The 70,578-nt window shown below is 50.1% G+C and overlaps 1 protein-coding gene and 1 long non-coding RNA gene across 5 annotated transcripts; one reads left to right on the forward strand and one right to left on the reverse strand.

Annotated features, from left to right (window-relative positions):
* Nucleotides 1–233: 233 nt before the first annotated feature.
* On the reverse strand, nucleotides 234–52,938 carry GGTA1 (glycoprotein alpha-galactosyltransferase 1 (inactive)). Of its 4 annotated transcripts, none has more exons than XM_045082339.1 (10): nucleotides 52,784–52,863; nucleotides 51,824–51,990; nucleotides 26,295–26,410; nucleotides 20,024–20,112; nucleotides 16,051–16,086; nucleotides 14,467–14,520; nucleotides 13,938–14,003; nucleotides 13,297–13,389; nucleotides 6,726–6,863; nucleotides 234–2,780 (listed from the first exon to the last, which is right to left on the reverse strand). In XM_045082339.1, the coding sequence occupies exons 4-10, from the start codon at nucleotides 20,101–20,103 to the stop codon at nucleotides 2,087–2,089; spliced, it is 1,161 nt and encodes a 386-aa protein (XP_044938274.1). In that variant the 5' UTR covers nucleotides 20,104–20,112; nucleotides 26,295–26,410; nucleotides 51,824–51,990; nucleotides 52,784–52,863; the 3' UTR covers nucleotides 234–2,086. The 4 variants fall into 4 exon arrangements, with proteins under 4 accessions (XP_044938274.1, XP_044938273.1, XP_044938272.1 ...); XM_045082338.1 differs by lacking the exon at nucleotides 52,784–52,863 and adding an exon at nucleotides 52,394–52,727; XM_045082337.1 differs by lacking the exon at nucleotides 51,824–51,990 and having other exon boundaries at nucleotides 52,784–52,938.
* A 32-nt stretch (nucleotides 52,939–52,970) lies between these two features.
* LOC123392775 lies at nucleotides 52,971–55,038 on the forward strand. Its single transcript, XR_006607421.1, has 2 exons — nucleotides 52,971–54,705; nucleotides 54,853–55,038. It is a non-coding gene; the product is annotated as an uncharacterized LOC123392775 (long non-coding RNA).
* Nucleotides 55,039–70,578: the final 15,540 nt, after the last annotated feature.

A 70,578-nucleotide genomic window follows, 5' to 3' on the forward strand; every position in this document is an offset into this window, starting at 1 on the left:
CTGGTTCCTCCACGGGGAGTTAATTACTTCAATGCCCCACTTTGGAAAAGCTCTCCATAAGCATTTGTTGTTTTGAAAGTTTGGGACTCTCAACCATATCCTATCTTCTTAATAGTGTATGTGTTTTTAGAAAGACCTTGGGACTTTTTGGAGTCTAAGAATGTAAAATTTGTATCATGGACGATTCTGAACGTCTTTGGGAGAAGTGCACAATCCATGACCAGACCAGAATCTACTGAGAAAATAATTTATTCAACTGTGAATCAGGAATTTTATTATTTTTTTTAATGTTTAAATTTAAACTTAAACAAACAAAAGGAAATCAAGATTCCCTTCCCCTAATCTTTTAAGATAGGGCATTTCTTTGGTGTAGAACGTAAATGCTCAACTGTCCCTACTCCAGAAGGGATCCTGGAAAACTTGAATCCTGGAGAGAGGCAGCACCCTGACGTGTGGCCTTCATTTTCTTTCACGAAGTCCGCTTCTTTAGGACTTTGTCGATTTGGTTTGGTTTTGCCGGGCTGTGAGATTTTTTTGGCAAGGACTGAAGAGTAGGAGGCACAGTGAAATGGTAGGAAAAAAAAAAATGTGGGTTTTATTTGGATCACATAAGCCCGCTGTGCCCACCACGGAGCCAGGGCAGTGGTTCTTCAAATCCATTACTTAAAAATGGAAACACAATGACCCAAACTGGAATACATGCCAACTATAAATATTCCTGCCTATGTAGATGTTGCCTCCCAACTTCCTTGACACTGAATGACTTAACTTTTAATAATATGTAGGATTTCAGAGCTTCTCTTAGAGAAGGGGACTGCATGTTAAGCTGTTCAGTCACGAGGATGAGGTCTCCCACTGCCATCCCCTCTGCTTCTGATATGAAGCAGATTTTATTCACTGTTGTTATTCTGGTTGTTACACTGCTTTAGTGAAGATGGGGCAGGGGAAAACAAGAGGTTGCTTGATGGGAGGGTTTTTCCAATCTGGTCTACTCCTGGATGTCAGCCCTCCACTCTGGGGCATGATGGGCTGGGGGGCCCTGAGGGTTCGAGCAGGCGGAGGCCGGGCATGTTGATGACTAGCTGTCATGCAGCCCAGGTTTGGGAAGTTGAACTCTTTGCCAGCCTCTTTAGTCCACTGTGGGCCTTTGCCTACTCTGTCACCATCTACTTCAAAGCTCTAGCTACAGAACTGAGGACACAAGCAGCAGAGTCTAGCAGACTGAATGTGACTTGGGCCAAAAGAGAAGCATCTCCATGCAAGGCCACCGCATTGCCTCAGACCTGTCGTTGTGGGTCTGAGGAGGCTGGAGATGGCCCGCAGGGCCTCCCACACAGCGCCTGGATCCGCGCTGTGTTTAAGCACCAGCCCCATGCCCTGTGCCCCTCAGAGGTGGCCTACAGTGACCAGCCTCTTTTCCCACCCTCTGCCACTTCACGGAAAACTCACTATGAGTCTGTTTAAACTCCATGCTGAGCCCCCATTGGCTCATTCACATATCCTGGGATTCCAAACCTTCACCACCAGGCTATCCACTGGGAATTCTCCACCAATCTTCTGCACAGAAGCCAAATGACATTTTCCTTATGGGAAAAGAACATGGACAGCCAATGGCCTGAAGCAGTCTGCTCCTGAAACCATCCAAGGATTGCCAGCGGGGACTGACTATGTCCTTCCTCAGATTCTGCTGCTGAGCAACTCAGCAAGGACACTGAAGTTGAGGAGCTGACCCCTCACAATTGTATCTTGTGGCTAAACACTTCCTTAGCACCTTTTTTTCCCAGTATGTTATCTGGCATGTGCAGAGGGTTTCTGGCTTTTTCTTTGCCTGTGTAAAAAAAAAAAAAAAATTTTTTTTTGTATTTCCCCCAAACCCAGCATAAATAAGAAATTACTGGGAATTTACACCTGATTACCATAGGTTCATTCTCCCATACAGTGAAGTTCAAAGTTACAAGGAAGAAGAGTAAGTATTTGCAGTGTTGGTGTTTTGTTAGTATTGTTTAAAAGTTAAGTGTTACTCTTCTGAGAAAGTTGCCAGAATCATACTCTCTCAAATTCAGAAGCCTACCAGCACAGTTTAAAGTCAGATATTATTTCTAACCAAATTATACTCTTTTGTCTGCCAAGATATCTTGACAGTCTTAATATCCGAAGGCAGGCCTATGTGATAATCCCAGCAGTATTCTGGGGATAAGATTTTAGTGGGTTTGTTGAGAAGGAAATACTTATTTAGGTGGCTTTCATCATGCCACTCGGCTTCTATGTCATTTTTCTTGTCCTGGAGGATTCCCTTGAAGCACTCCTGGGTGATGTTTAGGACCTGAATGGGTGTGCCTCCAAAGATAGCTGCGTGGTAATAAAAATCCCCTTGGCCGAATGGAATGTAGGCTGCAGACTCCTTCCGCCTCTCGTAGGTAAACTCGTCGGGGTCTGCCTTGTACCACCAGGCCTGCAGCTGAGCCACCGAGTGGCCGAGCGTCTCCACTCCAAAGCTATCTTGGAAGACCTGGTCCACGTCCATGCAGAAGAGGAAGTCCACTTCATGTTGGATGTGGGCCACAATGTGCTCCCCAATGGTTTTCATACGCATCATGCTGATGTCCTGCCACCTCTTCTCAGGCTTGATCTCAAACACTTTGAAGGAACGCAGAGGACCCAGCTCTATCAAGGGTATCCTGGAGACGTCGTCCACCATGATGTAAAATATGACTTTGTGGCCAACCATGAAGTACCTATTGGCAGATACTAAGAACTCCTCCAAGTAATGCTCAATGTATCTGAAACAAAGAAGAATGGGACAAATGTAACCGCTGGGATCTGCACAGGAGACTCCATGCTCTTCCAATGATCTTGTCTGCATTTGGCAGTGTAGGGGAGGAATGATCTTCCCTATCCCAGACATGTGTTTTCCACATCTGCTAGGGCAACATTCCTCGCTGCTTTCCACCATTCAATCGCTCCACTTTGGGGAGGAGGAGTGACTTACCTGCTGATGTTGGAAGACTGACCTGTACCCACCACTCTCACTCTTGGAGCCTATGTTCTCAACTGCTTGGGGCCTTGAAATGAGAGTACTAGAACAGGCCCTACCCTGCATCTGTAAGCCTGGATACCTGATCTTTCTAATTCAGTGATTTAATATCAGGAAGCCAAGGGTCTGCAGACAGAAGCCACATTCTCCAGTACCCACCTTAACTGCAATGAACATGATTTCACGTCATCTATCTTGCTCAGCCCTTAGTCTTATTTATCTCTTGGTTCAGACTGGGCAGGCAAAGTGGGTACTATTTGATATTTTTTTCCCCAGCTTCACTGAGGTACTTGACATAACATTAGGTACTTGTATAACATTAAGGTATACAAAGTATTGATTTGATACACTTGCATATTACAAAATGATTACCACTACAGCATGTCACATAACTACTATTTGTTTTTTGTGATGAGAACATCTGAGATCTACTCTCTTAACAACTTTCAAGTGCATAATAACAGGATTATTAACTATAATCACCATGATATACATTAGCTCCCCAGAACTTATTCATCTTGTAACTGGAAGCTTGTACCCTCTGACCAACATCAGGGGGCACTAGTTCTCCCTCAAACTATACCCAATGTTGCTGTTGTCCTACTGGATACAAGAGTGACATGACCCTTAGGTCCTTTGGGGACATATTATACCTAATCATCACTGTTCTCGTATCCTCTTCTGGGACCCAGAGAATGGGTTACAGGGCATAGATATCCTTCTATATTACATATTCACCCTAGGAGCCTCCCAATGATCACCCCAAACACCAATGTACCATTCAGATACCACCACTGTAAGACTTCTCCTAACACCAGAGCAAACAACCTGATTTAACCTTAGTTTAACTATTTTTTCCCTTGTTTTTCAAAATTGATTTTATTTTTCACACCATGTTTAGGTTCACGGCAAAACTGAACTGAGAGCACAGAATTCCCATGAACCCACTGCTCCCCTTCCCTTCCCACAGCTTCCCCCCCACCCACTACCAGGATCCAGCATTGGGGTGACACATGCCTTGCAATCCACTAATCTTCACTGACCTATCATAATCACCCCATAGTTTACATTAAGATTCACTCTTGGTGTTGAACATTCTATGGATTTGGACAACTGTATAGTGACATGTATCTATCACTATGTATGGTATTATACAGAGTATTTTCAATGCCCTAAACCTCCTGTGTTCTGCTTGTTCATCAGCACCTCTCCCCTAACCCTACCCCATCCCTGGCAATCACTGATCTTTTCACTATCTCCATAGAATGTCATATAGTTGGAATTATACAGTATGCAGTCTTTTTAGATTGGTTTCTTTCACTAAGTTAACATGCATTAAGGTTCCTCCAAGTATGCATGGCCTGAGATAGCACATTTCTTTTTACCACTGATAATATTCTAGATATCATAGTTCATTTATCCTTTCACCTACTGACGGATGTCTTGGTTGTTTCCAAGTTCGGCAATTATCAATAAAGCTAGTAAAAACATCTGTGGGGAGTTTTCTTGTGTAGATATACATCTTCAACTCTTTTGGCTAAGTAACAAGGAGTGCAGTTGCTGAATTATATGGTAAGATTATGTTTACCCTTGTAAGAATCTGCCAAATGGTCTTCCAAAATGGCTGCACCATTTTGCATTCCTACCAGTAATGAAGGAGAGTGCTTGTTATTCCACATCCTCACCAGCATTTGGTATGTGGTACTGACAATGTGTTTTGGATTTGGGCCATGCTAATGGGTGGGTGGAGATATTTTAGCTATGTATGTCTTTATTCCAAATACGTCATATTGGTGTCTTCTGTAACCCAAGCTGTACAATCTTGTGAAGCCAGGAAGATCACAGAGAGGAGGAAGAAGTAGGAGTCACATGGCTTTACACAACTCATGTAGATCCCAGACTCATGCTTTGTTCAGTGACTGTGGATTGAATTTAATTTGCTGATCATCAAGAAGTTTTCGCTGGCTCAAGAAGTTTTGTGAGCCATCATAACTGTTACCTCATTATGCTTTTTGGTGACTGCCCGGATTTCCTTTCTTTACTACCAAAACAAAGTGTGCTTTTAAGGCTGGCCACCAGAAGCCCAAGAGTTTACAGTCCTGGTGATTTAAATGGAAAGAAGGTATCTGAGCAATATAAACAGGGAGTTCAACATGGCTCTATGGCTGGCTGCCAAGAAATTCTTGGGCACTCTGGAACTTTAAGAAAAATCTATTGTGCTCTGAAGCTTGGGAGACAATCCTAGGATGAGGGAGGGAGCTGTTAGAGGTTTAACATTGTTTAGGGATTAAAACACTGCTGTTGGCTTTCTGCATTGTTATTTGAAAACAAACCAAACATCACACCTCTTAAAAGTCCAAATCCACTCTTATAAGGATTTATTGCTGCTGAGCACACAAACAGTCCTCGCAAGCTTCAGAGCAGAGAGCATAGGGCTTTCCCCAGGATACGTGATTTATAGTTTGGTTCTGCAGAGTTGCAGCTGGATGGTAAAGCTGTTGTGGAGCCATAGGCAGTATTCTGTTCTTTGGGGGAACACCAAGAGCGAAGCAATCCCTAACATAATCCCAGTGCCATGGGATTAGGTGAGCTGAGTATAGGCTCCTGACTCAGAATGCTACAGATTCTTCTGAGGAAAATGTCAAAAACTCCAGAGTCACCCTTGTCTATTAGAGATGCCACCCAGGTGACTAACCAGGTCACCATTCTTGATTAGTATGGCTACAGCGATGGTTTCTGGGTTCTGGGTTGGGGGCGTCTCAGGAGAACCATCAGATCTTCACAGAGCTCTCCTTTAGGCCCTACGGCAGGTAGATCTGAGGCTCAAATCAACTTGGGCCTTCAACACTCTTTGTAGAGGCCAAGGGATCAACTTTCCATGTGGTTTTCAGGAAAGGAACAGGAGAGGCCCATGGTGGGGTGGGGACTAGGAAAATTGAACTTTTGCTTTCGTTTTGGCGGGGGCGGGGGGAACCCAAAGACTTTCCAAAAGAGCAAAATGGTGAGTTGACTCCTCAAAACCCAAAGACTTTCCAAAAGAGCCATAATATTAGTTTTCAAATGTTACATTTGAAAACTAATATTATGGCTACTAATTTCAAGTAAGAATGACTGTAGTTTTGGAAGAGGCATTCTAAACAAGGAAATGAAAGCCCAAACAGGAACCTACCCAACCTCTAGAGAGGAGGTTCTGGCTAGCTGAATCTCTGGGGGCCAAGGAAAACCTGAGGCGCCATGGAAGACATGGAGAATTGCCATGCTTGGATCAGTCTTGGATCATGCTTGGATCTGCAGGTCCTTCTGTCCTTGGTCGTGGGTCTGAGAGTGTAAGAGGATGGATGATACACATTTGGGCCAACAGCTGCCATTTTTGGAATTTCCAGAGAAAGCCATGATGTGTGTGGGTGTGCGACAGACCCTACGCTCTGTGGGTGGAACGAACACTTTAACCTGCAACCCAAGACTCTCCCTTTGAGGTGGGAAGGAGTTAACTCACTGTTGTTTTGTTCTCAGCCCTCTGGGGGGGGGGGGGCCTCAGCAGAGGAGGGATGGAAACCATCCCATTATAACATTCTCCTATCTCAGAATTCAGACAAGGCAGGAACAGCTCCATGAGGCCAGGGAGCCCCTTACAAACACTCTGACAACAAAACAAGAAAAAGCGGAGGTCGATCTTATTAGGGACACTTACCTTCCAACAGCAAAAACTGTCAAACCCACGGTAATTTTCTGTTTGGCATAATAATTTTCTAGGATGGTGCTGTTGTAAGTGCCTTCCCACACGACCGGTGCCTTCCATCCGGTCACCGTCACCACCTCTGGACGTTTCCTGGTGACAAAATATAGGTCCCCATGAGTCAGGACAGCTTTTCTAAGGTAGGGCAGAGACTGTTTCAGGGGACACTGGGGTCAGCTATGATCTGCTGAGACTTCCCCTGAATCCTGACTTCACCCCAAGCAGTCAGCCGACTGGTGTGGCCTGTGCAGGGGCTGGTGTGACCTTTGCAGGAGCAGCATCTTCTGCATGAGGAGCAGGAGGCTCTGGCTAGGTGCCTTTGAGGGCTGCCTTTAGGTCCCCGATGGGAATCTTACCTGTACATCTCCATCACTCTGTCCCCTTTCGCGGCTTTCCTATTCTCTTCTTCCTTCTGGATCCCTTCCCCTATCTCCCCAGCCCTTCCTAAACTGCCAGTGGCATCTCTGGGTTCTTTCCCCATGGGTGCCATCCAAGGCTCAGGAGGCCCTAATCCTTGATGGGAGGATGAGAGCGTGACCTTGGAACCAAATGAGAGAAAGCTATTTTAATCTACCTTTCTACCTTTACCTTTTCTGGGTAAAACCTTGGTTATGGGCCAAAAAGGGCTTCCAATTTAATTGTTATTTTTCGTTTTATGCACAAAGAGACAAAGTCACCCAGAAAAGCAGGGACTTAACAGAGCCTCCCCCCAACGGCCAAGGCTGGAACATGGGGCTCTGGCACAGACCCTCCCCACAGACCACATTGTCTCTTTGCTAGGAGCACAAAGGGCAAAGGGGAGGCATGTTTTCTGCACTTAGAATGCTCAAAAGGGACTTGGCAAAGCCAATGCAAACACAGGAACGACAGCAAACTGACCAACTGTGGAGGGTAGATGTGGAAGGGCTGTGTAGCAGCTGGGGCCCAGCAGGAGGGGGTGATGCAGACTCAGCCCTGACCCCCAACTGCTCAGGAAGTGGCTGCATTTCCCCTGCTGGGAAGCAGAGACTGAAACAGTCATCAGATTCAAACCCCAGCACGAATGGGCCTGTCCCCACTAACCACCTGCTTGTACTTCATCCACTGAGTGGGGGAAAGGCCAGTGATGAGGGCAAAGTCCTCGTGGTCCCCACTGGGTCCCGGCCGGCTGTGTGCATGTGGCCCTAGGGAGGCTGTTGGGGACATGTCAGCAAATAGATGGAGCCAGTGAGAACTTCCCCTAGTCCCACACATCGGAGGAGGGTGGTTTTCACAAAACTGCCCAAATCCCACCACCAGAGTGAGGCTGGGCCAAGCTGGGTCAACCACAACCTCATCCCAGCCCCAGCCCCAGCCCCAGCCCTCAGCCCAGCTCCAAACTCACCCCAGTCCCAGCTCCAGTCTCAGCCCTAGTCCCAGCCCCACCCCAGCCCCAGCCCCAGAGTGCAAAGTGCCTCAGCAGACTCTCATCTTCTGTCCATCAGTCACCAAGCTCTTCACTCTACTTCTTGAGATGACAGTGTCCCTCCGGCTGCAGCCTGTGCCCTGATTCAGGCCTCCTCCCCCTGCACAGCTGAATCGCCCCCAGAGATGGGGGTTGGGGCACTCTGAGGCTGCTCTCCTGCCCCCCTATCTTGTCTGGAGTCTGGGCTCTGCCCTCACACCCTGCGTGGGCTGGCTGCTCCGAGAAGAGCCACTCTTGGTTTCCTTCAATCATGAAAGCACCAACCTGTGCCAGGCACCTTCACTACACTTTTTCATTGGCAACAGTCCTGCCACATATTATGTCTCTTGTACAAGTAAGAAAACCAAGCCTCAGAAAGTCTTGCTAACTTGGCTGCCGCTGATGGAAACTAACATATAAGCATGTCCCGTGAGACCAGGCACTGTGTTCAGGGCATCACCCTTCAGAGGTGCTATTTTGATTTCCATTTTATCTGTGAGCAGCACAGAGAGGTTAAATAGTTTGCCCAATGTCACAGAGCTTAGTAAGAGGCAAAGCCGGTTTTTGAACCCAGATGGTTGGACTCTGGAGTCTATGCTCTGAGCTGCCACCCTGCATTGCTTCTTATGTGGACACGTACCAGCTCTGCTGGTGAGGCTGGGGTTACAACCCACATTTGTCATCATTTCCACTCACCTTAGCTACCCTGGCATTTTTATCAGCGCAGAATGAGAAATAATGAGCTACTGTTTTGTTATGTTTTTAGAAATTTATGTGATGCTTTTAGTCACATAAAACCCCCCCTTTGTTGAATGACAGGATTTCAAACCACAAACCACCACATGCGCGCGCGCGCGCACACACACACACACACACACAGCTTACACATCCATAACCAACGTTTCTGAACTTGAACTCCGCCCCGTGTCACTGCCTCATTCTTTGCGGCCCTTAGTTTTAGCCCATCAAGGATCTTTCAGTAGTTCCCACCCAGCCCCCTACCCAAGTCTTGGAACTGTTTACAATCTGGACATGTTGTAAGCAGGTCATATTATTAAAAAAAAAAAACAAAAAAGGAAAAAAGGGGAGCCTGGGTGGCTCTGTCGGTTAAGCATCCAGCTTTTCATTTCGGCTAAGGTCACGATCTCAGGGTTGTGAGATCAAGCCCTGCCTTGGGCTCACTCAACAGGGAGTCTGCTTGAGATTCTCTCTCTCTTCCTCTCTCCAACCCTTGCCCCACTAGCTCTCACACTTGCCCTAAGTAAGTAAGTAAGTAAGTAAATAAAATCTTTTTTTCTTTTTTTTTTTTTAAAGGAAGGTGGGGGGCTGGCAGGTAGCAACTGTACTTATTTAATACTTATGTGCACGGGGACCAAGTATTTGACTTTCAATCTCTCATTTAATCCTCACCCCCACCTTATAAAGTGGGTGCCACCCTCCCCCATATTTTACAAATAAAGGAAGGAGGGGTAAGAGAAAAGCAGAAGAGATCTGCATCTTCAGCCTTATAGGAAGGGACAGTCCCTCACCACACATTTCCTAGCCACACCAGCCCCACTGCTGAGCACAGAGATCAGAGAAATGAGACTCCTTCCTACCCCTTGAGAATCTCACACTCCCAACAGGTGGTCAGCTTGCTATACAATGGGACCCCAGCTTAGTCCTCATCTTCTAGAGAGACTGAGTTAGAAAAAGCCATATCCAGTTTTGTCGCTTGGCTGGGGAGAGTCTTCCAAGCAGGAAAGAAAAAGGCAGTGATATTAAAAATTAATGTTCACTTAAAAATTAAAATGTCCTATTTCCCAGCTGTTAATTATTAAATTTCACTGGCAATTCCAATATGTCCTGGACCCTGATGAAGAAGCCGGGTGACAGCCTGAAAGCACAGGCAGTGGGGGGCGGGGAGGAGGATCAGTTCCCAGATGAACCTGTGCATCAGGGAGTCTTAGCAAAACCATTGACACCACTGCTCCCTGAAAGAAGTGACACAGGGCAGGCCACCCATGTGTCAGAGCTAGTGTTTGCTACTGCCAATTGCCAGAGATGTGCAAGATCAAAAGGATGGGGCTCTAGAAAGAGGGGAAAGTGCCAGGACAGACTCAGAGCTGCCCAAATGCCTTTTGTCCAAGCACAACACCCACCGGGTCAGTGTGTGCAGCTCCGTGATGGCCAGAGTCATCCCATGAGATAAACACACACCTACCTAGGCTATGGGTAGCTTTTAAATTTTACATCCTGACTAATGGGTACCTTGTGGTCCCCAAGTGTTGGGTAGAGGAAGTGTTCAAAGTGAATATTTTAAATATGAATATGATAAAATGTGAATCATGAAGCAGGTCAGAAAAGCTGTGAGGTGCACACCATGTGTGCATCAGTATGCCGGAGCCGGTGTGACCCAGCAAAGAGGGGATGGCGACAGGAACAAGAATGAGGGCTGCAGAATACAGAGAAGGACATGATACAGGAAGAGTTTGGGAGGCAGGATTAACAGAACACATCCATCAGGGAGACTATGGTATGGGTGGAGGAAAAGGATGAACCGGAGAGATAGGCAGGACTGTGGCATGAGATCGGAACTGAGAACAAGGGAGGGTAGAATGTGGAGATCCAGCTGAGTCATGGAAGTCGTGTGTGCAGAGCTGTCCAGCAGGCACTCAGACCCAAGTCAGGGCTCAGGGAACCTTTGGGCTGATGATGGGAAGGTGGGAGTCACTCTCACACCATGGCATCTAAGGCCATGGGAATGGATGGGAGCCTCCAGAAACTCCAACCACTGATGGCTGAGAAGCAGAAGAGGTGCTTCTGGAGGGGACAGAGAAAGGAGAATGGAGAAGTAGGAGGGAAATCCAGAGGATGCTTTGTCACAGAAGCTAAGAGATCTCACTGTGGAAGTGTGTGCACAATACACTGTAACATGTTATAGGCCGTTTCCAGGAAGGGATACACTTATAGAAATATATTTATTTGTTCATGCAGTCGTTCATCTAATCCTTCATTTAGGCAGGAAATATACTTTGGTGCCCTGGGAAGGCTTAAATTTGGTGCCTCTTCAAACTGATATTCCTTACATACCTGCTCACCATCTGTTTGGAGGAGACGCTGTATCCTGCATGGAGCAGAGCAGAGTCACAGCTGGTGGCCATGATATGTCTCTCCCTTTGTCTCCGGTAACTCAGCCTTCACCCTGCCTCCCAGGTCCCGCACAGCGAGCAGAAATGCCACAGCAGAAGAGCACCATCCTTCTTAGAAGGGGACTTGGTGACTATCTCTGGCTCACCTAGCCCTTTGAGCCTCATGGAGGTCCCTCCCCTCCCCAACACACATGCCTAAGGGGCTTAACAAGGCACCACTGCTTCTGTATTCTTGCATTTCCAGTAAGGGTTTAGCGTCTCACAGATGGCTACCCTGCTGCCCAGCTCACTGAATGACATACGTGGGGGCCAAAATTCCCATCCTTCCACATTACCCCCAAACAAAAAGAGAGCTTGCCAGAACATAACCCAGTCTTTCCAGAGCTCATACCCCTCCCACTGGAATAGTCTCTCCTGATCCTTCTCTAAGGCTCTTCCTGCCCCCTCTCAGACTTCTCTGCCCCCTCTCAGACTTTTAAATGTTGATATGACAGGATGTGGTTCTAGCCCTCTACTTGGGTGGCCCCCTCCAGGCCTACAGGTCCCAGGGCTGCCCACATGTCTACCACATGTCTTCCACTAAGTTCATGGGCACTGCCATAGACTGACTGTTTCCCCCACCACCCTGGAATTCACTGAAACCCAATTCCCAGTGTGATGACCTCTGGAAGTGGGGCCTTTGGGAAGTGCTTGGTTCATGATGGTGGAGGCCTCAAGAGTGGGATTGGTGCCTTCAGGAAAGAGCTCCCAGAGAGCCCTCTCACCCCTTCTGTCGCCGTGTGAGGACAGAGAGGATGACTGTCTGTGACGCTGCAAGTGGGCTCACACCAATCACCAAAGCTGCGGGGTTTGGATCTTGGACTTCCCAGCCTCCAGAACTGTGAGAAATACATTTCTGTTGTTTATAGCGGCCTGAACAGACTAAGACAGGCACCCTGTGAATCTCAGTCCCCATGCCCAGCACGTACCTGAATCCAAACGTCTCTAGTAGAGCTCATCCCCTACCCCCACTCCTAGTCCTGGCTGTCTTCCTCCTATCGTGCTCACCACCACCACCACCCACCAGTCTCTCAGGTGTCACGGTCATCTTAGACAGCTCCTGCCTCCTTACTCCCGCAGCCACATTGTGTTAAGTCGGACTGACCACAACTCCTTCCCAATTCTGGCAAATTCTCCCTGCACATCTCCTGCCCCGAAGACTAGAAACTTCTTAAGTATAACCATATTGGCTGGTCTCTCCTATCTCCTGTGCCTAACACTACATCTAGCACAGTATTTTTTACCACAACCTACAGTGAGAAATGCATTTCACATCACAACCAAACACATATGCATACATACAGAAACAATAATTCAACCTCACAATACTTAGCCTTACTTCTACTTCATGTGATGCCTCCTGATTTTCTATTTGATTTCAATTCTTTAAAAAAAAAAAAACAAACAAAACTCATTTTGACCCATTAAACTAGTTTCTTGAACACATTAATGGACTGTGACTGGTAATTTGAAAAACACCAGCTGGTATATACAGCTGGTATATAAACATTTGTTGTATGTTCACTTAGTAAATGCACGCACAGCCTCATGAGATCTTTCATCATCACCACCAATTTTCAGATGAGTTAGCTGAATCTCAAGAGAGAATTTTCTTGCTCTGACTCCAGATGCTGCGGATTTCCACAATACCCCGTGGCCAGCAAGACCCCCTCCAGCCCCACTATTCTGTGATTCACCTGCTGCCTTTGGACAGCCGCTGTCAGAATTGCTGTGTCGTTGCTCAAGCATCTGAGTCAAAACACCCAGACCCTCAGTTTCTCATCTAATCTATGGTAAAAGTCTGATGGATGCTAAGACTCCGTATCCCCAACCAGGAGTGTTCTCAATGGCACTCTTGCCTCCCGCCACCTCTGATGGGAGCTCATGGATTTACTGAACCCAGGGAGGGGATGGGGGATGCCTCCTTTCTTACTGTGGGTTAAACCAGTCTGATAGCTGAAGCTCTCCGTTGTTTTCCTCTCGTTCATCTTCATCTGTGTCCTCCACTTCTTGGTAAATGTGGGTCCTATGTACAAAGGGAAAGCAAGCCCAGTGAGGCAGGGAGGCCGATCTTTGGTGCCAGGACAGCTGGTGAACGTGAGCACACCTTCCCAGGTGGAGAACGTGTGTGGCGAGGGGGTGTCTGGAGAAAGCTTCAAGATACACGATACGTTTGTGCATAAACACATGCTTCTGGTGGAAAGACTTAGTACCCACCTTTCTTTTTTTCCTTCCAGGTCTGTACAGTTACCAGTTTAGTGACCCAGGACCCTCAGCTTATTTCAGGGAACTTGCTGGACTAATGAACAGCTAACTAAATTAGCTTCAAGCATTGTTCCCACAGCCTAAATGTCAGCCCAAGCCCCATTCACCCCCAAGTTAAATAGAAAAACTAAACCAAACCCCCAAAGTTAATTATCCTAGTCCCAACCATGAAACAGATTCCTTGTATGACTTCAACAGGGCCAGAAAGACAAGTGACCAAGAAGGTCACAACCATGAAGCCATTTCCTTCAGACTCTCTATAAGCATTGGGCGGATGGACAAACAGAGAGGGCCCTCCCATCACCTTACCCATTGTTAAACCAGCTCGGAAACCACCAGTGCTTCTGACTTATGCTGTTACCAACTTCTGGGTTTCTAAGATGAGAAAGATGACAATTTTAGAAAATGAGGCAGTCCCAAACGGGGCTCGTCAGGGGAGGGTTTCCAAACTCCTTTTATGGCAGAAAATCACTTAATTTCTTAAAACAAAACAAAACAAAACTGCCAGTTCATAAAACAGACAGAAGTGACGCTACCCTATCCTGGGAGATATACAGGGGTGCTGAATCACTCTGCTGTACACCTGAAACTAAGATGACACTGTATGTAACGAACTGGAATTAAAATGAAAACTTAAAAAAAAAAAAAAAGTGAAGCTGCTGTAGCCAAACAGGGGAAGATGGACCCACCCCTGCCCGACCTCTCCTCCCTTGGGCAGCCCCCCCCCCGCACTCAGCTCAACGAGGGGGCCCTGGCAGGGACACAGGAGAGAAGGGGGGGGGGTCTAAGGTGGGGGGGGCACTGATAGGTAAATGTGAGTCATGGATATCCCACTTACTGGTAGTACGACCGTGATGGGACCTTTTCCCTCTCTGAATCTTGGTTTTCTCCTCTGAAAAGTCAGATATATAATAACCATGGTGACAATCATGATAATAAACTTACCAAGAAGGTACTTTGAAACGTGAACGAAATCACATATAGCAGAGAGCTTTATCACAAGTTGAAAATTACTAGAACGCATTGTAAATCTTCACACACACACACAAAATAAAAATGCGTATTTTTCCAAGAACGATCTCTTCTGCTAAAGCAGAGTTCAGGTTGCTACCAAGGCCAGCAGGGACAGCCTCAGGAAGCTGTCTGTCATCAGAAGCCACCCTCGCCACCCACACGTGGAAATTTCCATCCTCTCTCATTGTGAGAGTCTCTCCAAGGCGGGGGCTTTCTGGAGGAGGGAAAAGAGCAAAAGCGGGAAGGTGGGGGCTGCGGTGCCCTGTGGCTGGACTAATCAGGCGGTGAGGCAGGAACAGGCCTAATAATAGGAAGAAACCTGTTTTTTTTGTTTTTTTAAAAGATTTTATTTATTTATTTGACAGAGAGAGATGACAAGCAGGCAGAGAGGCAGGCAGAGAGAGAGGAGGAAGCAGGCTCCCTGCTGAGCAGAGAGCCTGATTTGGGACACCATCCCAGGACCCTGGGATCATGACCTGAGCCGAAGACAGTGGCTTAACCCACTGAGCCACCCAGGCATCCCAGGAGGAAACCTGTTTTAAAGCCCATGGACGTTCCGGAGGTGTTTCAGATGATGGATAATTTAGGCGTGGTTGCCATACCACAGGGAGACCACATACGACTTAAACAAAAGGGAACAGAAAGAGAAGTATTTCTTTAGTCGCCCAGGTCGCTGTTTTCATTTGATCTTGGTCATCCCAGCTACTCATGAGAATAAAGGTTTTCACCTTTATGTTCACTTCTAGCTGAGAATTTGACCACATGGGTTTGGGCCAAGTGCTAAGATCCCACAGAACGTGAGCATAAAAGCCAGGATTTGACACCAGGGAAGAATGATATCAGAAATGAAAGCCGAGGAAAGTACAAGATGTTAAGCGCAAGACTTTACCCTGAGCCTCCTGGCAACCAAGCGAAAGATAGAAAAATGAAGGCTTACATAGTTCTCGCTGCCTTCAGTAATGATAATAATAATAATAATAATAATAATAATAATAGTATTAGTTTGTCAGGAGACCCTGACTTTTTTTCCTGATCCCTTATCTCAAAGGAATTTCTTAAAAGGTCTTTGTATAACATATACTGGGCAGCATAATGGAGAATACTTGTCCTGATTCTTTTTATCAGCAAGGGGGAATGTTCTCCAAGTGATACCACTTAAAGAAACCCTTGATGAGAAGCAAGGGCAAAATACAAGCCACAGCTGGATAAAGGCCAATCTAGGGAATGGGAGGCGGGTAGTCCACATCCCTGGGAAAGCACTCTTCACCTCCCCCACCACCCCTACAGAATCCTTGATCAGGGTTCTACCCCACCCCCCAGCCCGCTGCCATGCTAAAAATGGACTGTAGGGGGTGCCAGACTAGACATGGGAAACCTCCCATAGACCTGTAGAATTCAAATCACTTACTTTGAATGATATATCCACAAGAAAGAGCCTTCTGGGCTGAAAACAAATGAGAAATAAAAACATATCATGTTACTTTTAATTCAGAGAAAAGTGATTTTGCAACCATTAACAGCGAAGCCCTGGGCTGAGCTGAAAGCCTGGGTTTTGACTACTCCTAGTTTCTACTGGGACTGGAAATTTTCACTTATAGTCACGTCAGGGTTATTCAGAACAAGAGGTGGGAAAGAGGTGACTGAAAAATCTCAAACCTTAACAACAACAATAAAAGCATAAGTAATTATAAACACTTAACAGGAACACCCAGAAGGCTTCCTGGAAGAGGGGGGAATGTTTTAGCTGGGATCTGAAGAATAAATGGAGTCCAGGTGAAGGGGAAGTAGGAAGAGTGTTCCAGACAAAGGGAAAACCATGCAAAGGACTTGAGGGGGAAAAGGAGGCATTGAAATGTGCAAGGAAGTGGAAGAGAAGTAGCCAGAGGCCAGACCTTGCTGGGACCTACTGGGGATTTAGCCGTTGAAGAGTTTTAAGCAAGAGAGGGACAGGGTGTTACATGAACTGAAGAAGGTCGCCAGAAAACAGAGTGCAGGGGTGTAGGAGTGAATGTGGGTGACCAGTTCGGAAGTGATGGCCATTGCCCAAGCATGACTCAGGGTAGTTGAGGAGGTGGAGGGGAGGAAGCTCACTGACTTGAGAGGCATTTGGAGGGGAACAGTGACAGAATTTCTCCCATGCATTACTCCACTGCTCTGCGCAGGGACGCTGTGCCCCAGTGCTAAGCTTTGCTTGGCCCCTTTTCCTCTCTGAATAAAGGGAGGACAGCCTCGTAGGAAGAGTTCAGGCACCTCCCTTGACTCAACCCCTGCCTGGCCCCAGCTCCCTCGTCCCTGAAAAACACAAATGACTCACAGTTGTTGCAGACTCTGCCAACGCCCCTTAGCCTCTTATCCCCTCCCTCTGCCTTCTCCTCCTGTTGGGTGTCAGCACCTCCTTGTAGGAAAAAAAATCATGCTCTCTCACTGCCGATGGTTTCCTCCTCTGAGCCCAGGACTCATGCACCACACTCTAAAATTTCTTGTTCCTCTACTCATTCTGACAATATTCATAATAGTGAATGCTTGGCCAGCCACTGTTCAGCATATGTCTAAGCAATTGACATATATTAACTCACTGAACCCTCACAATAACCCAACAAGTAGGTTCTACTCTTCCTCATTCTACGGAGGTGGAAACCAAGGCACAGAAGCATTAGGTGATCTGCCCAAAGCCACACTGCTAGTGAGGAGTAGAGCCGGTATTTGAACTTGGAGATTCCAACTCCAGATGCTACAAGAGGTGGAAGGGGGAGGGGAATGAGGATGGGACCCACCTCTCAGGTGGCCACCTGGCACTCAGGGCACCAATTTCTAAATTCAGCTTTGCTACCCTGTTGCTTCTCTTGACTAACCTCTCCTTCTCCTCCTCAGAATCTTTCAGCATCTCAACAGTCACCGTGATACCCACGATGCATATATGACATTTCCCACATGTTCATCCTTAAAGGCACAGCTCAAATGCCATCTCTTCTGTGCCTTTCTTGATACGATCCCAGCATAGTGCCCGGCACCTAGTAGGTGCTCAATAAACAGTTGTAAATCAATGCAAAAAATAGATTCTCCCTCCAAGCCAAACATAATCAATCTTAGCCTTCTTAACTCTGCCAGTTCCTTTTCTCTACCCTGATAGTCTTTCTCTACTTCTAGTGTCTTCCTGCTCCATCTTGACCATAACCCCTTGAGTGCAGTCAGTTGATGTGTTCCATTTAGTTCTGTCAAAATCCTTTTTAAGCTCAGTGCTGTGCACCTGTCTCAGGTTAGGGCCCTCAGCTCCCCCCAAACCATCACATGGCCAACTCACGAGGTGGCAAAGGATCTGCTGCCATTTACACCTCTTGCAGACCCTCATTAGATTGCTCACACTGGAGGATGATGTGCCCAGAGTCCGGGTGCCAAACCCTGGTCCCAAAGAGCAGCCAGAACCTGCTCTAGTTACTGTTCAGCCAGTGCCCAGCGCTGCAAAATAAACCTGTTTATGGGAGGTTGGTGCCAAAATGCACACTGGGGCTTTTGGCTCCCACATTTTAATTTTGCAAGCTGCCCAAAATATGGAAGTACAACTCTGGCTCAGACTCAAAACAGCAAGCTTAAACAAACAAGCACTCAGAGGCAGTGGGTTATCCGCACAAGCATCGAGACTCGGGGCAGGGACCCCATGGAATGCTTGTTCTTCTGCTGGGAGTCTTCCAGCTGCTCAAGCTCTTCCTTCTGTTTGTCAAATCCCCGGGTCCTATTCTGCCCTCTGGAGCCAATATGATGACGACAATGATGGCAGTTAGCAGTTACTGAGTGCTTATTAAGTCCCAGGCATTGCCCTAAATGTTTTATATACAATGACTTATTTAATCCTCCCCACAACATGCCTATGAGGCAGGTACTATTAAAGAGAAGGAAACTGAGGAACAGAGTTGCTGAGTAACATGCCTGGGGTCACAGAGGTGGTACATGGTGGCAGAGGACCAGTTCCAGACAAGGTAGCTCCAGACTCCTCTGCCCTCGAGTACCCAAGGGATCCCAGGCTCCCTGCACTCAACTCTGAATCCACTCATCTTAGGACTAAGTATCCCCAGCTCCCTCAATTCGAAAGCTGTGGGTGTAGACCCCTTGAACTTGATCACACTCTAGCTTGTCTTGATTTTATGAAAACGAGCTATTCAGAATGAAACAGATTAATGCTCCACAAGGGGCTAGATCTATGCTCTACTCCGGGGAATAACAGCTCCATATTCTGGGGAGTCCTCCTCCTACTGATATTCTTTTTTTTTTTTTTTTTTAAGATTTTATTTATTCATTTGACAGACAGAGATCACAAGTAGGCAGAGAGACAGGCAGAGAGAGAGGAAGAGAAGCAAGCCCCCTGCTGAGTAGAGAGCCAGATGCTGGGCTTAATCCCAGGTCCCTGGGATCATGGGATCATGACCTGAGAGGCTTTAACCCACTGAGCCACCCAGGCGCCCCTCCTACTGATGTTCTTAAAGGCACATGTCCTTTTTTAGTAGCCAAGATGGTCCTGCTGGCTCATCAAATTTTAGGATTTCAGAATTAAAAGAATTCAAATGTTAATCCAGGCTGTCATCTTTAACTTGGGGGCTCCTAAAGCACTCCACCATGAAAATAGCGGTAGTCGTGCCAACACAGCTCTCCCTGCCCATCGCTGTACGGTGGACTTTTTGGATCAAGACGGAGCTGTCCCAGTGAAGTCAAAGGCATCCTGCATATTTGTAGCTGTTTGCGGAGACTTCTTTCTGTTAGGAATCTCTCCAGCTGGAACCTCTGAGACCATTTATTTTCCCAAAGCACAGAAGCACGTATATTTGGGGTAAACCCATGGATGAATGTGAAAACCCAGAAATGTTTAATTCATTTTGCTTTCCAGAGTTAACAAAACAAAACACCCCCAAGCGTTGCAGCCAGGCACAAATGAATCACCCGCCACTCGGAGTGGATTTTATAGCAAAAGTCAACAACTCTGAGTTGCTCCTTTAAGCCCTGAAAATATTTTAGAATTACAAAATTCAGGGTGCAATTCTCATGAAATTCCTGTCTGAAATTTCTTAAGGTAATTCCCACAGCTCATTGCACAAATCATCTAAAGTCACATTTTGGGTTTACAATGGCCTTGCTGTTTCTGGATATAGCCTACCCGGAATGGACAAGGTTATAAAAATCAGGACATTCGGATTGTAGCAGGAAGGAAGAGAATTTTGCTCCAAGGTACTTGGAGATCTAATGATTTTAAATATAGTCCAGGGCTTGGGATACAGGAAGGGTGGAATCTGCCTTTCATTGTTTCAGTTAATCTCCATTTCAACTTCAACCTGGTGACTTGGCTGATAACTAAGAGATTCAAGTCAAAGGTGGACACCACACTCCCCAGTTACCTGTGGATATATTCCCAAAACACAACAATCACAGTGGAGACAACCAGCATTGACAGAATCACTTTTCCTTTGACATTCATTATTTTCTCCTGGGGAAACAAAAAAGGAGAAAGGAAGAAATGGATTAAATAAATGCAAGGTGAGATACGGTTTCTAAGCAAGGCTTCCACCCTGTAAGGGGAAATGTTTATAAATATTTAACTAGAGCTAAGAAGTGTGTTCTACCTTAATTTGAGCAGGCTTGCAATGGCAGATTGGGCTCACTTAATGAATTGACTAACTTAATGAATTCCCAGTGGGGAAGGAGCCCAAGGCCACGCTGGGGCTCAGGGGGAAAGTGTACTCTCTGACCACAGGTCCACCATGGACTTGGACGGGTGAGGGCGTAGCTATAAATGGTTCCCATGGGCTCCAGCTGCCTCCTGCCTTCGACTGTGGGAAATCATCCCTTCCCTGGCTCTCTGTTGCCTTTGATACACTGACCACATGCCCCATCCTCAGGATGACCCTGGTCCCTTAAAGTCTAGGCTCACCCACTTCTCAGCCCCACCTAGCTTTTCCCTACCATGCCCACAAGCAATCCATCCATCCATCCATCCATTGGCACACAATAGGTACATAAATATGTCTTGACTGCTGCATGAAGTTGTGGTTGAAGAGAGACAGGGTGCTGGGTGGGGAATATCAGATTAGAAGTCCATTAATTCCAGAGGTCAGGGAAGGCCTCTCACTGGGGAGGTGACAGAGCTTCCCAAGGCATGAAAACAGGGCGCAAAAGGACAACAAGTACAAGAAAAGTCCTACAGTTGGGAGTGAACAGATCTAGATTGGGACTGTGGCCACCTCTCATGTCTTCACTCCCGGAGAAATGTGGATCTGGGGGCCAGCACGAACGCACATGGAGCTGGGGAGCCCTGACCTTGGGGTAGGTCCTCAGGTCCTCATGCATAGCTCCAAAAACCTCTGAGAATGAAAAGTCTTTTTTTTTTTTTAAAAGATTTTATTTATTTATTTAACAGAGAGAGAGAGAGAGAGATCACAAGTAGGCAGAGAGGCAGGCAGAGAGAGAGGGGGAAGCAGGCTCCCTGCTGAGCAGAGAGCCCGATGCGGGGCTCAATCCCAGGACACTGGGATCATGACCTGAGCCGAAGGCAGAGGCTTAACCCACTGAGCCACCCAGGCGCCCCGAACCAAAAGTCTTTTTAAATTCCACTGGCCTCAGGGCCCTAACTGGCAGAAGGTTCTCTATAATCTTTATCCCACTTAGTGAGACTGTTTTAAATGTTTCTTTCCACCAACATTCAAGTATTTTATTAAGTGACGCTCATGTACTAGGGCGTTGCCTAATACATGATATATTATCCACGCCCCCCAAATTCTGAATGCCAATATATTTGGCCCTGGAGTTTCAGTAAAGGGATTGTGGCTCTCTAATTGAATTGGTTTCCTCATCTTTTAAAATGGGGATGCAGGGCGCCTGGGTGGCTCCGTCGTTAAGCCTCTGCCTTCAGCTCAGGTCATGATCCTAGGGTCCCGAGATCGAGTCCTGTGTTGGGCTCCCTGCTCAGTAGGAAGCCTGCTTCTCCTTCTCCCACTCCCCCTGCTTGTGTTCCCTCTCTCGCTGTCTCTCTCTCTCGCTGTCAAATAAATAAAATCTTATTTAAAAATAAAATGGGGATGAAAATGGTGATGACAAGAGACGGAGTCCACAAAATGCTTCTCCCTGCGCCTGGCACTGTAGAGATGCTCTCCCAAAATGCCAGTTCATAAAATGGGCCTTTGGGAGGCTCCAGTGAGACCAGGGGCCATGCCTGGTACTTAGCAAGAGTTCAAAACAAATGTGAAGAGAAAGCGTAAGACTGTGTTATTAAACAACAAAGTGCAAGTAGATGCTAATGAGGGACCCTAAAGGTTTCTCAATCTGTTCCAAGCCACAGCCTGAGGAAGACTCCTTGGACGTGGGATGCAAGTGGGATTACACTGACCAAGCCCAAGCCAGGGGCCCTGCTACCAACACCCTGCGTGTGCGGAGGAGGTGACCACACTGCCACCAGCCCCCCGAGCTCCACCAGCTCCTCCTGCTGAGGAGCCCATGCTGACTGTTTCCCAGTGTAAGAAACACCCACACTCTCGGGGTGCAGAAGGATCGCTGACACTTAACCCCGGGCAGCGTCCCAATCAGACACACCTCCCCATCACCTCTCCAAATATGCGCAGGCTGTTTGAATTCAGAAGCTAGCATCAGAGGCAACTCTGGAAGCCCGTGCCTTTCTGGACTTCACTGACGGCTTGAACCTCATCATGGCCAGTCATCGCTCTTGCTGGAGACTTACAACCAGAAGCTTCTCCAGGGAGCCAATACTGTGTCCTTCAGCGAGGCACTTGAAATGGGTGTATCTGTGCTTCCTGGAATTTGGGATCCAAGTCCCCGGGGGAAGGGAGGCTTGGCAAGGTAGCCACTCATCTTCTAAGACATTTTAATTTTTCTCTCTGGACCAAAATAAGGCCTTTGGCAGTTGATGTGGTCTACGAGTCCTTCTCTTGGGTTTCTGTCTCAGAATTTTCAGAACTGGATAATTCTGAAAATTGGTGGTTGGCTCTCTTCCCCATCAAGATGGAAATGTGGGATTGCTTCTGAATTCCTTCATTTAAGGGGTAGAGAACAGAACTGGGCTGAAAATTGCCACCCTGTCTCATGTGGGGAAATGGGGCTCCGGGCCACCCTTTGGAAGATTCAACCAGGTCCAGTTCCACCGAATCCCCCCACCATCTCCTCTTGTCACACTTGTGATTTTTTTCCCCCAAAATGCTTCCAACCCCACACACGGGCTGCCCCTGGGCTCCTCGTAGAGCGTGGCCCTCACAGCAGTTTCCATGTGACGTGTTGGATGGATTTCTCCATGTGGCCCATAAATTAATTCTCCCCTATCACCCCCACCCTGTCCCACACAGAACAATACACACACACACACACACACACCCCTGTTGGATAATCTCTGGAGTTCTACCCCACTGGGGCTAAGTAAAGGTATTCCTTCTAACCTGAATTCCTCTCTGAAAGGAATTCTGGTGGACCATGTTTTCTTCATCTTGTCAGGGGGGTAACGTCTCAGCTGAGTAACAAAGCACTCAGAAACTCTGGAAAAGCCATTATCTCGGGAGCACAGAAATCGGGCAGAGGGAAACCAGACCTTCCCACAGGCTAACGAGCCTCCCCTCTGCCTCTGATTCCTCCCCCAAACCCGGGAACCCAGCGGCACGCTCCCCATGAGGCTGACCCCTGCTAGTCTTAAGTCACTTCTGGACTATTGCATTCAACGAAGAGACTCCGAAAGGCTACAGGTTAGGTAGTGACAAGTGTAGCAAACCAGAACAAAGCAGGTGGGAGGGTAGGGAAGGGCAGAGGAACCAACTGGGTGCGCATGACCTTGGGCAAAACCCTCTTGAGTCCTCCACATCTGCCACGGTAATGTTTAGACCCAGCACTCCAGGTGGAAACTAGGCCAGCGGGAAGACTCTGGAATCAGCACTCCTGGACGCATGCCTTGAGCAAGTACTCAGAGCCTCTATTTGCATGTAAAAAATGGAGCTTTAAACACCCTCCTCCAGGGTTCCTGAGAAAGGACTGAAGGGGACGGTGTCTATGCCGCACGTTGTGCCTGGCCATCAGCAAACACGCCGCAAATGCAGCCATCATGATAAGGACTCTGTTCCACGGGAGAGTTTCTGTATTTGTGGCTCTGAAGTAGAGCTCTTGACTTTATCTGAGAGAGGAGTCTGAGTCCTTGGAGGCTGTACCATACAGAAGAGCCAGGGGGAACCCACCCCCACCCCAATAGATGACTGAGGCTCAGGACCCCAGGTTCAGGACCCAGCTACTCAGCATGGTGCCCCCCATCCCCACCCGGTGCTCAAGGTGGGCGGGCCAGGAAGGTGGGGGCTAGAAGTCTCACTCTACAAGGGCAGCTCCCTCACACACAGGGAACTCCTGCTGCCATGGCCTAGGGGGATTCTTTGCTGTGACAACAGAATGGTGGGGGCACCAGCCAGCATGCGCTGAGCACAGAGGCTGACTTAACCAGAAACGAATGGAGCTACTCCTCCTTGCAAGCCAGGGCCAGATCATCAGGGTGGGGAGTGGGTCAGGAAGGCCTGTATGTTTCCTGAGGCAAGGAGTGCTGCCCCTATCTGGAGGATGGTTCCAGCTTTGAGCATTGTCCTGGGGCTGCAGGTGGGGCCGAGGGACTGATCCCACTCCCCGCCTGCGCACCTGGGTCCCAGTAACAGCCTGCCCCAGGTGGACCTGGTTGAGCACCCAGGAGCTGCCCACCTGAGGAAGGACTTTACCCAGATGCTGCTCTGCGCCCTGCCCAGGGGTCACAGTGATCCAGGTTTCATAGCCACCTTGAACCCCATCCCTAACCCCTCCAGGGTCAAAGAGCTGGGTCCTCTGAGGGAGAAACAGCCAAGAGATGTACCGATGTGGCACCACTAAGTTGTGAAGCTCTAAGAAACGTTTCTGAACGCTCAGTAACAAAAAGTAATGTTGGTTAACCGTGCCAGAGGCCAAATGGATTTGTTCTTTGTCTCGATCAAAAATGATACTGCAAAATCGTTGTCAGATAAAGAGGCAGTCTAAGACTATGCAGACTATGACAGATGCATTAGGCAGCTAAGTAGACTAATTGTCTTTCTATGATTTTCACATCATTTTATTATGATGTCGTTTCCTGGATTTAGTCCTATTTGAAGTATTTGTCAGTGTTATTTGCTATGTTATCTCTTCTCATATTCTAATCTTCATTTCCATGCTAATACTGTACTCGCAATTCTGAGTTCTTTTTCTTGAAGAAGGCTTGGAAAATGAAATAAGCTTCAGGCCCTTCAACATTTGGATGCTTGCCCTCTGAACTAGGCCAGGCCCTGGGCCAAAAGTCTTACCAGTAGTCTCTCAGATGCATCTCATAACGACCCTGTGAAGTCACTCTAGCAGCATCCCCGTTTTAAAGATAGGAAAATGGAGGCTCAGAAAGGTTAAGTAACTTGCCCATTGTCACACAGCACAAAGTGGCAGAGATGCGATTCAGGCCCAGGGAGTCAGGCTTCAGTGTCCACCCTTTTGATTCTCTTTTCTCAAAAAGCATGAAGACTGATCACCTGGGGCTCTCTGACATATCCTTTCCTCTTGTCTCTCTTGATAATCACTTGAGTCACAACGGATCCAGAGCTGGCCACTCACAGGCTGGACTCCCTGAGGGGCCGGCTTCTCCTGGGGCCAGCCGGTGAGCACCGGCTGAGCAGCGCTGCCATTTCTAGGTTCCTCCCGTGTGCCCGGTGGGTCCTTCCTCACCCGCTCTACCTCGCTCGTCCCTCATCGTGGTCAGAGTAGCGGCTTCTAGCTGAGCAAACAGCTTTAACACAGACTGAGGTCACTGCACTCACCCAGAAGGGGAGTCTGAAAAGCAGCCCCTCTGTCTCCCAGGCCCCGCTCTCAGTAGAGGAGGCTGCCTGGGGGTGAGGAGGGGAGAGGGCCCCTTGATCTGAAAACCCCGCGGCGATGGTGGGTGTTACACGGAAATGTTCCCCATTGGAAGAAACATGGAACAATCTGTGTGTGGGGGGAGCTTACAGAAGGCTGTTTCCAGTGATGTTTTCCATTATGAGGCTCAGAGTAAACACAGGCAGAGGAAATGAAGAGTCAGGTCTCAGACTAAACACAGGACTAATTGTCGCTCCAGCCACCACAAACGGAACAACCTGTTCCCTGAGGTACCTCTGTGGTGCCTTTTCCTGAATCCCCTTCAGGAACTCTTAAGGCCTGGATCCAGCAAGCCTGTCCCTGTTGCCTGGCCCAGGAGTCACCATGCCAGGGTTTTCCCAAGAGAAATATGGCAAATGAAGTGTGCAGTGCCGTGGGAGGGCTCTGGGTCTACCCACAACACCAGCCCCGGGCCCTCCAGCCTCTGCACAGCCCTTGGAATCCTAGAGAGAAAAGCCTAGGCCGCAGCCACGCCAGCCAGCCAGCCAGCCAGCCCCTGGGGGAGCAAAATAAAGAGCTTACAGTGAATCCCTGAGCCAGCGTCCCACGGCTCCAGCTTCTAGAGCAGGAAGGGAAGACTCTGTCTTCTTCTGGGACTGCTGAGGGCACCAGCAAGAGGTCAAGGGGAGAGCAAGTTTCCTCCCCCAGGTGGGTCCATGCCTCGGAGCCTGCTTGCACCTTCCCCAGTGACCCCAACAAGGCAGAAGCAAATAATTTCAACATTTCACATACCTCATCGTCTGCTTCTCTCCCCGCAGAGTAAAAGGCAAAACAACAAAGTTCTATTGAGCTCCGCTCTGCAGAAGGAGGCAGGGCTGGGAGGAAGGGAAGGTGCAGCCTTCCAACTCCTGTCAAAAGAATAAACAGCTGTTTCAGGAAGAGGGGGGTAGACGGATCCCGCCGCAGCCAGGGGCTTTGTTCCTTGCTGGCCCCGGGAAATGGGCTGTTTATCAGGCCTCGACTCAGAGCTACATGCCAAGGCAGAGATGTTTCTCTTTGGGCCCACGAGTGGCCGGGCCTCCCTCACCCCGTGAAACTACAGGCCCAAACTAAGCCTAGTGTTGGAGGATAGAAGGCCACCACCTTGAGAGGAACCTGCAGGCTGCTCACATTGCCCACTCCCTGGCAAAAATGGGAACTGTTCTGAGCCCAGAAGTCCCCAAGTGACTACTAGAATAAAGAGCCAATGGAGAGGTTAAAAAAAAAAAAAAAATGCAGGGGTGGGTGGACAAGGGGGAGAGTCCTCAACACTCTTGTCGAAATGCTACCTAGATGTTCCTCAAGGTTAAGCCTCTCCTCCACATCTTTTGAACTTCGGAAGTTGTTTCGTTTGAACACTATTTTTACAGAATGTTATGAGATCTCCCGCATCGAAAACCGAGCTATAAGAACTTTAAAAGGTCACTGAGGCCCAACCCTGCTCTTTGGCTGAATAATGCTTAACCCTTCCTACACCCACCTCCTGCTCCCAAAATAGAACTTTCCAGCTGGAAAGGACCTTAGTGCAGTGGATTTTCAAACACTGAAACAGCTCAAACTTTTATTAAAAAACAACAACAACAACAAAAAGCCCACAGGAAGTCATTCTCAGAACACCGCTATGCAAAACAGCACACAGAGTGCTTTGGCTGAGGCAGGGAAATGAAGCTCAGAGCCCCCACGTCCCTGTCCCCGCCCCAAGCTCCCCCCCACCCCGCCTCCATTCCAACCCTCCTGAGGGGCCCCACATGCCTCCTGGGAGGACATTCTGGAAACCCCAGACTTGGGAGAGGGGACCAAAGTCCAGGAGTCCAGTCAAGTCCAGCCTCTTACTGCTGTTCTGAACCAAATTTCACACCCCCTGTTCAGGGGGCATGAGCTGGTTGGCCACAGTGTTTAGGGTCTGGAAGTCCCAAGAATGTGCTTGTGAACAAAGGTGTGCCTTGCAACCCAGTCATTGTGCTCTAGATCTGAATACAAAAGAAAAAGCCTGTAAGCTCACCAAGAGACACGGGACCAGAACGTTCATAGCACAGCAAAAACTGGAAACGACCCTAAGGCCCATCCTCAGAGCAGCTCAGTCCTGTCCTAGAGTACGATTCTGCACACCATGATGAGAACGAGCCACCTGCAGCTGCTAAGACTGACAGGGTGACTCTCACACACACAAGGCCCAGAGAAAGGAGTCCTGGGTGAATTCATTTATTTAAAGTTCAAGAACAGGCAAAACCAACCTGCAGTGCTAGAAGTTAAGGACGGGGTTGGCTGAGAGTCGGAAAGGGCCCAGAGGAGTTCCTAGGGGGCTGGTCCTGTTGCTTCTTGGGCTGGGTAGTGGTTATACAGGTGTGGCCACTTGGTGAAACTTTGTCATGAATGTGCCTTTTCCATTTACCTTTACTGAGCACCACTGAGTTCCCTACTAGGGTCCAGGGATGATCTACTGCATTCAACGATCCAGAGACCTGGAGCCATGGTCAATGCAAACAGGAAAGATCACAGAGGCTGGAGGCTAAGATAAACTGGTCCCTTTTCACACACAAGCACTTCTCATAGGCCCCACTTCTCAGATGACAAGGCAGCCCCTCCTGGTGATCCTCAGAATCACCAACAGAGTGGTCGGAACAGAAGGAGGCTCTGGGAGCCTCCGGGATTTTCTCAAGGTCCCCAGCTGGTGAGTCCGGGGCTGCTCTTTCTCCCCTGGCAGCCTCCATGAGATGCTCTGCAGGCCGTGGGGTTAACAGGCTCCAGGCTGGCTAATAGCAGCTTGACTAAGTGTGCGAACCCGGAAGGCAGAAAATTCAGCTCTTAAGGTTCTGGTATGGTCTTCCTCCTTCCCCGATCTATGGTCATGCTCAGACTCTCAAAACAAAGGAGCATACACTTGTGGTCACTCCTGGAATTGAGAAGGAAAAAACCCAGCAAATGAGCCTCGGGCCATACAGCTGTGCTGCTCGAAGGAGGCCAGAGGCCACCCAGGGAAGAGCTCAGACAGGGCCTGGCCGGGGTGCTTCATCTCCTCATTCATGGTAACTAGGGCCCATCTGGTCCTGGCAGCCCATGGATCTAGGAGCTAGCAGCGAGCATGCGGTAGCTGTCCACCGGCCACACCTCGAGGCAGAAGATAGCGGGACCTCAGAGTTATGGCCAAGGTGACTGCAGCCCAGGTGTGGAAGGCCTGGCCCAGCACCCAAGACCACTTCTGGCTGGGAAAAATGAAGGTCAAGATCCCACCCTGATTATCTCTGCAGAGGAATGAGGATTAAGCGTCCGTGACAACCCTACAGACCAAATGTTTGCAAGCTGGGAGTGTTCGTTTAGGGCAGTCACAAAAGACATTCTCTCTTGGGAGTGACACAGCAAACTGGGTTACGTGAAGTACATGTTCCTTCAGCTTTGCTTAAGTGTCACCTCGTGGGGGAGAAATTCCTGGATTTAGAATGACTTTCTTTTTGTAGGTTCCTTATTTATCTTTTCTCTTTTTTTAAGATTTTATTTATTTATTTGACAGAGAGAAAGAGAGCACAAGCAGAGGGAGAAGGAGAAGCAAAGCAGACTCCCCACTGAGCAGTGAGCCTGATGCAGGGATCGACCCCAGGACCCTGGGATCATGACCGGAGCTGAAGGCCGACGCTGAACCCACTGAGCCTCCCAGTCGCCCCCTGTTTTTCTTCAAAGTATCTTTCTGCTTCTACCAGAACGTCAACTCTGTGGGCAGATACTTTCATTTTCATCAAAACTTTCGTTTTGTACCAAAGCGAAACAACAGCTGATGCTCTGTGCATCTCGTGGGCTACGCCGCATGCGTCGCACAGGGCTTGGCACCTGCGTGTTCAGTAAATGTTAACTATTCTAAAAAGTGGACGGCCGTGATCCGAGCGCTGCTGGCAGTGAGCGGTGGGATGGAGGGAGCGAGGCGGAGACGAGTGCAGTCCACGCTACTGCAGGTGTCGACGCTTGGGTGTCCAGCGTGGGCCCAGGTCAGTGTCCGCACCAGGAGTCCGGTGAAACAGCCGCTCGCTGCCGTTTGCAAGTTTGCCCTCGGCTGGTGCCCAGGTTCCTGGGTGCAGCAGCGGAGTGGACTAGTACTGGTGCTTCTGAAGAATGCAGTGCAAAGGGTGGGAGTCTGGGGAGCTGCTGAGTTCTGTCCTATATGCCTCAGGTTCGAAGAACCTGCTGGAGCCCACTCAGCAGGGTGTCCTGGAGAGATTGAGGCCGGGAGGGGTGCAGTTTGGGAGATGCCAGCACACAGGCAAGAGCGGGCAGGTCTGGTGAGTGCTCAACCCAGCAGCATAGAGGGCAAAGCGGGACATTCCTAATAGGCACCGCCCTGAAACCAGGCGGGCACTGCTAAGAGGCAGGGCATGGGGGCGGGGAGTGGGAGGGGGTCAAGCCAGGAACAAAAGGAATTGCAACAGCCCGAGAGGACCCTGGCAGCCAAGACAGCCATGGGAGGGCAGCAGGCAGAGACCGGTGAGGACATCTGGAGTCCCAGCTCTCGTCGGACCCCCTCAGGGCCCCCTGGCCGCTGGACGAGAGGAGAAGGCCACACACATGTGTCTGGGCAAGGTGGCTGCTGTCTTGAGAATTGCAAGGAGCGCCACCCCAGAGGTGGTTCTGGTCCTGGCTCTGCGTCCCATTTCAGGCAACTCCCTGCATGTGTGGGTTGTTTCCCACGCTTCCCCCCCTTCTCCCCCTAACCCTCCACCTCCTGGCAGATGAAAAGCTTGGGCTAGGGTCTCCTGCTCTGCGTGCATCCCGGCCCCCCTCCAACCCGGCCACAGACTCTGGCTGCAGACCCTTGCATAGGGGGCGGCTGGGGCTTTCAGAGCCCTAGGCTGTGATGGGGCTCCCAACACCAGAGACAGAAGGGGAGGCCCCAGCCTTTGGCTGGAGAAAGGCACTCTGGGTGGGGCGCAGAGCCAACAGGTGTGCCTAATCCACGGCTTCATCTGGCTGAGATCACAACCGCCGAGAGGCAAGTTCCAAGCAGCCTCCGCCTCCCTCAGCTGCGGTGGGAGGTCCTCCCGCAAGCGAGCATAGCACGGGGAGAGAAGGAAAGGTTTTCAGGCTGGCCCCTGCCCGGGTCCTCTTCTCCCTCCCACCGGCAGAGCCTGCGTCTCAAGGGGCCAGCTCCCAGTCCCAGCCTCGCTGCCCCTGTGTGTTGCCCTGGCTGGTTGACGTCTGCCAGGTGACATGAGAGAAATTAACAAGTCACTCTCATCCGCAAGAGTTCAAGTCCCTCTGGCTTTTATGCCAGTGGTAATCTGTCAATGCTCCCAGGGTCTCACTAGCCAGCCTGTCCCCAAAAGTTGTTCACCACTGACAGCATGCATACCAGACAGCCTCTGCTTAAAGGCTTCTAGTGATGGGGAACTGTTTCATCTCTAGACTTTTCTCTCTTTTTTTTAAGATTTTATTTATTTGTTTGAGAGAAAGAGAGAGAGAGAGAGGGAGCAGAAGCAGGGGAGAGGGGGAGAGGGAGAGAGAAAAGCAGACTCTCCGCTGAGCAGGGAACCCGCCGTGGGGCTCGATCCCAGGTCCCTGAGATCATGACCTGAACCAAAGGCAGACACTGAACCAACCAAGCCACCCAGGTGTCCCATCTCTAGACTTTTCTGATGGTTTAAAGCACATCTTTTCAGTGTGTCACCGATCTCTGATCTCTGCTTCCTAGAATGTTATTAGTAAGGATAAAGGCTACCATATCATTCATTTACATGCGCCATTTCATCTGATCCTTACTCTGATCAGTGATGATGCTCTCCATTTCCCAGGCAGAGAACTGGAGCTCAGAGGTTAAGTAACACAGACAAGATCACAAAGCCAATAAGCTCTCTCTGTCCACAGAGCCGTGCCTTCCCCACCGAACCCGACAGCTCCTCGGAAATCCAACTCTTTCCTCTGCAAGCAAACACGCTCTTCCTCTCACACTTCAGCAAAGCCATGCCCACCAGCGTTCATTCCAGCAATACACACGTGAAGGGCATTTCCCCCGTACCGGGGACTGTGCTGGGACGTAGCTATGCACAGCTTGAATCAGACCTGCTGCCTGCACTTTTCCAAGTCCATATCTGGTGATATGTGTACCTACAAATGCCAAATGCTGTTTACAGGTATCAGTTCCTGATTCTACCGTCAGGCTACCCGTGCTGGCCTTGGCACAGAGGCAGGCCGTGCGCACGACCACTGGCAGAAAGAAGTCAGCACTCCTCTCCCCCTAGGAGTCTGTCTCCTGTTCCTTTGTTTTTACCGTCCCCGTTTCTATCACTTGTGCTTTGCCTTTACCGGTAAAATGAGAGTAACAACGCCTTTCTCTTCAACCATGGTGAATGACAGGGTACACAAACAGTGCGTGGCACAGGGCCTGATGTTGGAATAAGTGCTCAGTGGCAGCTACTTAATTCCTAATAATGATTATTCCAGAACTCTCCAGCTCATAGCATCCCCTGCTCTGTGTTCCCAAAGAATCTGCCATGTTCCTGGGTCCTAAAAACAACCAGCCTGTCCTTTGGATGGGGCCTTTTCAAATCTTCCCACCTGCTGGAGCCTCCCTAGCCCATGAGGCAGGGTGAGTACTGCTCCTCCCACCAGTAGAGGAATCTGGGGACTTGCCCAAGGAGACTCAACTTGGGCCAGAAGCTGGGTTTGGATGGAGCCAAACCCAGTTTCTCCCAACCTGCTTCTGGCCCATAGGAAGTCTGAAGGTCACTGCTTCAGTCAAATTGGAAGGGAATGATGTAGTCCCTTGTTTATTCATTTATAAAATAAGTACTGATTTCGTGTCCACTTGGCCCTGCTCAGCCTGTTAGGTCTACAAGGATTAGCCAATATGGCCTCACTCCCATGGAGCTCTGGAGAGAAGCTGAGCCCAGAATCCAAGTATTGCGCTGCCAAATGCATTCTGTGATCGAGGTGAATGTCCCAACACAGGAAAGACAAAGGAGCCCCCCAACACGCAGCCACTCCCGTACTCTGAGCTCCACAGCTTTCTGGAAGAATCGGAACACAGTCTCACAAGCCACCTGCCCATGGGGCTGCTGGAACATCCTTACTACCCAAGGTCACTCTACCCTTAAGCATGCCCCCTGTCTCCTGAGCCTTTTGTAGCTGAGAAAACTGAGGCTCTGAGGAAGGGAAATGACTGCTCCGCCTGGCAATGACATGACATCAGGGCTGCTACCCAGGTGTCTGGCATCTCTCCAGGACAAGATGCCTCTAAACCACAGCACAGAAAATCGAAGGGCTCAGGGAGGGGCTGGAGGCCGCCATCAACAGTCTTCTTCCCAACTTTCCTTATTTGTGGCCCAGAAAACTCCAGAAGCCTCTGCCAGCGATGGCCACATCATTGTTCTTCCCCTCCCTTGGCCCCACTGCTCTTGAATGATTTGGGGATGCCAACGGTGGGCTTTCTGACAGAAAGGTCACTGGGAAAAGGTGAGCACGGGATGGGCTGAAGCTAAGAGAGGCAACCAATTCAGAAAAAAAACATCCTCACGCATAAACATAAAACAGCTCAGAAATGGAGCAAAACTTTGTAAATATGAGCTCCATTGAGGCCACATCACATGAGTCTGTTATGAAGAATGTGGTGTGAAAGCCCAGTTCAATCCCATTGCCTTGGCCTTGGTTGTACGCTTAGGGCCTGGAGCTCTGAGGAGGTACTGCCTGCCCTCCTCACGGGTCCATTCTTCACTTGAGTTTCTGCTTCTGTTCTCTCCAGACATGACGGCAGCCATGTGTGCCTTTCTGTTTTTCTGTCTGGGGCTGAGACGTGGCCTTGGGGTTTTAATCGGGTTGTGGTTTCCTAGGACATACAATGCAAAGTCCATAGGCTGCTCTGTCTACACCACCTGGGCTGCTTACCTCAGCTAGGCACAGAAGGGAACCCCCCACCCCCCACCCCCCACTGCCCAGGTCTCACTAATGCTGTCCCACCAAATATTTCCAGCTCCCCATCTTCACTACAGGATTTCACTTCCTGGTCCCCTTGTGGTTGGGGACTCGCGACTCATCGGCCCAATGTGGTAAGAGTGGGCTATTCAATAGCCAGAGAAAGACCCCCTCTCTTGTCTCTGTGCCATGGAGTATATTCAAGAAGGTGTTCTAGCAGCCTGGTTCCCAGGCCGTGAGGGACACAGCCACCAGCTGACCCTGGATACCGTATCTGTTAGAGTAGGAAATAAACCTCTATGGGTCTGGTCCCTAGCCTCGAGGGGCTACTTCTCGCTATAACCTACTCCATCCCGACTCAGATATGCAGCCCATCTTGCACAGAGTAGGCGACTCTCGAGGTCTTGGTCTACCCTCTTCCCTGTCAAAACCTCACCTTCTTCATCACTAAGAGCCCTGCATGGCCACACACAAGGCAGAGGAGGTGAGAACAGTTCTCCAATGCCCTGGAGAAATCTTCTCCTCAAGTCCCAATGATGGCTGAACGTTCACCTGCTTTTTGAAAAGAATAAGGAAGATGAATGGGTTGTTGTCTACAGACTCCCCCTATCTGAAATAGCTAGATCATTTGATAAGAGCAAGAGAGACTGCACCTGAGAGCCCGCAGGTGAGCAGCAGGTGCCAGGAGTGCTGGGAGGGGAAAGGGAGAGACTGACCAGGGACAAGGACCCAGGGTGCCAAGCAGCCCTGGAAGCCTCCTGGGGTCGGAACTGGGCTGACCACACGGTCACCTTCAGTGATCACAGGAGACGAGGAGGCAGGGCTCACAGTGGGTTCTACTGTTATCCCACTTTACAGAGAAGGAAATCGAGGCCCAGAGAGATGATATGGCTTGCCCAGCTCCAACAGCTAAGGGCCGGGCCAGAACTATCCAAGCCTGGTGGGCCCGAAAGCTTAGCCACTACTTGTAATCCTTCAGCCGGAGCCATGGCATTCTCTTGGAGCTCCCCTTGGCCCTTTATCAAGCTTTCCTTCTGCACCTGAACTTCTCCTTCTAATTACTACTTCATATGTATAGCGTTTCCCAAGCCATATCGTGAGCTCCGAAGAGCAGGAATAAGTACTTTATACAATAACTAGTAATAGTAGCTGTAGCAGCAGCAAATGCTACTCTTTATTGAACACACAATATGCCAGGCTGTGTTCTAAGCACTTTACACTCATTCAGTTCTCACTCAACTCTGAAACACGTACGAATCACCCCCATTCTGCAGATGCGGAAACCTCTCATTCTGAGCTGAAACTCGACCTCTGCTCTTAGTATTTTAATAACGATAGTTCAACTTGAGTCCTTTCTGCTATAATCTCATTTATTGTTATTTTTCAGATTTTAAAACATTCTCAGGGGTCTGTGGGCTTCCCCAGATGCCAAAGGAATCCAGGGTGGAGGCACGTGCCTGGGTTCCAGAAGCAGGATTCGATCCCCCCACCTACCCTGCAGAACCCAGAGCTCCTGGCTAGGACAGGGCAAGCAGAGTAAGGGACCCTATGCCATCTTCCTGCAAGGGCCAGGAGTGAATCACTGCTCCTTTAGCCCATCTGAACATCATAAATACCATAAACAACCATAAATACTTCAATTTCAGTAGTATGAGCCCATGTATAACAATTCCTCATTGAAACAAACAAGTCACTTGTTTCCCCAATAAAAAGAAAATTTAGCATCCAGTGTGCTCATCAGAAAAGCGTCAGTTGGTGGATCACAAACTGGAATACCAGGCGGGTTTGTGACAGCTGCCTCTGGATACAATGCTGGCTGACCCCCAGCCCCAGCTATGCATCCTCGAGGGTCGACGAGCTGGCCGTCCCCCGCTAGCCTTGCCTTCTTAGCATCTGTGCACTGCCTCAGATGAAATCCGATCCTACCTATGCTGAAGTTTCATAAAGCAAATTTCAGGCATCCAAACCTGCACGCTGAATCACCAGGCAGGCAGAGCTCTCTAAATTTTGGAAAATCTGGGCTATTATAGGACTCAGGGATAAGGCAGCTGGGGCCAGTGCTCTCTGTCCAGACCAGACAGCTGTCCTCCTTGGCAGGTGGCCAGTGCCGAGGGCCAAGCCTCAGGACATCCAGTGCCAGTCTTGGCACTGCTCCGATAGGCTATCTGACCTTCCATATGTTGCAGCTATCTGATTTTTTTTTTTTTATCCTCCAGAGATGGGGTGTGTACCAGATTCAATGCCAGCCCATCAAGAATCACAAAGCACCCAGTGTATGCCTGGAGCTGTAGAGAATGCAGAAATTATACACAGCCTCCCTAAGGAGCTTACATTCTAGTGGGGGGAGCCAGGCCTTGAAGAAAGGAATTATTGCCTACAGTGATAAGAAATCAATGCAAGTGGGGAGGTTCTGTTTTGGGGTCAAGGAGGAAGGAGGAAGGTGTACCACACAGGGTTGTGTGCCAGGCTTCAGAGAGGAAGGGACTCCGTTCGAACCCGGCGTCTGAAGGGTGACTGCATGGGGAGGAGTATCCATGGGTTGAAGGACAAGCATGTGCAAATGCAGGGGGCTAGAATGAGAGCACCCCCGGTGTGGACGGGGGAGCGAAGGGTCCAGTCCTGCTCTCTCCCACATCTACTGCTTTGGAATCCAGAAGAATCCCTGGAAACTGTATTTTTTTTTAAAGATTTTATTTATTTATTTGATAGACAGAGATCACAAGTAGGCAGAGAGGCAGGCAGAGAGAGAGGAGGAAGCAGGCTCCCTGCAAAGCAGAGAGCCCGATGCGGGGCTCGATCCCAGGACCCTGAGATCATGACCTGAGCTGAAGGCAGAGGCTTTAACCCACTGAGTTACCCAGGTGCCCTGGAAACTGTATTTTTAACAAGCTCTCTAAGTGATTCCAACATGCAAGCAGTAAGTGCCATGTGTTGGAAAAAAAAAAAAAAAAAGACTGAATGAAGTACAAAAATGAACTTGTCCTCGGGCAAGTCCCTTCCCTGCTCAAAATGTCTTCTCTTCTTTAAAATAAAGGCACTGGGTCGCCCTGGTATTTTTTCCAACTGTGTTCTAGAGAACCCCAGAATCTCCCAAAGGCCCTCGGGAATCACAAGAGGGAGATGGGGAGGCCGAGAGAGCAGGGCTCTGAGCCCCCAGGCCACCCTTCCTTGGATCACCTCCCCTTTTCTCTGTCTGTTATCGTATGCTGTGCTTCCGTGTGCTATTTTGTTTGCCGTAAAGTTTCCTTGGCTACAAAGAACTTTTAAAACCACGGAATTGGATGATCACCCAAGAATCCCCAAGGAGAAATTTTTAAATTCCTTAAAGGCAACAACCTACTTTTGTGGCGTATTCCTCCGGCAAGTAGGGACACAGCACGAGCCTGCTCACCGGGGTTAGGCATTTTAAAATCGTTTGCTGCAGAGCAGAAATCAATGAGTGGAGGGAGAAACGTGGGAACAGCAATGCAATGGAATATTACACGATCTTTTAAAGAAACATTGTTTTTGAAGAATAGTTAATAAAATGGGAAATTAAATGAGAATGCCAGACACCAAAATACACATAGACTACGATCTCAACTCTGGATCTAATATATCAAAATGTAGGACAAGTATGGTGGGTCCTCAAAAAATTAAACATTGAATTCTCATACGATCCAGCAATCCTATTTGTGGGTATATACCCCCCAAAAAAACTGTAAACAAGGACTTGAAGGAGTAATTGGGGTTTTTTGGTTTTTTATTTACTTATGTTTAAAGATTTTATGTATTTATTTGAGAGAAAAAGCGCAAGCTAGGGGAGGGCCAGAGGGAGGAGAAGCAGACCCCTTGCTGAGCAGGAAGCAGGCATGGGACAGGATCCCAGGATTGTGATCATGACCTGAGCAGAGGCTTAACAGACTGAGCCACCCAGGTGCCCCCCTGAAGAGCTATTTGTGCACCAAAGTCTAAGCAGCATTATTCACAATAGCCAGAAAGGTAGAAACAGCTCAGATGTCCATGGAAGAATGGATGGGTAGACAGAGTGTGGTTTATCCATACAATGGAATAGGATTCGGCCTTGGAAAGGGAGGAGATTGTGACACCTGCTTCAACAGGGATAAACCTTGAAAACATTATGCCCAATGAGATAAGCCAGATGCCAAAGGACAAATACTGGATGATCCTACTTAGATGAGGTGCCTCGAATCATTGAATTCACAGAGACAGAAAGTAGAGTGAAGGTTGCCAAGGGTTGGGGCGCGGAGGGAATGGGCAGTTACTGCTCTGGGTACAGAGTTTCCCCTGGCGAGGATGGAAATGTTCCAGAGATGGACGGTAGTGACGGTTGCACACTGATGTACACGTATTTAATGCTAGTGAATGGTTCGCCCAGAAAGTGTTATAATGGTAAGTTTTACATTATGTATATTTCACCAAGGTTTAAAAAAAAAAAATACCAGCCAGAACCAGATTCACGTGGTAATGGTGGTGAATTGTGTGAAGAGACTGTGGGAAAGCCATCACTTTATTCTTTCCACCTCCCCGCATTTGCAAATGACTTTCAAAACTGGACAAAAATCCACTTAATTAAGTAAATCTGGTGGTGGTTCTCTGACACTTTCCAAAAATGCATTGTTGCCTTTTATGAAATGGAAGCAATACTTTGTGTACTTAATTAATAAAAGGAGCCAAGTTCAAGGATGCCAACTCAAGAACACAGCAAGCCACTCAGTCAAAATGAACAACAGGCAGAGTGCTTCCCCTTTTTAAGACAGCTGTCCTCACCTACATTTAAATAAATTTCAGATAAAAACAGAACCAAAATATAATTCTCTAACGAGCTTCCCCAAAAGCTGTCTGGCTTGGGAAAGCTCAAACACACACTGAAGAGAAAGAACACCCCAGAAAAGTGGGGGACAGCCCATGTTTTCTTCAGGACATTCACACACCAGTTGGGAAAGCGACTTCGCCAGTCAAGTTCTATCCCTTATTGCTTCTGGAAAACACTCTTGGGCAGAAAGAATTACAAATCCAGGAGAGCCCCGCCTTCTGTGTTCACTGCAAATCCATTTCCTCCAACAGCCCCCAAATATTTAAAGGATCCTGGCTGGAAGAGCAGCTGATGGGTCTCCCCACCAAGGTGCCCTCTATCCAGCTACACCCGCCTTTACTGACTCCTGGGCCCTCTGGGCAGGGTGAGGCCCCGGCTACCCCAGAGCGGCTTGTCACTGGCCATGGGACCTCAGGCAGTCCTTACCCAACCCAGGGGAAGAAAGGCCCCCACCTTGTAGGGCCGTGGCAGGGGTTACATGTATAGTGTCCCTGAGATGCTGGGCACACAGCAGGTGCTCAGGCTTCTACCTTTCTGTCTCAGAAGTTCACCGTTCAAGATTCATGTGCGCCTTGGCGGTGGACTGGAGCGTGGTAGTTACCAAAGGTAGTTAATGCTGAGCGGCGGGTTTCAGGACTATGGTACAGCAGTGGGGTAAACAGAGGCTCCTTCAGACCCAGGGTTCAGGAGCAGCCCTGGAAGGCAGGGGACGGGAGCCCAGCAGCCCCCACAACACCCAGCTCTAGCTCTAACGCTGGCCGGCACAAAGTTCTTGCATTGGAGTCCACGTGAGATCCTCAGAGCTGGAAGGTGGACTCCATTTCACAGATGAAGAAACAGAGGTTCAGAGAGGCTATCTGTTCTATTCAAGGTTACATGGTTAGGGAATGGCCAGATAAAGGGTTTTCTTTAAAACTCCCTTGGCATGATGAGGTTGGGGGTGGGGGCAGGGGTTCCTGGTACTTTTAGCTCCACCACTAACTCCTTCGTCCACTAGTTGTTTACCTCTTGCCTCTCTCTTTAGAAAAAGTTTTCAAGAAAAGGCAGGAAAGGAAACAGGAAGATTCTGAGACACTAAATTAGGTAAGTTGCCAATTTCTGGGCTCTGGCGTCCTCATCTGTAAAATGAGGCACTTCCTGCCTCAAGACCTTTGCACATGCTCTGTCGGGACCCCTTTCCCTGCCCCCTCACACCTGCGCACCCTCCTCCTTTCCTTTAGGCTTCGATGACAGTGTCACTCCCCAAAGGACATCTCCCCGTTAAATTTTTAATCTCCCTTGCAGCAGTGTATGCCTCTCCTTTGGGGCAATGTCCCCTCTATCTGGACACAGGCATACACGCCTCACCATGAGATGGAAGATTCATCATTAATCAGCCGGCACAGAGGAGACAGTCAATGGTTTTCATTGTACAATGTTTCAAAAAACAAGTTCCTCTCGAGGCTCTGAGCTTCAGAAAGCACCCTCCTGTCCCCACCCATGGCCACGCTGTCCTCAGGTTCTCATCTACACAACAAGGGGAGGTGGACAGGGGACGTATTATTTTTCTGCCAGCTCACCCGTTCTCTGATTTTATCCCCTCAACCAACCAACCCACCAACCCAACACAACACCCTTTGTGAGTTCGGCGCACTGGACAAGTTTGCAGAACAGGTTCTGGCATTCTTGGGCCTCCCTTTCCCCATCTCCAGAATGACGCATTCAGGTCCAACCTTCTGGGCTCTTCCCACCCTCGACAATAGTGATTCCAGTAAGGAGGCTGCCTCCTCCCCTTGCCTTTTGCTGGGAGCAATACCTTGGACACAGGAAATGGGACACCCAGCTTGTTGCTTGCAAGCATGGCTGGACTAACGCAGAAACAGAGTTTCTGAACCTTCTACTAAAGCCAAGACTCCATGCCCAAGACCTTTCTCCAACAGTGTGGGCAGGGCACCCTGTTGGTGCCCATCTGGGCCTCCCTTGCCACCCCCACCCTGGAGGGTAAGACCCCTGGGCTCCGGCCCACACCCCATGTGACCACAGGGAAGCTCCCACCCCTCTTTCGACCTGCGTTTCCCATCTGTTGAGTAACGGGCCTGGATGTGGGAGCTGCACTGGCTCCCCGCTCGATTCCAGAAGGCAGCGCGGTGCCACAATGAAGGGCACCATCTCCTCGCCTGTGTCTGGGTCCCCAAATCTCTCCTTTGCCATGTGGCCCCAGGAAATGTCTTCACCTTTCTGTGCCTCAATTTCCTCATTTGCAAAGCTGGGCGGTGGTTCTCTGGCTGATGAAAAGCCAGGCCTCCCGGAGAGCTCCCGGGCAGCATCTGAGGTGAGGAAATGCCCGGGGAGCGTGAGTGTTTGTTTCATTACCACTCTGGCTTCGGGATCGCTTCCCTTTCTCACCTTGCCCAGACCCTCCTACCGGCCCTGCCAGCCACACCCGGCCCCGTGCCTCAGAGAAAGCCAATCGGCATCTCAGGTGCAGTGAAGCTCATCCCAGAAAGAGAAATGTAGGGCCAACGGCAGAAAGTCCTAGCGTGCTTCCCCAAAGCAGATGGATTTGGGGGCCAGCTGCTACCCCAGGAAGGTCTGTGGGCGCATCCAGATTCAGCAGCTGGGGGAGGGTCTTGGGGCCCCCCTCCACTCACCCGGGAGAGGATGGCTGTTTGGGAAGATCGATGAGATGCAGTAGAAGATGCCAGGTGTGGGGTCAGCTCTGTTCCTGTCTCTGTCCTGAACATCACAGGTGAAGAGGAGGTTGGACTCAGTCATCACAGCCCCCAAGGAGCGGGCAACAGAGGACTCTGTCTGTCTCCTGTGAGAAGTGCTAGTCTCTCCCCTCCAGGGGCATGGGAGGGGTGGGCAGCGCTGCCTCCCTCTGCTCCTCACAGAGTGGTCCGGAACCACGCCCGGCCTCAGTTTCCTCACTGGCTGCTTCCGCCGGCTGCTGTGGGAATGAAAGGAGCCTGGGCCAAGGTCCCCCAGAGCCGCGGCCCTCAGAGCTAGGCCTGCAGAAGGATGCTGTTTTCTCCCGCATGAGGAGGCAAAGAAATTGAGAGAATACTCATTTTACTGTATTTTAACAAAGTATCATCCACGGAGGATTAGAAACAGAGGAACCACGAAGGACTGACTGTTCTTCCACACTGTCCTAAGCCCTAAAGCCTGGTGCAGGAGACACAGGGTCACAGCCTGCCCCCTGCAGCTGCCCCGTGTGGCTTCAGTGGGCTCTGCGTTCAAGGTGGAGTCTGGGCTCCGATCCTGCTGGAACAACTCACCCAGGCAGACCCGCCATCCTGAGCCGAGAGCAATTCACCCAGTGGCAAATGACATTGGCCTTGGAGTCTCAGCCGCCACGGCACAGGCTCTCTCAGCACAGTCCAGAAGGCCGGGCAGGAACCACTCATGCTGCTCAAGGAAAGTCCCTGGCACTTAGGGTTAAAAAAGCTGTCTGCAGAGAAAAGAATAAAACCAACGGTCCCCAAAACCCCTGCACTAGCTGCCCTGACTGGCTGCATCGTGTGGATGGGGTGTCTTTCTCAGGGACAGACATGTTTTATTTTACTTTATTTTTAAAGATTTTATTTATTTATTTGACAGACAGAGATCACAAGTAGGCAGAGAGGCAGGCAGAGAGAAAGAGGAGGAAGCAGACTCCCTGTTGAGCAGAGAGCCCGATGAGGGGTTCGATCCCAGGACCCTGAGATCATGACCTGAACCAAAGGCAGAGGCTTTAAGCCACTGAGCCACCCAGGCACCCGACAGAGATGTTTTAATAGTGGCGGAGAACCTTAGGGGTTTCCACTCAAACCCTTTTCTTTTGCAGCTAAAGGAAGAAGCTCAAGGAAAAATGCCCTTTATAGCAGAGGCAGGATGTGAACCCTCAAAGGCTCCTTGGCTTACTTCCATTCATTCTACGGATCCACGACTACGGAGGGCCTACGGCCCAGATGTGCTGTTCTAAGCACTGGGGACATGACGGGGAACCAAACAGGTTCTCTGTTCCCACAGAGCTCACATTCCAGTTGGTAAGCAAATCAAACTAATAATTATAATTAACGAATAATTAAGGATGTAATTTCAAGAGTCATAAAGCAAATAAAAGATGTGAACATGGGGCGCCTGGGGGGCTCAGGTAAGCATCCTACTCTTGATCTAGGCTCAGGTCCTGATCTCAGGGACCTGGGATGGAGCCCCAGGGGCTCCGTGCTCAGCAGGGAGCCTGCATGAGATCCCCTCTCTCTCTTTCTCCCTCTGCCCCGCCCCGCCAACCTCACGCTCACTCTCTCAAATAAATATTTTAAAAAAAGAAAAAAAAAAAAAAGGTGTTAACATGTTTGAGACTGACCGTGGGGGCAGGGAGGGCTGTTTGGGAATCCTGTTTGCACTGGCCTTTCTCCGTGGTCCCCAGGGACCTCCCAAGCCAGGAGCATGCTGAATTTGGCTCATGTTGGCTTGTAAGAGCCAAATGCTAAATTTTCAGGAATTTGGCAAGTGAGTTGTTAAACACAGCCATCATTAAAAATTAAATTGTGTAACCTTACAATTAAATGATTGTATTATGAACAAAGGTAATCATCAAAACTCATCACTTCCTAATTGTTTTATTACATGGTATACCCTTGAGGTTATTTCCAACCAACCTTATGCAGACATGGAGGCAAGTGCTAACAGTATGCTCCCAAGTCCTTAACTGGTGGCTTGAAACTGGTCACGGTGGAAATATTTGTGGAAATTGGCAAATACCATGTATCAGGGCTTTTTCAATTCTCCAGGAGCTAGTCATGAAACATTCACCAGCCTGCCTCCATGTCTAGATCTAACCCGGGTGTTCTGTGTCTGTGGGAGTCTGTGTTCTTCCGGCCAGAGGGTGTGGTGGTGCAGCCCCAACTCTCCTGGGGATTGGGGGGTTGTGGGGGTGAGGGGGGGTGCTTCCAGTCACGGGGCCTGAACTTTCTCTTCCTTTTTTAAGGCTTCCCCAGTGAGGAAGGGAAGCCAGACTAGGATCTCTAAATGGATCTGTCTGTTCCTGCAAAAGAGCTGGTCTCTTCAACAGGACTTTTTGAGGGTTCATCCTGCAGTTGATTGAATTTTGGTCACTTAAGTCCTACTCTTACGGGAAGTATCTTGAGGCAGCAAAAATTTAAAGGAACCCTGCAGAGAATCTGTTTGTAGGAAAGTTTGTGGTCCACTTCTGACTTCTAGATTTTCCTAAGTTACGTTTCCTTCCTTTGAGGGCACAACTGTTCTGGTAACAGCTGAGTGAAGTTACTTCCGCTGAGTGTAACGACAAGGGGGGGTTCCCATTTAAGAACATCACGCCACGGGGCACGTTTGTCTCTAAACTCCGCCCCAGTCCACTCTGCACCACAGAATGCTGAGGCCCAGATGTTTGATAAGGTGACCAAGGCCAGGCTGCCCCTTTGAGAGCTCTCCAGAAGCCTTCTCCCTCCTGCAGCTATGGCCCTGTGACTCTCCTTAGGCCTGCAGGGTCCCGAGAGCACTGAGGGTGCCCCAACTCTCTCGTGGCTTTGGTGGACTCTGTGGCTTCTCAGCCTCGTGTCAACAATCACTTCCGGCCACCAGAGCAGAAGGGGCCAGACGCTCTCCCATCCACCCAGGTGTCCCCGGATTAAAGGAGCCTCTCCTGGGCCTGGCCAGTTAGGGGGTTTGACATCGCAAAGAAGTGCACGAAGGTTCGGAAGCCTGGGAAACGTTACAGCAGCTCTGGCGGCGGCAAGAGCTAGAATCAGCTCCTGGGCAGGACCCTAACTGTGTTGTTGGTGGCCCACGTCTACTGCTTCTGGTCAGCTTGGTGTTCTGTCCTCCCCAGGGATACTGTGAGCGGTAAAAGAAATCCTTCCGACACATGCCTTGTCTGCCTCTGTGATCTAGAATCTCCAGCTGTTGCTTCCAACCGTGATCTCTGCCCAGTACACGTTCTCAGGTGCTACTCTGTATATTAACCTCAAACATTTACTGAGCACTTGCACGCCCAGAAAATAATTCTTAAGCACTCAGTTGAATTTGTGCATAGGAATATTACCCAGCCCTTCCTCTGCACAGCTCTGGCTAACACACGAAGACAGAAGTCGCCATACAAAATACCACTGCAGAGGTAACCGCAGACTTAGTCAACTCAGTGCACCAAGACCCTACCCCTGATTCGGAGAAGTGTCTTACCCTCCCCACAGAAGCCGGGCAAGTCCTCTCGGGGACAGCTGGAAGGCCACTTGAGGACTCGCGGTTCCCTGAGGGAAGAGACAGGGGGGCAGCTGCTGTTCTGCACACAGACGCTACCAACCCAAAGTCATCCCTCCAGGGAGCAGGCCCGTCATGGTAGGCTTGCTGCCCTCTCTGGGTGCCTCTGGGCACCAAAGCTGTCCAGGTTCTGGAATAGCCAGCAGGATATCAGGATGATTGGTTCTTACGGCCTCTTCCCTCTTCCTGAAACACTTTCCTCTTCACCCTCTAACTCCTGTGGGGCTCGGTTTATAGGTCACTTTCTCAAGGAAGCCCTCCCTGACCACCTCTCCTGATAGGTGCAGGCCCCTGTGAAACCCACCCTGCGCTTCTCCTTCACGACCCTTGCTGTGCAGTCTTTCTTTTTAACAACTGTCTCTCCAGCCGAATCCCAGCTTCCCTGTGGTCAGGGACTGTGTCTCTGATCGCTGCTCCCTCCCAGGCATCTAGCCCAGCACACAGCAGCTGCCCAACAGATTCTGGGCCTGTGGATAACTGAGCGAATGAACTTATGGTGGTTCAGTGGCTGCTGAACGAATAGCTAATTTCAAAGCACGGTCTCTGGCACAGGTGCATCTCCTGTGCCACAGTCCCTGGTGTCCAACTGGCGAGAAGGGGTCAAAAATGTGGACTCCCTCTGGGCACACGACTGCTTCTCCTTCTTGGCTTTTACTTTTGAGTGTTCATTGCCCAGGGTGGTTGGACTTGCTGGTTAACAGCAGGAGTTGCTCACAGAGAAGTTTGCTAGATCACGGCCTCGGGCCATTTTGCTGGCGGAGTTGGGGGCCGATTGTGGCCCCCAACCACTCTTCCCGCTGGCAGCGTGTGTGCTGTGTCCAGGGGACGGCCAGATCAGCTCACGTTCAGCCCCGACTCTTCCCACCGTCCTGCCCCTAAGTGCACATTTATTTTTAAAAACTTTTTTAAAGATTTTTTATTTATTTGACAGAGAGAGAGATCACAAGTAGGCAGAGAGGCAGGCAGAGAGAGAGGGGGGAGGAAGCAGGCCCCCTGCTGAGCAGAGAGCCTGATGTGGGGCTCAATCCCAGGACCCTGGGATCATGACCTGAGCCAAAGGCAGAGGCTTTAACCCACTGAGCCAGCCAGGCGCCCCCCTAAGTGCACATTTAAAAGCAAGTCTCCTGAAGACAAGAGCACCTAGCCCAAATGCAATTAAAACTTCCATTGAGAACTCATCCCAAGACCTGGCCTCTGTCTCCCGGCCTCGTGCAGACACTGCCTTTCACTCTTTCTGGATGATTTGTCTGAGCAGCACCAGGGAGCAGCCGTGTCCCGGGAGGCACATGGCTTTATGCCCAACACCCTAGAACCTTCAGACCCATCTTCGCTCCCCCTGCCTGTACCCCACCAGGGTCTCCAAGCCACACCATGTCTGCAGCCGGGACTAGGCTTTCATGCCTCCCTTCTGCTATGGGTTCTTGAGAGATTTTGGCCGAAACATTAGAACTCCCATCCCTCGGTCCGCCCCTCCCTCCGTAAAATGGGGACCTAATTTCTAATCTGCTGCCCTCACAGGGCTTTTGTGACCCTCAAGCAAGATGGAAATATGACTTCACTCTTCGAACTGCCGACTGGCATAGGGAACGCTAATAATAATTCTATAATTATTTTTCTGTTTTCCCCGGGGTTTTGCTGTCAGCCCGAAGCCAGCTGATCTCTTCCAGGCTCATTCCACCCAACCTCTCAGCACTGTTCAGTCCTCCTGACAACATCCCCCCGGGAACCTTGCTCTGCCCCCACCCCCACTTCCCCAGACCGTCCAGACCCTGGGCTCTCCCCCTCCCTCTCAGACCACTCGCTCATCGAGGTGGGGGCTGGCCCAGGTGGGCGAACCACCATCTTTCCTGCTGTTCCCACCTGCCAAGCACGGGTGGCTCGAGAGAGAAGACACAGGCTGCACCCCCACCACCACCACCACCAGCGGAGCAGACTTTCCCCGGTGCACAAAACCCAGGAGCACACAGCTCCACCCTCCCCCAGCCATCACCACCTCTCCCTTATGAAACTCTGTTTGGCAACAAAAATGAGCAGAGTGGCTGCCGGAGCGCGTGTCCTGGCAACGTCCCCAGCCGGGTCCGCCAGCCTGCAGCCGAGGTCCGTGGCCTCCACACTGGGGCGGGACAAGCACAGCTGAGCACGTCAGCTCTCTGGTTGGCGATTTACATGACATATTTTTACTTCCTCTATTTTGAATGGACAGGACTTTTAGAATTCTTGGTTAAATACACAAAAGGACGACCCCTTTGCCTTCGGTACATGGACCCAATCTACATCACTTTGGCTTCCCCAACGAACTCAGCCGGCCTCCCTCTCCCAGGAGCAAAGATAAAACTTCTGGGAGAGGACCTTCGGCCCACGCCAAGGGGTGAGGGGCTCTGCTCCTCCTGGAGCCAGAGGACGGCCAGTAAGAATACGAAGTCAGGCAGTGGGCCAACAGGGGCCACACTTCACCACCGGGGGAGCTCTCTGTCAAGGAAGAAAGAACTGACCACAGGTGACAAAACGTAACTGCAGGTTCCCCAGGGTAGCTGGGCAGGCAAGGGAAGGGCGGGGGTGGGCAGGGCAGCGCCTGACTCCTGGAAAGCAGGATGAAGAGACTGGCTTCCCAGAAAGGACTATGATCAAGCTGGGTGGTGAAGCATGAGTAGGAGTCTGCAGGTGGATTTGGCGAGGAAGTGAAGAGGGTGTTCCAAGCAGGGGCGGGCAGCATGGGAGAGAGCCCAGAGCCTTAAATCCAGGAGAAGGTTTCAGGAACTGAGGCCTGAGCAGAAATTCAAAGGGGCCTTATACCTTGATGGCAGAGTGGGGCCTGGGAAAAATCAAAACCCCAATCGGCCCGGTGTCTGGCAAGGCCCGGGTTCCAGTGACGAGATGTACTAGAGGACACGAGCCTGGAGCAGAGAGCACGGAGCCATGGCAGCAGCGGTCCGGGGGAGCGCACTGCCCCTCAATGAAGCAGGCTCAGCGGCGTGGAAGTACAGGACGACAAAGAGTCGGACTGCCTGCCTGGACGGGGTCAGACACTTGGTTCCAGGGAGACTGCCAGACGGAGGGACCGTGTGCACAAAGCTACACGGACTTGAAAGCACACTGCCATGCCTGCAGAGAGCGCAACTGTCCCAAAGAGTAGACCGTGCAAAGGGGACTCGTTCTGAGAGATTTTAAAAAAAAGTCAATGGAGACTTGTATTGGGGAGTTATGAACAAATATGTGTGCTTACCTGGAGTGCTATTCCCAAGCATCATTCCCTGCCAGAGAGCAGAGTTAGAGACAAACCCCCAAGAAACGGCAGGTTCGATTCCTGACTACTGCAATAAAGCAAATACTGCTACCAAGTGAATTGAATGAATTTTGTGGGTTTTTTTCATGCCTATAAAAGTTATGTTTATGCCACACTGTAGTCTATTAAGAGCATTATTTCTTTAAAAAAAAAATAAAAAGAACAGCGTACGTGTCTTAATTTAAAAATTACTTATTGCTTTAAAAAAAATGCTAGCCAGTATCTGGGCTTTCAGCAATTTGGAATTTTTTTGCTGGTGGAGGAGGGTCTTGCCTTGATGCCGATGGCTACAGATCAGGGTTAACTGGTTGCTGCGGGTTGGGGTGGCTCAGCAATTTCTTAAAACAAGAAAAGAGGGAAGTTTTCTATATCAATGATTCTTGCTTTCGTGAATGATTTCTCTAGAGCACAAGATGCTATTTGCTAATATTTTGTTCACATTAGAACTTCTTTTAAAATTGGAGTCAGTCCTCTCAAATCCTGCCTCTGCTTTAACAACCAAGTTGATGTCATGAGATTGCAGCAACTCAAATATAGGAATAATGAAAGAGTTTGTTGAAATAATGAAAACATTGCAAGAACTACCAAAATGTGCCACAGAGACACACTGAGCAAATGCTGTTGAAAAAAAAAAAAAATGGTACAGATGGGGCACCTGGGTGATTCAGTCGGTTAAGCACCTGACTCTTGATATCAGCTCAGGTCATGATCTCAGATCCTGGGATGGAGCCCTTCGTGGTGGGGCTTCCTGCTCAGGGGGGCATCTGCTTGTCCCTCTGCCCCTCCCCCTTACTCGTGCCTATATATCCATCCATCAGTCTTCCTGACTTTGGGCCCGTTCAGAGCATGGGCTTTATGAGACACCCCACCCTTCCTTTCTTCCTCCAGCTCTAACCACAAAAATAACACCTACCAGATCGAGGCAGGTCCTTCAGCCTGCTTTCTGAAGGGAGAAGACACATGGAGCAGATGTGTCTGGCTGGCACCGGGAGCACAGCCACGAGACCACGTGGCCTCCTGCTCTGCAGCAGCCACATAAGGCAAACCATAAACTTTAGCGGCTGTCAGCTAAGACTGGAGGGTTGTTTGTTACCCAGCACAGCTGCAGCAAAAACTACCCGATACACACGAGCCAGGTGAGATGAGAAGGGAGCAGATGGTGAAGAACCTTCCACGTCACGAAGGTTGTGCACGTGGAGGGTCAACAGAGAATTCTGTAGCTGATAAGCTTTCTCCCCTTCATTCACTCACATCCAGCCTCAGAAGTGGAGACATCCATCCTTCTTCCAAACCAACCTCCCGGCTCCCTCCTACTCCCCCTAGCACCTTGCTCTATCGGCCAACCTTCCCTCTCCTGGACTGAGTCCTTCCCCCGAGCCTCCATTTCCCTTGTCTTTTGCATCCTAAAATCCCTTCCTTCCCCCTGTCTTTGGACAACTGTAGCTCAATCTCCCTCTGGTCTTTTCAAACAAATTTCTTGCAAGAGCTGCCTGTACTCACCATCTCTGCTTCTTTCGCTCTCAGGTCTCAGAGATCCAGCTTGGCTGCCCTCCATTCCACCAAAACTACACCCAACAGATTTCAGTTATCTCCTGACTGCCCAGTGCATTCTCCTGTCCTTCCCTTCCCAGACAGTTCTGCACCATTTAGCATGGAACCAAATACATTATCCCTGCCCTTGACCCAAACATTCCTCTTTATATATTCTCCCAGTGGTGCCATCATTCATCCAGTGACCCATGATGGAAAGCCAATATGAGATGATGAGTGCTATTCCATTCTTGTCAAGTCTGTAGTGTGGCTGAGACCTCCAAGAAGAGATGCTCAACGCGCAGTTAAACATGTGAATCAGGGACCCAAAACGGAGATGTGAACTGGAGATAAGATGATTGTCCTGCAGGCTGCATTTAAAGCCATAAGCATGGACGAACTTGCCACGTGTACAGAATAGAAGGACCAGGTCTTAAATCTCAGGTGATACACGGAGAGCTCAGCTGAGCCCAGAAATCCACACTCCTAAGGTCACAATTCCAACTACTGGCCTCAAAACTATTATCTTAGTCCATATTCTGTCCCCAGTTCATGCTGTCTCCTCCAACAACCTTTACAATTCCATTGTTAAAATAGAAGGTATGAGATACCATCACCCAGCCCCTAAAATAACTAAAATCAAAACAACTGACGCTACCAGACATCGTCAAGGGTGTGGAATAATCACAAGCCTCATACATTTCTGGGGGAACACTCCCACAAATGTCTACAAAAGGATTCTACAAGAAATTAAGAGCTCGACTGGAAATTACCCAAAATGTTCATCAACAAGAGACCTAATAAATAAGCCAATTGTGGTATACCCATCCGGAATGTGTACTACTCAGGAATAAAAAGGGACAAATACTCATATATGTAGCAATACAGATGACCTTGAAAACCACTATGTCAAGTGAAATAAACCTGAGATAAACAGTACGAGTCCATTTACGTGAAGGCCAAGAGCAGCCAAAATTAATCAATGGTAATAAAATCAGAAAAATGGTTGCCTGTAAGGACAAAGGAAAATTAGTTTGGCGTGGGAACTTTCTAGGATGATGCAAATATTTACATTTCATTTTGGGTAGCAACAACATGGCCACAAACAACTGCCAAGACATGTTTGAACCGAACACTTAAGATCTGTGGATGCTATTGTGTGTAGATTATCCTTTAGTGAAAAATTAGAAAAATAAAATAATTTTAAGTATCTACAAAAAAAACCCCACTAAACTAAGAAAGAAACTACAGTGCAGAAAACACACCTGTTTCAAATACGATTACATTTATAGTATGAAGGCCCAGTCTCCCACTTAATGCTCCCCCCTCTTTCAGCCTGTCTCCCCACCCCTCACCCTTGCTCCCATCTTAATGACATCTGTCCATTAGCCATTTTTTTAATCCATCATGAGAGATAACATAATGTACAGAGCACAAGATGTAGAGTCAGACAGAGCTGCAGTCCAATCCCAGCCTCGAGTTAAAAGCTAAATGATGGGGAGTGGGGGGCGGTGAGCCCCTTGGCCTCTGGCTGGGCTCAGATGGGGCCAGCGTGCCCACTAGCTCCTGCTGAACGCGTTTCTTTTTTATCTCAGCCTGTGAAACCACGTCCCATGTGCAGTTCCACAAAAGTCGTAAGGAAAAACAAAACAAAACCTCAGACCATGCGATTCTTCCAGGAACAGGAGATGGACCTGAGGCCCTGGAGTTAGGGTCCAAGCAAGCCGGTGCTAACAGCTGGCCGAATGGCTGCCCAGGGCCAGGGAAAGGGGCTCCCAGCCCAGGACTCGGGGGACAGGTTTCCTGGCAAGGTCTGGCCATCAGACTAGTCACACTAGTCACACTAGTCACTTTGCACACCTCTTGAATCAGTTTCTCCACTCAACACGACCAACTCAGACTGGATCTGAAGAACGTGATACTAAAAACAGCCCCTGGGGTTTCCCAATATATAGAAGAGATAAAGGCTTCTAGAAGGAAACTTGGTTCATCTGAAAGAAGGCAGGGAGGGGTCAGAGCCCTGCCCTGGAGGCCCTCCTCCCTGACTATGGTGCTAGGCAGCCAGGACCACAAGACTCCCAGAGGCACAGCCCGAAATCTCTCGGACTAGGTAAAGAGGTAAAAACCGAAATCTCTCGGACTAGTTAAAAAGGTAAAAACCGTAGGGACTTTTTCAAGCTCTGCTTTCTTCAGTCATTGAGAATCTGCCACTTGCAGCAATAACCGAGATCTGCACCTGCCCCCATCTGGTGCTGTAGGTAAGGTAAACCTAGCAAGAACTTGGAACAAGATAAAAGTCCTTGCTTAGTGTATCCACAAAGACACAGAAGGGCAGCAGAACAACCATGTCCCCACCCAGCACGGCTCACACAGGCCCCTCCGCACTGGCATTTTCTTACTCAGAACAGCATCCCCATTTCAGAGTTGCAGAAACTGAGGCTGCCCCTGGGCAAGCGTCGCCCAGCTAAGAAGCAGTGAGGCCCGGGCTCCCCGGGGCATCTCCTGCCTCCTGAGACGTACCTATTTCCAGGTAAACGGAGGAGTCAACGAGGCCTGTGCAGGAGCCAGAAGGCGCGCAAACGACAAGCAAAGCCACGGAAGCAGCCGCCGGGTCTCCTCTCCTTCCTGGGCGAGGGGGCGGGGAGGAGCCGCGTTGACACCCTCCTCGCCTTCCTCCTGCTTCCCGCCTGCCAGCGGGAAGATTGGGAAATCTCAATTCGTCCTGCTTTCTCTCCTCGAGCGCTGACAATTTTTTCCACTTTACTGTTTTATTGGATGCCTTTCAAGAGTTTGTGCAATCATTCTGTTTAGCTGTTTTTCTGCCATTTTCAAAGGCGGGTGGTGTCCCCTTCTAGCAGCAACGGGGTAGTTTGTAAAGTCGAAGGGACCCTGTCTCCTCCCTTCAACCCAGTGCAGCAGGCCCTTTTGCTGCCAAAGTTAGAAATGTTTGAAACTTTCCCCGCGCAGCGCCGGGTGTTTGGCTCGGTCCTCCCTCTCGGACCACTCCCCCTCTGTGCTCTTGCTTTCAGGGGCTCGCCCGCCCCTCGCTCTACCTTCCCAGGCTCCCTCTTCCCAGGGGCATCCTCTTACCGTCCGGTCCTGGGCCAGAGCCATCTTCTGTCCCGCCCGACAGGAGGGGACAGACCCCTCACTCCTTTCCAGATTCCTCAGGGACGGGGGGTCCTACCGCCGTGCCCTCCCCCAAAGCCTCCTCTCTCCCGCCCGCATCCCGCGGACCGCGTGGGGAGAACCCCACCCGCAGCCCCTCTGGCGAGTCTGTAGGCTGGGCAGAGGCAACGACGGGGACAGGATGCAGACAGGGACAGGATGGGGACAGGGACTGGGGCAGAGTGATAGCGACAAGAACAAAAGCGAGGACACAGGCAGGGCAGAAACAGGGCAGGGCCGGAGCGGTGGCCCGCTTCTCGTCCCCGCCGCCCCCACGCCACGCCCGCAGCCCCGGGGCCCCGCGGGACCCACCTGATCCGCAGAGCCCGGGCGCACGGTGGGGAGCTGCACGGCGCCTCGGCCCCCGGCCCGGCGGCGCCCTCGGCCGCCCGCACAGTCTCCGCGCCGCCTCTGCCGGAGCCCCGCGGGGCGTGCCGGGGCGGGGTGTGCAGCCTGCGCTCCGGCGGGCGGGCCGCGGGGCGCTGGCCCCGGGCGGCGGGCGGCGGGCGGCGGGCGGAGGGCAGGGGCGCGCGCGGGAGCCGGCGAGCGCTCGACAGCGTTGGCGCTCCCCGCCCGGCGCCGCCCGCGGCCACAGTGTGTGCGGAGCCGGGCCCGCCCCGGACACTGGCAGCCCGGAGGCCGGCGGCGCGAGTGCGTGAGTGCGGGTGCGTGTGAGTGTCTGCGGGCGGGGAGGCGGGGGTGTCTGTTTCATTTTCACTCAGGCAGAAAAAAGCCTGCAACCAGCAAAAAAAGAAAAGAAAATCCCTGGTGACGGTAGCTGGGCCTCTTTGCCATCTCGGGCTGCACGTGGTGGGGGTGGCGGGGGGGAGGGAGTAGGGGGGGAACCCGGAGCTTCGGAGAGTGGGGTGGGGTCTGTCACCCCGTACTGCAGGGAGGGGCCTCGGAGGCCCTGGCGCGCCGCCAAACCCTGGGGAAGCGGAGAGCCTGGGAGGTCTGATCCACCATTTGTTTCCTGGGGAAGGAAGAGCGCAGATGGGCGACAGCGACAGGCGGGCGGGCTGCAGCCTTCGCGGCTCTTGCCGGAGCCCCCCAAGTCCTGAGCTCCGGAAGTGGGGGCTGGTCACTGGGCATCTGGTGCGGGTCCTGCCCACGCGCGTTGACAGACTCCAGCCCAAGTTTCTCAAATGCCCTACACACTCCCTGGGGTTCTCCACTGGAATTATTTAAAAAGGAGCACCCCCCACCCCAACAACATCTATTGGAGAGTTTGTGCTTCTGCGCCCGGTATGACGGGCGGCTACTCCTACTCAGTTGGTGTAGGCACATCCGGCTGCCCTCCCTTAGCTTGCCCGCTTTGAGGAAGACAACAGGCGTCCTACTCCCCCTCTGGGGCCCACCACCAGGCTTTTTGCGGGTGAACAGTCAAAACTTCCTTTTGCTCGGATCCTTTGCCATTGAACGTCAATTTGAAGGACTGGGAAATCAGCTTCTTAAATATTTTAATGCATTGGAACTATACTTTGACGCCAGGGAAGTGGCACAAAGCCTGGGTGTAATGTACAATTTTAATTGTTTCATGCTAAACAGAAGGGAACAGAAGCCTAGTTGGATCCTTGGAGGAGGCACAGAGGCTGACAGTGGGCCAGGTGCCTGTCTTCCAGCTTGGAAGAATGAGGTTTCCTGATGGGTCTGATGTGGGAAAGAAAGGCAGAAGGAAATGCAGATAAAATTAAATGTCCTTATAACCTGCTGCCTATTAACAAATACTTGAGACAGGCAGAATATAACCTTTCTCCAGGAAGCTCCTTACTGTCTTAATGTTAATGACTTGCTAGAGGGAAAAGCAACCTTAGCTTGACAATCCAAGGCCTCTGGTAGCCTGTGAGTCTTTGGCACCTGAAAATCCTTTTGGAACTTCCATTATCTTGACTAATACCAGCCCCACAGTATATACTCTTGTTGCTCCTTACAATCCCAGGGCAGTAGCTCCTTCTGCCCATGGCTTCTGTCCCCACGCTTTAATAAAACCACCTTTTTGCACCAAAGATGTCTCAAGAATTCTTTCTTGGCTGTGGACCCCAGATCTTACCAGCACCAGGCCTCCAAAAGCTACAACGAATGGTCCAGTGGAGTGAGATGGTGGGAGAAGGAAATCATCAGCCCCACACAGCAGCTCAGGAATGAGGAGCTCTCTGGCAATCAGCACAATGGGTCCTTTGCTAGAGCATAAATTGGGCCATTATTGTCTTTGGTGAACACACTTGTAGTCAGTAGTAAGTATCACCATAAATATACAATAAGTAATGTGATACTAAATGCATTATTTCCGTTTCTCATTAGTGCGTTGGGGAACGCATTGTTTAAGTTGCCCAGCCCATCCAACTGGATTATAAATGAGGATTTTTGTTTTTGTTTTTAAGAAAACAATGAAGGTAACTCTGACCGGGGTTCAAGGGATGGCTCATCAAGATCAAAATCAAAAGACGATGACACCGGAAACATAAAACATGTAAAAACATTACTCTGCTACTGTTAAATCCCAATGTCAGCCATTGGATTTCAGCCATACCTCATCAGTTGCATTCATTAAATGTTGTTAATTTGGATTTTCTTGGTTTCACAGTTGGGTGTCTGTTTCCTTAGAAGATTTGTTGGGCTTTATGGTTGATTTGTAGAGCTGTGAGCTTGAGGAACTCATGCTTAATTTAGTTTTATCGCTATTTCTGGAACCATAAGATAAATATAACTTAAGTCCACAGTGTGGGTCTGGAAGTTTTGTTTTGCTTTGAGAGGATCCGTGTAGTTCTCACAATTTAACCTCAGTTCTACTGACAATATCTGAGCTGGAAAACACCTTGAAAACTCTACTCCCTGGGCTTAGGGTGGGAAGTTCTAGGTTTAAGTCTTTAGATTAGTCATTCTTCTCTTCGGAGTTTCATTTGCCTTATATGCAAAATGGCGTAAGATGACTAGATCTTGGGGGAGGTAAAATCAAAGTTGGTGGCCTTGGAACGTGCTGCCACGTCCCAGGAATGTGAGACTGGATTCATGGAGGGGAGGGGTGGGTCAGGTAGGCAATTGGCTAGCGCTGACCACTTGTGGGCTTTGCTCTAAGCACTCCAGCCATACCTGAACCCCACCCTCTTAATCAGCTCATCCTCATCACATCCCCATTTTCCAGGGAAGAAAGCCAAGGCACAGACAAGCAACTTTGTTCTCCATCTCTCTAGGTATTGATGGGGGACATAAAAGGCAGAAGAGAAATTACTAAATGTCCTTACTCCTTGCATCCCATTGATGGGTACTTCAAACAGGCAGAGTGACATCCCTCTAGGAGCTCAGCTGCCTCAATGTTACTACTTTGCTAAGGGCAAAAGGCGATCTTAGCCCAACCCCCAGGATCTTGTGTGTCTACTTTAACATATAAAAATTCCTTGAGAAATCCCCCAAGATCCATGTTGGCAATCATCGCCCAAGCATGTGACCTACTGATGTACATCTGAAGGGTCTCATGACTAAGGTTTTCTTAGACGGTAATAAATGACCTTTTCCCAATAAGAGCTAGCTCCCTCAAGGTCCTGGAAACCTTGCTTCCAAAATTCTTCAGGGACTTACGCCACCCCTAACCTCCTCCCAACTTGAAAGTATCTAATGGGCCATTTCTCATGACCCCAGTGCAGCTCTTTCTGCCCACGGGTCCTGTCCCCGTGCTTTAATGACACCACCTTTTTGTACCGAAGAAGTCTCAAGAATTCTTTCTTGGCCATCAGCTTTGAACCCTAATGTCTTTCTTACATCAGTGTGGCCCACGTACTCCAGGGCCCGGAGACCTTCCTCACTTTATATCCTTCATTCTTGTAACAGATAGTTCCTGGCATCCCACTACGTGTCAGTTCCTCTTCTTCCAGTGGAGGGACCGAGGCACACAAGCAAGCCAGCTTCATAGCCCCAAAGAGTCGGCAGTCCAGATGGTAAATCAACACCCACCTATTTAATGAATTCAGGACCAATGATCAGGGCTCTGAGGGAGAAGTACCCATGGAGAGGACTCTGAGCTTGGAAGAAGAAAGAGTTTGCTGGGTGAAGGGCTGGGAGGGGACCCAAGCAGTCATGTGCCAAAGTCCTGAGGTAGGAAGAGAAGCATCCATGTGTCTGCTGGGAAGCCTCGTCATCATAAAGGACGCAATTTCTTCCCTTCAAGCCAACCTCTCCATCCAAAACAAAGCTTAACGGAGTTTTTGTAGACCCTGACAAGCTACTCCCAAAGTTCATGGGGGAGAGCCAAGGGTCAGATTGAACCAAGACAGTTTTGGCAAAGCAGGGGGGTGAGGGGGTAGGTGAGCACTTGCTCACCCAGATATCGAGATGTACCATGAAGCTCTGACAGTGTGCACTGCTACGGGGATGGATTATCAGACCAATGGAAGAAAATAAGTAGCCTAGAAAGAGACTCACATGTATGGAAAATCAGGGTCTGACGGAGGGGGGACTGTACATTCTTCGGGGGGAAGGAAGTGGGCAGGAAGAACAGAAAATGTTGCTGGACCCAAAAGGATGGAAAACAAGTAAGCAGACAACATTCTGTACAGGAATGTCCATCACATCTCTAGAATCAGGAAGAAGTAGAAACAGCCCAAGAGGCCTCAGCTGGAGAGACAGAACGTGGCGCCTCAAGCCAGTGGAGTACTGCTTGGCATAAAGAGGAGGGGGATATTGGGATTCATGGGATAGCAGGGCTGAATCCAGGGAAGGACTAAGTGGGAGAAGCCAAATGGAAAAGGCCACCATTTTGTGTGATGCAATTTATATGACATCTACACGCCATTTTTACAAAATACCGTGAATAGGCACATTCCCGGAGTCAGAAATCAGGTAAGTGGTGGCCGTGGGCTGGTGGGGGGCAGGGGAAGTAGGAGTGCCTGCACAATGGGTATATGGTTTCCTTCCGCGCTGACCAATGCATTCTGGAACTAGACCGGGCAGAATGGCACAACCCTGTGGATGCACCAGATGCCCCTAGACTGTGCCCTTAAACACAACCAAACCATTTCAAATGCGAATTTTATGTTACGTGAATTTTATATAAGAAAGGTTTCTGAAATTGGATAGCCATATGAACAATAAAATTAGATTCCTAACACGTGCGCACACGCACGCGTACATACACACACACACACACACACACACACACACACACCCCACAACAACAGATAGGTAAACCTTAACAGAAACTTTAAAACTTTTACAGGAAAATATTATTTTACTTCAATCCTTACCACCTCAAATAAAGATAAGGATTGTTGGGGTGCCTGGGTGGCCCAGTCCTTAAAGCATCCGTCTTCAGCTCAGGTCATGATGCTGGAGTCCTGGGATGGAGCCCCACATCGGGCTCCCTACTCAGCGGGAAGCCTGCTTCTCCCTCTTCCACTGCCCCTGCTTGTGTTCCTTCTCTCGCTGTCGCTCTCTCTCTCTCAAAAACACAAATAAAATCTTTTTTAAAAAACGATAAGGATTTTTGAAACACACGTACAGCACTGACCATCAAGAGTGATAGGGATAAATTTGACTCTATTAACATGTGAATCAGGAAGGATGCCCGAGCCCATTCATGGACAAAGCACAGGTTGGGAGATGCTTACCATCTAGGTAAGTAACAGAGGACAGGTAGCCAGGGTAGAAGAGGAACTCATGCAGAGAAACAGGAGGGGCGGGATGTCCCCTTCACGGCCCTTAGAAGTACCCGGAATAAGCTGTTGTTGGGCCGCGTTGCCCCGTAAGGTCAGTGCCTTTCAGTGCCTCTCGCGTCGTGCCCCGTGGCGTCCCCAGCACCCACCAGGCCCTCAGGACACGTGGGCAGAAATGGGTTGACTGAATGGAAGAAGGTGTGCAGAGATGAAGGACACGTAATGAGATTCTGGACCCTTTTGCTCTTCTCTCTGAACAAGGTCCCTCCTACCTCAGATTCTCCCTGTTGGGAACGTGGACGTGAGGGGACCTCTGGCAGGCAGAATTTGGAATGCGAATCCAGAGGATTCTTGGCAGGGAAAATTGCCCTGAGACCTTGGGTGGGGAGGGGAGGCTCGGGGGAGAGAAATATCAACAAAGATGCGTTTGGGAAGAGGGACCAAGGTCCTCAGAGTCCGATGACGAGCCCTCCCCACAGAAATAGCAGACCAAGGAAATGGGAAACTTCCAGAGAAGCCGAAAAACACATGGCCCCAGAGCCCCTGGAGATGGTCAGTACGACCGCTCAAATTATAGATGAGGAAATGAGATTTGGGCGGGGGAGGGATGGCCTTGACATCACAAACTGGGAATTTTCAGAGCTGGGTGTTATAGTCAGCTCCCTCTGGAGCTCCTCGGCCCCAGACAAGCTGAGAAAGCCCCAGGTCCAGAGGGAAAGGTGTTTTAAAGCAGCGACTTGGAAGCAATCGAGCGAGTCCAGAGAAGCAGAAGGCAAATGTAATTGCTGAGTCTTGGACAAGTGACACGTGCACAGGCTCAGAGGACTGGACTGGCAAGGTCCCCAGGCAGCGGGGCGCGCTCCCTGGGCCATCAGCCTCCCTGGGGGCTCGGAGCTCAAGCTGGAGTCAGAGCAGAGAGGCTTTGAAGGGGGAAGACCAGGGATTCACACCTTGTCCTTTCCACAGAAGGAGGCCTGGGGAGGATCCCTAGGAAGGGAAGGTGGCATGATGGAGCTTGTGTTTGAGGGATCACTCCCACCGTCACCTCTGAAAAGTGAAGTCACCAGGGAAGGAAGTGATGAGTTGGAAGTGATGCGAGAGCAGAAGGCAGACTGAGGACAAAGCACAAGCTACCCCACCCCCCAACGCGGGGTCCTTGTGACATTCCTCCCGCACTGAGGGAAGGGAAACCCAGAAGGTTAACTGATGGGAATCCCAGTCCTGTACCAGTCCCCACCAGTTTATCAATGTCTTCGTGATACACAAGGAAAAAGCATTCTAATCAGTAGCCTAACTTTCAGAGACCCGTGACTCCATCTCTCCCAGAGCCCTACCCTCACACTCCCCCCTCCGTGAGTGCTGCGGGAAACAGAGGCAGAAGGAAATGTTAACAGTTAAGTTCCTTTGTGACCTGCAGCCTAGTGACAACGACTTGAAATCGAAAGAGTCTAACATTCCTCCAGGAAGCTCCCGACTACCTTAATTTAATGTTAAAGCCTTACTAGAAGGAAAAGCATCCTTAACTTGACAACAGCCAGGCCTCTAGGATCCTGAGGGTCTTCTACCAAAGTCCTTTTGGACACTCCCCTTTCTCTGTCCGTCCGCCATCTCCCGAGTATATAATCAGCTATTCCTCACAAGCCCAGGGCAGCAGCTCTTTCCTGTCCCTGTGCTTTAATGAAATCAGCTTTTTGCACCAGAGATGTCTCAAGAATTCTTTCTCGGCCGTTGGCTCTGGCCCTCACCAGCATTCCAAAAACAGCATCAGAAGGAGTTGACAAGCCCAGGAGACAGAAGGCTTAGAGGCCCATCAACCTCCCTGTCCTTTACTGAACCAAGGAGATGCTGCTAAAAATTTCCACGAAGGGCTATAGCTTCTCTTTTATCTGGTGTTGTATTTGGAAGTCATTGGTTTGCTTATGATATTAAATTCTGTCTCTGACACATATATCTGATTTTCAAAGGCAGGAACACGGAGAAAGCCCCGTATTTTATTGCTCTTGGGTTCACTTGGTTGAAAAAACCATCAGGGCTCCCGGGGCCAAAGAGCTCTATTCTACCTATGCAACCAAACCGAAGCTGCGTTCCATGAGTTTTAAAAGTGTGTTCCCCTGAACCTCTGAAACAGGCCCTGAAGATATCCATGAGTGGAGGGGAATAAGGGTGGGGGAAGGGAAACTTTCAATAAACCTCTTCAAACTTTTGGTGGTCATTCCATGAGAATAGCTTATCTATTTTTTAAACCAAGTAAATAAATAAAATAAAAACACAGCTTAAAAAAAAAAAAAAGCTAACATACTGGGTCTTCTCAAGAGTTCGAATGCTATCTTCCATGCTTTCAAAATCCAGTGTTAGTAGAACCAGCCCGGGATTGGTCTGGGTTCAAGTTCTGTTCCTGCAATTCCACAAGCTGTGTGACCTTGAGGGAAAATAAATCCCTCAGCCTCTCTGAGGCTCAGTTATCTAAAATGGGGCCCTTAGCACTTATCTCCCGGGGATTTGTAAAGGTAAAAAATGTTCTTGCAAAAGAGATTCTGAATACAATAAGACACCAAAAGAATGGGTGCTCTTATCATCAATTATTGGAAGAGAACCTTTGAATTCTTCAGGCACTAAACCCTGCAGGAATGGGGTCTTCCTATCGACATGCCATTCCGTGTGCTCCGGGCTACCCTGTCCTCTCCCTGCAGCTCTCAGCCTGGCACAACCTGGCTTCCTGGTCCCCCGCTTCCTGACACTCTTCCCACACTCTGTGCTGGTCCCTCAAACAGGTCAAACACAATCCAAACCTGGGCCTTTGCACCTCCCATTCCAGGGAGCAGGGAGCTTCTTGGGACGCTCCCCCAGACCCCTTCCAAAGTCACTTCTCTCCTTATTGTAAGCATGTACTTCTTGGGTTTTTGGTTTTTGTTTGTTTTTTTTTTAATTAAGAAAAAGCAAAAAAACCTTCTTAAACTAAGAAAGTCTATTAAATTCTGTCTCTGGTGGTACTGGTTTATGATCCATGGGGCTGTCAAGAAAACACGTGCTGAGAGCCTGTTTTCTTTTTCGGTTTTGTAACCCTGGCAGGAGGTCCCTGCTAAGAAGCTCCGTGCCTGGATCTGTGTGTCCCCCCATTAGGCAAGGTCACTTCTCCACCTTCTGTCTTACCACCCGTGCTACCCGAGGCGCACATACCCTGGTCCCTGGAGGGGGCCCACTGCGAGAGCCGTGTGTCACCCCATTTCTGGAGATGGAGGTCACAGCATGGAGGAAGCCAGAGTCACCAGGGCTCGTCCCAGGGAAGACAGAAAGTCCTGAATTCTAACAAACCGGGTCCCCATCTTGGTGTGACCATTACTAACTGGGGTTTTGGGCAAGATGCTGCTCTTTTCAGAAACTCATTCTCTTTATTGGTGCAACAAGGAATCCTACCTCTCAGGAGCCATTGAGAGGGGACGCGTGGCACACGAGGCACGTAGGAAGCTTTGACGATTATCAGGACACTGAGGAATGAATGTCAAGTGGCCAAATGTCAGGAATTGGAAGAGGCAATGGGGAAGGTACAGGGAGGGTGGATGGGCATTCTTGGGCCACCTCAAATTGTAACCCTAGGAAACAACCAATTTGCCGTCCTGGGAAGCCAGCCCTGTGTATCTTTTTGCACCGAAAGTGAGGGGACAACAGTCATTCTGAACGCCGACGGAGGGAGCTGCTCTCTCCCCACGGTGTATCTGCAGGTGCTCGGGTCCTGGACAGAACTGAAGCTGCCTGGACCACAGATCGTTTCTAAAGGACAGGGATGCTTTTGCCCATCTTTGAGTTGACTGTGATTTTTTTTTTTTTTTAAAGATTCTCATTGTGTGCTTTCTTTATGCCAGACGGGGTCTCTGGGATATAAGTTGACACACCTGTGTGCATGCCGACAGCACTTTGAGTTCTTTCTCAAGCCTGCGGTCCTGTCTCCTTTCTGGATAAGGGGGTGACCGGCACTATCTGAGCCCCTGCTGGGTGCCCAGCTTCCTGCGGTAAAAGTATATTCATGTATATTCTCCGCTGACTCCATTTCCTGGGTGTGACCAAGTCAGACTTAGCCACACCCCCTTCCATCTGGGAGAGCCCCAGCTTGATTGACTTCTAGCCTCAGAGCTCTCCCTAGAAGAGATCTTGCCACAGGTCCCTTCCCCGGGGTCCGCATGCCCCATAGGTACAGTGACCCAGAAGAGTGGGAAGATCTCCCCATCTGGCTTCCTGCCTAGGGGGGCTTAAGCAAACTTCTGCCTCTTTCCTAGCCTCAATCTTTTCTTCCAAAGGAAAAGGGATTAGGCCAGAGAGCTAGGTTCAGGAATGCCCCCTGTAGCCAAAGACTAGATCCTGTTCTTGCCCCTTGAGCTTTCCAACCAAATTCTCCCAACTTTGCATTCCAGGACTGAATTTTATCAGGTCATCAGGGTCTGGGACTGCCCTCAGCTAGAGGCAATCAGGTTGATCTGAACAAAAGAAAAGGGGTCAGAACAATGCAAGGGAAGGCAGAAACCCAGGCCCACACGATTTTCAGGATCAATTTCTTACAAATACAACAGCACTGTGGCCACCCCTCCCCTTACAGGAGACCAACGAGAGAAGCAGGGTGGGAGGAAATGGAGAAAGGATGTGGGAGGAGGGGTTGCAGCGAGAAGTGGCCAAGACAAGACCTCTCTAGAAACAACGCCCCTCTGTCATATTCACTTACTGAGGCATCCAGCTGGGTGTGTGGGCCATTACATGTCAGTAAAGCTGGAAAACAAAGCTGGGCCTGTGCCTGGAGAGCAGTTTGTGTTTGTGATGTGCATGAGTGTTGCAGGCATGTGTCTGCTTCTCCGTGACTGTGGGTCTGCTTGCGAGTGCACCATTGTGTGTGCAGACATATTTCACTGCGTCCGTGTCCGTCTGTCTGCAAGCCCAGACAAGGCCTGGCACGTATTAGGGCTCAATCAATACTTGATAATCGAATGAATACCTATGAGAGAGCACGTGTGCCCTCTCGAGTGCCTTTGTACAGCTATGCACACACCCAGTGCCGTAGGTTCATTCTGTGTCTGTGTGTGCTCGTGTTTGGAGGGAGGCCTGCATGCCTACTGGTGTGCGAATGCAGCTGTGTGTGAGCGAGATGGTGCTTATGTGCATTTGCGAGCTTGTCTGCAAGAGTGGTTTGTGCACGCCTCTTGGTGCGTGCTGCAAGTGTGTGCGTGTGTGCGTGAGTGTGCTCCTGTGTGTGTACGCGTGTGTGCTGGGTGGGTGGACGCCCTGACACTGGCAGGTGAGCCTGGCAGTCCTGGGCTGCTTGTCCCTTCCCCATGTCAGGAAACGTCCCACGGTGTGTACGATTGAGCAGTTCCCCTTTCACACCGACGGGGCCCCAAAGGGCACCTGACAGCCTCTCCCCCACTCATTTATTTCTGTTTCCTTTGTGGGAACCAGAGAGAACAAATTTGCAAGAGCTCAGCTGAAGCTGGTTCCCATAGGCCCCAACGCTGAGGGTCTGGAGGAACACCGCAGCTCTGGCCCCAAGGGAGGGACCCCCCCATCGCCATGCCCCTCTCCCATGATGCCCTCCCCTCCGCTGCTGGGCTGCATGGCAGGGCTCTGCCCCAGGCAGGGGAGCCTCAGTACTGGCAGCAAGAATGAACGGGTCAAGAGAACTGGGGGTTGACATGTTGGGTTCAGGTCCTGCTCCCACCCTCGGGGGGGAATGGGAGGCTTTGGACAAGTAGTTGAAACCCTCTGAGCCTCCACTTTCTCACTGGCAAAATGAGGTGCCTGATACCAAGGGTGACCCCGCTGATTCCAGGAGGTCCGAACAGAGATGCTGAACGTGAGTGGTGGATGCCGCCGGAGCTGTCCACGTCTCCTTCCCCCCGGTTGGTGCACCCAGCTCCCGCCTCTGTGAATATCGGCTGCTCAGGTCACAGCTGCCCTCTTCTTGACCTCACCCAAATGGGTGCTGTTTGCCTGGAAGGTCCTGTCGCTCCTCCAGAGTGCCCAGCCACCGAGGACTACTGACTGCCATGGCCTCTATAGAAAGTTCGCCCATTATCTCAAGATGAAACCATCTCCATGATGGGTTCCACACTCTAGAAATCCGCTAGGCTCAGGCTAAGCTGATCGCCAGCCCAGACCACAGCCTTCCTTAGCTTTTTTAGTGAAGGAAAAAAAAAAGTGAAATAATAAACAGTAAAATTTTTAGAGTTGAGTTGTCAACTCAACTTTGTCAACTTTGTCAACTTTGGCTGCTTCATACCATTTCCCCCATCCCTCTAGCTTCTTGAGATCCAAGGGGACGAGAGAACTCATCTGAGACACTCATCCCACGTTTAACTCCCCCCTACACAGATATTCTTTCCAGGCAAATATCAAGTTGCATTTGAATGTTCCTCACAGGTGGAGGGCTCACTCCCTCCAAAGTGGCATCTTCTATTTTTGGACAATGTAGTCATTCGTCTTTTTTCATTCAGTGGACAAATATGTTTAAGAACCCACTGTGGGGAGCGCCTGGGTGGCTCAGTGGGTTAAACCGCTGCCTTCGGCTCAGGTCATGATCTCGGGGTCCTGGGATCGAGTCCCGCATCGGGCTCTCTGCTCAGCGGGGGGCCTGCTTCCCTTCCTCTCTCTGTGATCTCTTCCCTTCCTCTCTCCTACTGTGATCTCTCTCTGTCAAATAAATAAATAAAAAATCTTTAAAAAAAAAAAAAAAAAAAGAACCCACTGTGGGCACCTGGGTGGCTCAGTGGGTTAAGTCGCTGCCTTCAGCTCAGGTCATGATCTCAGGGTCCTGGGATCGAGTCCCGCATCGGGCTCTCTGCTCAACAGGGAGCCTGCTTCCCTCTCTCTCTCTCTCTCTCTCTCTGCCTGCCTCTCACTCCGTCTACTTGTGATCTCTCTCTTTCAATAAATAAATAAAATCTTAAAAAAAAAACAAAACCCACTGTGTACCAGGCATGATGCTAAGCCGGCACAGCAGGCCCTGCCCTTGGGGAGCTTACAGACTGTTGGGAGAGAAAGTGCAACCATTAAAAGTGTTGTCAGAGACAATACAGCCTGCCCTTAAGCGCTTCGCGCGGGGGAAATCAAGACTCCTCTAGGGAGGCCGGGAAAGCTTTCCTGAGAACATGATCAGGAAGCTGTCTTCTGAAGCATGAGTAAAAGGTAACAAGGGGCTGGGAGAGGGAAAGGCGTTCAAGGAGGGAACAGCATGTGCAAAAGGCCTGAGGCAGGTAGGACAGAAGGGCGCACATGCAGGGTTAAGGGCAAGCTGATGAGGCAGGTCAGAAACAGGCAAGGGGGTCCTGGGTAATGTGCAGCCGGGAGGGGCTCTGGGGTTCAAACTCTGTTCTCCTGAGAGCGGCGGAGACAGAGTGTTTCAGGCAGGGCCCTCCCCCTCCAATCTTCTGAGTCTTGCTTTCCAGCTCGTCTTCTGACAAAATGACGTCTCTCCAAATGGTTGCGACACGCCTCTCCCACCAGGATTCCTCTGCGTGTTCCAGCGGGCCCCTGCATGCCCTGACTGACTCAGGATGCAGGCATTTCAGGATCTCAGAGACACACCTGGAAATAGCTGTTGTCGCCACAAGCTCCGTCTGGGACCAGGGACTCATCCACCAGGATGGCACAGGAAAAAGAAAGGAAAGTTTCCAGGAGTCACTAGAACCCACCTGAGAAGCCTGGGGCTCTTTTTTGGGGTACCCTGACTGCCTCCCCACCTTCATTATACAAACACACACCCACACTTCAAACCTGGGTTTTCATTCACCTGCCATGAAATTCTAGTCCCCACTTCCTGCTCCCCTGACCCAGGTGTAAAATGCAGACCCCTGAGCCCCAGAAAGTGATTGCACCCAGCTCTGCGGGGGCGGGGCGGGGATTGCAACAGGACGTGGGAGCAGAATACTGGGCCCCCAGCACGTCCCCATTCCAACTTCCCAAACCTGAGTGTGTTGTGTCACATGGCAAAAGGAACTGAGGCCATCAACTGGCTAGTCAGCCAACCTTAAAAATAAAATGTAAAATTCTGGGTTATCTGGGTGAGCCCAAGACAAAAGTCTTCAACAGCAAAAGACAGAGACAGAAGGATCCCCGAAAGAGCAGAGGTTGGAATGGTGTGATGCCAGGACTCGGTCCCTCCCTGGTGGCTCTGAGGACATAGGCACCATGAGCAGCCTCTGGAACCGGAAAAGGCCAGGAAACAGATGCTGCCTACGGCTTCCAGAAAGGAACACGGCTCTGCTGACAGTTTGGTTTTAGGTCAATGAGGCCAGGCTGTCCGACTTCTTGAGCTCAGAATGATGAGATAATTAACGCATGTATTTTAAGTCACCAAGTGTTTGATAATTGTCACAGCCATGGTAGATAACTAATCCCCCCACCCCGGGGTCCTGGCAATGGTGGCATGTGGTCTGGGAGGTGCCAGGCTTCCTGGGGCCAGCCCAGATCCAGCCCAGCCTTGGCTGTAGGAAGGCAACTGTCTAGCTCAGGCGGAGGCAGGCTGGGGGGAAAGAGGCCTCTGGTTTTGAGGACGTCCCTCTCTGGGGGCCCCGATGGACTTGCTTTCTGTTACAGCACCATGCGCACCTGTTGAAGCTGGGAGCTATTCATCATGCCATTGCCCCAAAGGTTCAACGGACACAGTGATGAAGAAGCAAGGGACCCAGCTTTTGAGGAGCTGATGGGCAGGAGCAGAGAATAGATGTATGAACGAACTGGAAATTGAAGACCCCATGAAGACCCGGAATAACCAAGTCCCAGGACAGAATATTTGTCCCTGGCGGCAGTGACGATGAAGGCACAAGGGACCTTCCGGGTTCCGTCATCAACCGCATGGCCTGCCTTGTGACGGGACAATCTGGAGTCCCAGCCTTACGTGCCCCAGGGCAAGCTGCTTCCCTTCCCGGGGCTCCCTCCCTTTCTGTCCTCTTCCTTCTGCCTCGGGGACCCAGAGCCAGAGGGGGCTGTCCTAATAGTCGCTCATCCACAAATAGCTTAGCACCCGGGACGGGACGTGCCCTCCTCCAGCTGCAGCTGTCACACGCGCATTTCCAGTTTTCCTCCAACACTCCGCAGCCATTCTGCGAGCAGAGTTAGACACGGAGCGCAAACACGGAGCGCAAACACCATCTGATTCCACTTGCACGAGGAACTCAGAGGAGTCATGTTCAAAGAGAGAGGGAGGAGAGGGCGAGTAATCAGGGCTGATGGGAGGGGAAAGCGGGGAGTTACCACTTCATGGGTACAGAGTGTGGGTTTGGGCTGATAACAGTGCCCGATAAGGATGGTTGCAATGTTTGTGCAACAGTGTGAATATTTGAATGCCCCTGAGCTGTGCACAAAAATGGTTACAGTGGTGAGTTTTTTGTTATATATATGTTAACCTCAGTAAACGTTTTTGAAAACACTCTCAAGGATCAATGACTTGCCCCATTTTACAGATGAGGAAACTGAGGCTCAAACAGATTAGTTGACTTGCCCCACATAGCAGTGGCTAGAGAAAAGCAGAGCTGGGATTTGCACCAAGGTCTGATTCTCAAGCCAGGGTCGGGTTCTCCGACTATCTGCGCTCTGCTCTTTCCAAAGGTCCTTCAGGAGCATCTCCTCTGGGGGAGTCCCTGGACTTCCAGCACAGAAAAGTGGAGGAAGGAGTAGAAAAATAAGGCTGAGGCGGTCTTGCGGGAGCAAGGAAATGAGGAACAGGCACTTAGCTCTGAGATCATGTGCTGGCCAAAAGTGGGAGGCTGGGGCCTGGCTGTCTCGCTTCCACCCCCACAACTTGACAGCTTCTCTGAGCTTCCCTTGACCATCCTCATTTTCCATGGCAACAGTGGAAGCAGCTGGCCCAGGAGACCAGCGAACCAGAGGCTCCTTTCCAGGGAGGAGAAGCTGTAGTCACTCTTCCTGGTTTACAGCAATGATCCTGAGAGAGTGCGCGCTCTGCATCCCTGGCCATCCTGGGAGGGAGCCAGAGGGGCCTCAAATGGCCACCCAGAAGCACAGAGCAAACCTATAGAATTTTGCAGAACTAGTACCTGCCAGGACCCAACTCTGGGCTGGGCCATCACCCTCTGTCCAAGGGAGATGCCCCAGACTCAGCGGATGGCACATAGAGAGAACCCCCCTCCCCAGAGACCCCATGGGATGGACACGCGCTGCCCTGCCCCAGAAAGCCTAGAAAATCAAGGGACAGACGGTTGGAGAACAAGCCTACTGAATGCAAGCAAAGCAGAAGACAGAGGAGCCAGGAACCATCGGCGCTGGTGAGGGAAGAGGGAGAGCCACTGGCTTAGTTATCTATCATGGCTTAATGCATTATGCCAGCATTTAGGGCCTTGAAACAGCAAACATTCATTATCTCCCAATTTCCCGGGTCGGGAAGCTGGGCACGGCTTAGGTGGGGTGCCTCTGGCTCAGATCTCTTCTGGCAGCAAACTGTACTTTCCACTGAAGCCTCCCGTGGGGGAGGACCCATTTCCAAGCTCGCTCAGGATTTGGTTTGTCAGGAGCTGTGGACTGAGGGTCTTCGTTCCTCCCTGCTGGTTGCTGGATGGCTCCCTGAGCCCCCCTCTCTCTCATGGGCCTCCCCACACGGCAGCTCGCAAAGGGTCAGCTGAGAGCAAGAGACAGCCCCTCACAGGGAAGGCATAGTTGTTTCAGAATTGGACACACACCGCGACAGGGGCTGGTCCCCACTCTCCCCGTGCGTGACCGTCCTGGGCACCTGGGGCAGCGCCATCTGCCCTCAGGAAGCAGGCCCAGGACCAAGAGCAGAGAACTCCCAGGTTGCAGGGTGTGGGTCCAAGGACAGGGCAAGGGAAGCTCTGAGAAGGTACGTCCCTTTGGACCTAGGACTCCTCCTCGCACAGAGAAGGCACAGCTGGAGGAAGACGAAAGTGTCACTGGGAATCCATCTCTGGTCTAAGAGCAGCCCCACAAGGGACTCTCTCCTTCTCAAAGGCTGCTTACAGCCCTCCCCTCCCCGCCGCCCGCCACACCACACCCTTCCCTCCTACCTCTGCCTGGTTTCCAAATTCCAGATTGTATCTGCAGGGTTCCCAGTCCCACCGCATTCCCAGCCAGCCCAGCTGCCCGCCTCCCCCAAGCCCTGCCCCCCAGAGCTACCATCCCTCTGCTTCCTGCCTTTGCACAAGTGACAGAATGGCCTTCAAACTCCCATGTGACGCTGGATTGGGGAAAAGGATGGGAAATTCTGGAACAAGTTGGCCGCATGAGCTCCACTTCTGTGTTACTGTGGGTCTAGGTGCCTAAACAGGAAGGATTCTGGATAGACAACAATGACATAACCGTGAAATTACCAAAAAAAAAAAAAAAGAAAGAAAAATTTTTTTAAATAGATGCATTCTTTTTTTGGTGTAATTCTGCATATGTCCTTTGGGTTTTTTTTTTTTTTATAATTTGTATTTCATATTTCATACAGACAAAAATACATATCATGTTATGAAGTCATAAGGCAAACACCTGCACTTCGGCCACCTGTGCCAGACCCGAAAGTGACCGATGCTGTCAGAGCCACCTGGGGGTTCCCGCAGACTGTCCTCCCTCCCCCGCCTCTCCGCAGCTGTAACCACCACCTAAAGTTGTATTTCCAATCCCCTCACTTTTCAAAAATAGTTTTACCACAGCTATATCTGCCCCCCACACAATATATTTTGGGGCTGTGCTTGATTTTGAACCCTTTTAGAGGCAGAGTGTGGTGGTTTACCCCTTCTGTGATTTGTCTCTTATCTCTTTCCCTTGACGCTGTGTTTCTCAGGTTCATCCGCATCGTGTTTCCAGGTGAGACTTCTTCCTGGCCACTGCTGCATCACAGTCCATCATGGGAACAGAAACGGGAGGCATACATTGTAATCTTTTCTTCTGGGTTTTTTTTTTTCTTTTTTTTTTTTCCCTTCTTCTTCTTGGAATGTGAGCAGTCAATCCTGTTTTAGGGAGGGCAGTGAGTACGTTCTTCCTTGCTCATCTGGTGTTAAACTTATGTTGACAGCCAGAATTGTTTTTTTTTTTTTTTAAAGATTTTATTTATTTATTTGACAGATATCACAAGCAGATGGAGAGGCAGGCAGAGAGAGAGAGAGAGAGAGAGGGAAGCAGGCTCCCTGCTGAGCAGAGCCCGATATGGGACTCGATCCCAGGACCCTGAGATCATGACCTGAGCCGAAGGCAGCAGCTTAACCCACTGAGCCACCCAGGCGCCCCCAGAATTGTTTTTAAATTTTAATTTTATTGGTTCCCGAGACTTCAGAGGCCGGAGTCCACTGGTCCTCAGCGTCCGCATTGTTCAGTCATCTGGCCTCTGCTACAGTCCCGCTAGAAAGTTCTTTCCCAAGGCTTTCCCTCATCGGTCCTGCTTCCTTCCTGCTGCCCCTCCCTGCAGAACCGTCTGCCCCTTCTGCATCATGACAGCCATACAAAAGAGGAAACTAGTTCTCTCCCACCCCT

The sequence above is a fragment of the Mustela putorius genome, unplaced genomic scaffold, assembly GCF_011764305.1.
Source record: "Mustela putorius furo isolate JIRA1106 unplaced genomic scaffold, ASM1176430v1.1 tig00000596_pilon_pilon_pilon, whole genome shotgun sequence".
Taxonomy (NCBI): Eukaryota; Metazoa; Chordata; class Mammalia; order Carnivora; family Mustelidae; genus Mustela; species Mustela putorius.

Coding starts and splice junctions, on each gene's coding strand:
- GGTA1 (XM_045082337.1), bottom strand. CDS start 20,103: ATGAATGTCAAAGGAAAAGTGATTCTGTCAATGCTGGTTGTCTCCACT. Junction 6,864..13,296: donor TCAGACTGGTTTAACCCACA/GTAAGAAAGGAG, acceptor TTTTGTCACCAG/GAAACGTCCAGAGGTGGTGA. Junction 2,781..6,725: donor ACAGTTTTTGCTGTTGGAAG/GTAAGTGTCCCT, acceptor TCTTTGTTTCAG/ATACATTGAGCATTACTTGG.